General features: G+C 44.4%; 3 protein-coding genes, 1 long non-coding RNA gene and 1 pseudogene across 10 annotated transcripts in view; 2 read left to right on the top strand and 3 right to left on the bottom strand.

Moving 5' to 3' along the window:
• LOC101165133 (SH2 domain-containing protein 3C) overlaps positions 1-28,982 on the top strand; it is a 47,509-nt gene extending 18,527 nt beyond the window's left edge. The window contains exons 5-11 of one of the 3 annotated variants that reach the window (XM_023958911.2): positions 9,644-9,741; positions 21,663-21,913; positions 24,913-25,028; positions 25,644-25,815; positions 27,434-27,545; positions 27,629-27,835; positions 28,373-28,982. In XM_023958911.2, coding sequence (XP_023814679.1) covers positions 9,644-9,741; positions 21,663-21,913; positions 24,913-25,028; positions 25,644-25,815; positions 27,434-27,545; positions 27,629-27,835; positions 28,373-28,530 — 1,114 coding nt within the window. In that variant the 3' untranslated portion in view covers positions 28,531-28,982. Of the gene's footprint in view, positions 1-9,603; positions 9,742-21,662; positions 21,914-24,912; positions 25,029-25,643; positions 25,816-27,433; positions 27,546-27,628; positions 27,836-28,372 lie in introns of all 3 variants that reach the window. The other 2 variants (XM_023958912.2, XM_023958913.2) reach the window with 2 other exon arrangements.
• Positions 10,126-18,950, bottom strand: LOC101164386 (UDP-glucuronosyltransferase 2B31 pseudogene; annotated as a pseudogene). 2 transcript variants are annotated; one of them, XR_908411.4, is made up of 2 exons: positions 18,793-18,950; positions 10,126-13,959 (listed from the first exon to the last, which is right to left on the bottom strand). The product of XR_908411.4 is annotated as a UDP-glucuronosyltransferase 2B31 pseudogene, transcript variant X1 (transcript). The 2 variants fall into 2 exon arrangements; XR_002289734.3 differs by having other exon boundaries at positions 18,757-18,855.
• A 6,400-nt stretch (positions 28,983-35,382) lies between the features above and the next one.
• Positions 35,383-42,040, bottom strand: LOC110014733 (uncharacterized). Its single transcript, XR_002289735.3, has 5 exons — positions 41,993-42,040; positions 38,634-38,698; positions 37,624-38,200; positions 36,348-36,887; positions 35,383-36,248 (listed from the first exon to the last, which is right to left on the bottom strand). It is a non-coding gene; the product is annotated as an uncharacterized LOC110014733 (long non-coding RNA).
• tor2a (torsin family 2, member A) lies at positions 36,664-44,742 on the top strand. Of its 3 annotated transcripts, none has more exons than XM_020701702.2 (6): positions 36,664-36,805; positions 37,448-37,713; positions 37,838-38,013; positions 38,774-38,901; positions 39,351-39,424; positions 42,016-44,742. In XM_020701702.2, the coding sequence occupies exons 1-5, from the start codon at positions 36,685-36,687 to the stop codon at positions 39,419-39,421; spliced, it is 762 nt and encodes a 253-aa protein (XP_020557361.1). In that variant the 5' UTR covers positions 36,664-36,684; the 3' UTR covers positions 39,422-39,424; positions 42,016-44,742. The 3 variants fall into 3 exon arrangements, with proteins under 3 accessions (XP_020557361.1, XP_078808502.1, XP_004086508.1); XM_078952376.1 differs by having other exon boundaries at positions 40,862-44,742; XM_004086460.5 differs by lacking the exon at positions 39,351-39,424.
• Positions 44,743-49,267: 4,525 nt separating this feature from the next.
• gstt1a (glutathione S-transferase theta 1a) lies at positions 49,268-58,266 on the bottom strand. Its single transcript, XM_023958914.2, has 5 exons — positions 58,098-58,266; positions 57,704-57,791; positions 57,064-57,214; positions 51,933-52,109; positions 49,268-49,659 (listed from the first exon to the last, which is right to left on the bottom strand). The coding sequence occupies exons 1-5, from the start codon at positions 58,201-58,203 to the stop codon at positions 49,459-49,461; spliced, it is 723 nt and encodes a 240-aa protein (XP_023814682.1). The 5' UTR covers positions 58,204-58,266; the 3' UTR covers positions 49,268-49,458.
• Between the last annotated feature and the right edge of the window lie 12,674 nt (positions 58,267-70,940).

The raw sequence follows: 70,940 nt of genomic DNA, 5'->3' as shown, positions 1-70,940 counted from the left end.
AAAATTCCTCAATGAACGAACGCACCAATCACACAGTGATTTGTTCTTTTTATTGTTATAAAAATGAGCATATCTGCCAGCTCAAACTTAGACATATGAGAGTTCAAGAATCATCATTAATTAAGATGGAAAAAATATCAATTGAATTGGATTAATATGACATTTAGTTAAATAAATATGTAAATTTGAGTTGTATAAACACTAATTAATTTTTCTAGACGTAAGAAATTAGTTTGAATAAATTTAACTCAATTACTTGTTACCAATAGAAGTAATTCATTTAAGTTGGCAAAATTGGATAAGTTATATATATATGAGTCACAGGGAAAATGGAAATAAGATCAAAAACTCGTGCGTTTACTTTGTCCATTCTTTTTCTCCAAGCAGAAACTCTTTCTTTTGCTGATGATGCAGCCGTATTACTTTTTTGATGGACGTATGATCTTCATACGCCGTCATTAAAATCTCAGACTCCGTCTCACTGAAGTATAGCTCTCCCTTTTTTTTTATCACGCATTTCCATGGTGACTCCTTAAATCAGGGATCCATTGAGAATGTCTTTATGTACCTGCTGTGCACGTGCATTAACCCAGGGTTACCAAGTGGAGCGTAATTACACTAACTCATATCCGGTCTTTGGGAACCGACATACCCAGAGTAAACAAGTTCAGGTGGATTTCAGCCAGAGTTCAGGGTTAAAGTCAGGCTAGTTTAAACATGCTTCCTGGAATACCCCCCAGGCACCATTGACCATTGGGCCGCTCCCGTTCGAGTACAGCGCCACGAAGGGAACACACTATCTAGATAGAAGAGAAAAAGAGCCAGGCAAATTGAACGTGGAGCCATGTCCGCAAGATCGCTGTAGGGGACTACAAACTGATCCGCCATGAACCAAACCTGTAAGACGACATGAAGATTAACATCCAAAATCCGACGCTTCCACTGGCATAATATGATACGAGCTTAAGTAACATCCAAATTCGAGCTCCATTGGCATACTATGGTACAAGTTTAAGAAATCCTAATTTCGAGGCTTCCACCTGGCAAAATATAGTATTCAAACATCCATAATCCAAGAAATTCTTTCCTTTCTGCTGCTAACACATTGGTCGATTTAAGTCTGAAGTCTCTTTGGAACGCTGAGGAGGTCCACCTCCCCATCACTTTCAGTGCAGAAATAAGTACGTGGAGTGCAGTCGTTGTTGCAGCTCCAGATCAAGGAGTGCAGGGGCAACGATCTGCAGGGAAGCTGCAGGACGAGCAGAGACTGTGGAACTTTGAAGCCATCCGACTTTGTTGAGGGTTTTACATCATCTGCCAGAAACGGAGTGCTGACCGGGGAGTAGGGGGTCGCAGGCTCAGGAAGTGATGCATAGATAAAGACAAAGCAGTATTAGTCTTGGCAAAGAATATATAAATAACTTAGAAACTGATCAGTTTTAGAATGCTTAAGATAATGGGAATAAAAGTGCTTTTAAAGAGCAAATCTGAGGAAGTAAAATCAAGTAGTGAGTTTAAAGAGAAGGTTCTATTTGTGTGTTCACCACACCATAGAAAACCATCAGAGCACAGATTCCAACAAGAATCAACATAGTGAGAGATGGAACCTGCTGTAATATTAACACCAAATTTTTAGATGCACAACAGTAACCTTTTGTCATTTCCAGAGGGACGCACCTTTAGAAGGCCATCGAGGAGCAGGCGAATGGAAGGGTATCCAAGGACCAAGGAGATTCATAGATGAGGAAGGTCAACATCTCACGTAGCAATGGACGGCAGCTCGGCTGGATTTGATGCTTTGTACTTGATATCAGAAGTACAAAAGTACAGATAACTTAAATATTAATTGGCAAAGGGGAGGCTGGATACTGCGAAGGAAGAACAATTTGAGATTGATGAGGGGTCATAGGTTCTGATAGTATTTTAGCTGGGCTGAACCTCATGCATTTAGAGGCGGATGACAACAAGTCTCTAAATGGAGATGCTCTTGCTTTTTCTCTTTTATTTCTCTACACACGCATTCGCAAATACTGGGAGGTGGTCGCTGATGTCTGTCATTAGGAGTCCGCATTTTATTCTGTTTTCTAGGCAGTTTGTGAAAATATTATCTATCAAGGTTGCTCTGTTTGTGGTTATTCTGCTGGGTTTGTTGGATAATTAATTTATGGATAAAAGCTTAGACTGTACATTGTATGTGTGGCAACACGAGCGGTTAGGCACACCAAACAAAACTGAGGTGGAGACGTGGTTCTGGCTTAAAAAATAGTTTTAATATCAATAATTAAAAAAAACAGGGTAAAACCAGATAAAAAGAGTAAGAGCCTCATATAAATAATTAAAACAGAGCAAACCAAATAACATTAAGGGCCTCAAGCCCACCTGTTGACAGCACGGGTACACCAACAACACTGGAACAGAACAAACAATACCCCGTAACATGCAGGGGTATAGGTGCAAACAAGCAAAACACAGCAAACCAGTGAAGTCCCAGAGTTTGTGTACCCAAGTCCTTTTGTTACAGGTGGTCAGGAAGCGGCACACACACACACACACACACACACACACGCGCGCACCCACACACACACACACACGTCACTACCAGCCTCCAACTCCCGGGAGCAGCTGCACAGTCACGTGGTTAGCCGTAGACGAAGTGGGAGGGGGGAGCAGACGCCGCCGTCAGCAACTCCCTCGTTGGACCACCAAAGCGGATGGGGGGGGGGGAAGGGAGGCCGTGTAGAGAACACCTACGGACACTTCCACAAAAAGGACCAAAACTCTGTACAGCAGCAGCGGGTTCCACCAAACACCCAGTCAGTGGGGGATATCACAAGGAACCGGAGCGATGCGCTCCATTCCCATTTCGCCTCCACCCCAGTCACACGCCCACCGGCTGTATGACCTGAAGTGGTGACATCCACAGCACTGCACTTCCAGGTGCAGGAACCCAGGGAGGCAGTCTCAGGCAGGAATGAGCAGAAGCCAGCTCAGTCCCGCTATGTAGGTGGCCTGGTGCTAATTAGCAGCACCAGGACTGGAGTGCCTACACCTGGGAGCCCAATTAACTCGTCCTGCTACATATGCGTGAAATCTTGGTGTGATTGTTTGGGTTCAACAAATCTATGTTAAAATCGCCACAAAGAAATATGACCTTCTTGGAAATATTGACAAACATGTTTTCAATAGCGCTGGTGAAGGTTTCCATGTCAGATGCAGGGGCTCGATATACGCAGCTGATTATGATGTTACACTGTTTCTCCATACTAATCTCTACAGATATATATTCCATGACATCATCAATACAGCCTGACATTGTCTCCACAACTTTGTGTTTGAGACTGTTGTGTATATAAAGAGCCACCCCCCCACCTTGCTTATTTTTCCTGTTCACGTAGTGAAAGTCATAGCTCTTAAGCTGGAAGCCCTTTTCTGCCTTTAGTCACGTTTCTGAAATTGCAATTATTTTGAAAGGTTTGTTAAATTGTTGCAAGTATTCTTCAATGGTTTGGTGATTCGCGTAGAGACTTCTGCTGTTCAAATGTGTGATTATGAGTTCGTGATTAGGATTTGTGTTTCTATTGTATTCTTATTCTATGTAATAACTGCTGTGGTTATCCACAAAGTCAAAGAAATTGGCATCTGGGTCAATGTCTACATTCATAATTGTGTTTTATTATTTTTTCGTGTTAAAGAGGACTGTACTTTTGCCTTTTTCTATTAAAATTGACCCAGTTCTTCCAAGTAGGACGCTGAACAGTTGAGTTGATTAGACTGAACCACCTGCAGGGAGGAGTAACCAGGTAAACACACTGCTCGTGTTGCCTGCCTGAAATACTCCCAGGATCGATGATTCTATAATAAAAAAGCCACAATAGATATTTGCACATAAATCCAGTTTCTCATGTGTATTTGCTAAAAAACAGGCTCAGCTTCTCCACTGCAGAACACGTTATGTGTCATAATCAAACTTTCCGAGCAAAATGTTGGTTCTCAGTGATTTGCAGAAAGCAAACAGAACTAATTTAGAAACCAGTTTTGGGTGAAAACAGACACCAGCAAACAGAAACGTTCTGGGGATGTGAACTCAAATAAATGAGGAAAGAAAGCTGCAGCAGGAAAATCCATCAAATTCTCAAACTCACTGCTTCCTTTCAGGAGTCACATGGTTGCTGGAGCCTATCCCAGCTACTGCTGGGCAAAGGCAGGGTTCAATCCTGGACCGGAAGCCCCATCACAGTCACACCCAGGATTGATTCAGTCATCAGTTAACTTGTGACATGTTTTTGACTGTGGGAGGAAGGCGGAGCGCTCAGAAAAAACCCACACATGTAGGCGAGAGTGCTAACCACTACACCACTATGCACTCCCCAACAGGAACAAGGACAGCTAAATTAAACAGAGGGGATTTTAAAATCATAAGTAGACCATCTAAAGCACAGGTGTCAAACTCCAGCCCTGGGGGGCCGGTGTCCTGCATGGTCTCTAACCAACCTGCCATTGAAGCTCCCTACTGGCTGAACACACCTGATCAGGTGATCTCCAACAGATGACACAGGATTTCTGAAAAATCCAGCTGGATGTCGGCGCTCCAGACCTGGTTGACCATTGTGTCATCGGTTCGTTGACCCGCACGTTCTGCATCTGGTTCTGCTCCGCCTGTTTTTCCCTGCTCTTTGTACCCCAGTGGGTCCTGCCCTGGCTTCAGTCCTGGCTGGACTTGCGTCGGCCGCATTAGTGAGTGTGTCAGTCTCGTCGCGGCCTCGTTTTCTCGGCTGGACAGTATATTTGTTATTCTCTCTCTGGTTTGGTTTGGAGGTTTGTGGGGGCTATGTGATGGATTCTTCCGGGGCATCGTTTTCAAAGCCGCCACTGAGAGTGGCCCCTAGGAAGAGTTCAGGTTGACGTGACTTGATCTGGACCTGTTAGCGCCTCGCAGTTCATCTTTCTGGGCATCAGTGGCCTAGTTCCTCATTCGCCTTCAGGATTAGTATGTATTTTCTTCAGCTGCCCATGCTGTCTCCACGATTTTCCTCTGAACGCGATATAAGGCTGAGGATGACTGTTATCGCTGATGTTCTCACTGTTCTGCCTCTATGCCTCTCAGGCCGCCTTTACACTGCATGGTTCAAGTGACCCAATTCCGATTTTTTCCTCTCATTTGGCACAGATCGGATATGATCGGTGAACGTGTAAGCAGGACAAAGGCACATGGATTCCGTTTTTCTCAGATCGGATACAGGCCTCATTCATATGTGGAAATAAATCGGAAACGAATTAGATATGTGCATCTGCGTGTGCCATGTAAGCAGACAAATCGGATATTCCCCAGTAAATGCGAGTCGTACATCAGTGACATCAACTCAGGACACCACCAACTGAGATCACATGACTTATTAAGATGCTTTTTGTGCGCTGATGTTGCTGTCAGCGTGTTACCTTTCAGCCTCAGGCTTCAGACCGCAGTCGGAAACCGCTGTTATGTCTGGTCCGGACGCAAACGGTAATTAATGAAGCGGGACACCGTTGCTATGGAACAGGCTAGAAGCCGTTTATTTCTTTGGGGGGCGTGTATGATGGGGACCGTGTGTGTGTGTGAGCGTGCGCGCGCATGCTTGCGCGCGTGTGTGTAAGAAGAGAGGTGGGGTGTGAGCGCGGAGCGGGGAGTGTCGGAGAACCGTAAATTAAAAACAAGGCATCTCGCCCAAAAGTTTTGGAGTCTTTCTGAACCCACTCTGGAGGCTGAGGGTTCAGAACGGAAAAGAGAACCCTGAGGAAATCTCCCGTGTGTTTCTGACCACGGTCGGAAAAGAGAAGTCATCGCGCAGGAAAGGTTCAACACTTGGATCAAACTGTTAGTACAGCACGTCTGCAAACACGTCCTCATTCAAAACTCAGAGAGAGCCGAGCAGCCCTCCCTTTTCTCCCCCATGCATCCCCTCTGGAGCGCCCAAGGCAACGCCTCCTTCCCTCGCCGCCTTGCCTCCATGACAACCGCAGTCACAAAAGTCCGAAAGAGGTCCGCGGAATGCGGAAATGCTGCTACGTAGTCCTCAGAACGTCTACGTTTGATGGTTTCAGCATTGTATAGTGTAAATGCAAAAATCAGATACGGGTCACTTTTAAAAGATGATGTAAGCGGGTCGTCAAAAAAATCGGATATAGTCAGAAAATCGGATATGAGTATCAAGACCTGCAGTGTAAATGCGGCCTCAGTGGCGTCTCTTGGCATTCAGTTGGCGCTCGAAGTGTTTGTCGGTTTACCTTTCAGCTGTCGTGGCAGTCCTCATATCGACTTTATTATCAGAAGCTCTGTACTGGATATTTGTGGGCGATGGGTCCCCTTCATTTTGCGAGTTATTGATGATTTCTCGGTGGCCAAATTTCCTCTGTATCCCTGGTCTTTTGAATCTCTGTGGAGAAAAAACTTTATTTTCAAATCTGGGTTTCCACGTTGTCTATACTGTATGGTCCTCCACCCGTCTGGATTTATTTTTCTTCTATGGATCTGGATGGATCATTGATGCTTGTCTCTCCCCATTATGTCATCTTTAGCTTTTGTGCAGCGTGTCGTTTATTCAATTTTTGTTCGAATATGATTTGTCAAAGATTTGGCCACCTGACATTTGCTGTGGCTTTGGTCCTATGGTCATCCGTTCATCTTGTGTTCTTGTTCTGGGTAGTTCAATCCTGGGCCCCGTGTTCCTGTTCTGGATTTTCGTGTTTTGCTTTTGATCTTTACCTCTCTATGCTTGGAGTGGTTTTGTTATGATGACTGTCGTGTCTTCAGGCTCCCTCCACTTGTTCTTCTGAGGCTGCGCTTTCTGGTTTTGGGGAAAAGGATCTAAGAAGAGTGGTTTGTGTTTTTGTCCGGCCGCCAGAATCCACAGCTCTGATGGTTTTTAAGGGGTCGTCCGGTTATGTTATATGGGGCGACAGTGGCTCAGGTGGTTGAGCCGGTCGTCCAATGACCGAAGGGTTGGCGGTTCGATCCCCGCTCCCACCAGCCAAAAATGTCATTGTGTCCTTGGGTAAGACACTTCACCCTCCTTGCCTCCAGTGTGGCTCCACTGGTGTGTGAATGTGCATGAATTGTCCCGGTGATGGTCAGAGGGGCCGTAGGCACGAAATGGCAGCCACGCCTCTGTCAGTCTGCCCCAGGGCAGCTGTGGCTACAACCGTAGCTTACCGTCACCAAGTATGAATGAGGAGTGAATGAATAATGGACACACTGTAAGCGCTTTGAGTGTCTTGAAAAAGCGCAGATAAATCCAATCCATTATTATTATTATTATTATGAGAGATTTCAGCCGTGGAGATTATGTTAAGGCTGTTTCAATAGCGAATGATAGTATTGTGTCATCGGTTGACTTGGTTGATGTTTAAATAACACCTTGAGCAATTTCTACCCTGACCGTAGGAAATATATCCCTTGCGCTCTCAAGTTTAGTTCAAGAGTTAAATCTTGTGTCCACAAGTCAGTCTTCTGTCTGCCTTGCTTAAGCAGATGACACTCTGCTAGATGCTTCCCCATTTAGAGGATGGTTATACTCCGCCTCTAAATGCTTAAGGTTCAGTCTAGCAAAAATACTATCAAAACCTATGATCCCTCATGGCTCTCAAGTTCTCTTTTGCAGTATCCAGACGCCCTTGGCTAATTAAAATTTCAGTAGTCTGTACTTTGTTGTCCACCAATTTGAGGACCAGTAATATCAAATCCAGCCGAGCTGTAATCCTTTGCTACGTGGGATGTTGACCTTCCTCATCTACAAATCTCCTTGGCTACTCTTCCCATCGCCTGCTCCTCGATGACCTCCTGAATGTGCGTCCCTCTGAAACTGTCAAAGGTTATTTTTCTTATCATTGGAGTATATAAAAATTGGTATTAAGATTTCGTGCAGGTTATATATTTCACTATCATTTCACTGTTGGAATTTGTGATTATGGTGGTTTCTATGGTGCGATAAATCCACAATGGGTCTTTACCTTAACTATCTACTAAATTTCACTTTCTCAGATTTGTTCTTTAAAAGCACTGTTATTTAATTTATCTCAAGCATTTTGAAACTGATCAATTTCTGGGTTATTTATATATTCTTGTCAAGACTAATACTGCTTTGTCTTTATCTATGCATCGCATCCTGAGCCTGCGAACCCCTACGCCCCGATCAGCTTCTCCATTTCCAGAAAATGATGTCACCCCTGCATTCCTTGATCTGGTGCTGCAACGATGTATGCTCGACGTACCTATTTCTGCACTGAAAGTGAAGGGGCGGTGGACCTCCTCTGCATTCCAATGACACTTCTGACTGAGTTAATCAATCAATGTCAACAGCAGAATGAATGTAAATTCTTCGATTATAAAGTTTAAAGGAAAATTATTGCCAGGTGGAAGCGTCAAAATTTAGGATGTTCTAAGTTGTATCATAGTATGCGCTGGAGCTCGAATTTGGTTCTTAGGCTCATTTGTTTGCAGTATGCCAATGAAGCATAGTAATTATGGGCGTTGAACTCGTTCTTAATATTTGGATGAAACCTCAATTAAATGGATGTTCTTTGAGTGCGTATAACTGGTATGCCAAATGGAGAAAATAATGGCCGTTAAGCTTGTTCGTTGTACTGTCGTTGGGAGCTTCGAAATAATGGATGTTACTTAAGCTCGCGTAAATATAGTTGCCAAAATGGAAGAAGTTTATGGCCATCAAGCTTGTTCTTAGTTTAATGGAAGTTTGAATAATGGATGTTACTTAAGCATGTCATAATACGCCATTGGAAGCATTGGATTGAATGTTAAGTTAGTGTCTCATTCGGGTTGTTCTTGGCGGTTTAAATTATAGTTCCGCACAGCGTTTTGCGGACGTGAGCTTTACGTTCTAAGATCAGGTATGAGTAATTCTTATGTTGGCTCCCCTTTTATTTATTTCCCTCTCTCTTTCAGATAGTATGTTCCTCTAGTGGTTTCCACGAACGGGAGCAACCCTACAGTCAATGGTGCCGGGTCACACATAGCAGATCCACTAGATAGCATGTTCCCTTCGTGGCGCTGTACTCGAACGGGGGCGGCCCAACGGTCAATGGTGCCGGGTCACACATAGCAGATCCACTAGATAGCATGTTCCCTTCGTGGCGCTGTACTCGAACGGGGGCGGCCCAACGGTCAATGGTGCCGGGTCACACATAGCAGATCCACTAGATAGCATGTTCCCTTCGTGGCGCTGTACTCGAACGGGAGCGGCCCAACGGTCAATGGTGCCGGGTCACACATAACAGTCATACTGGGAAATGAAATGAAATTGAAATGGAATGCTGCCGAAAACACACCTCATCTTATTACACACTGATTATACATTCACATTTTTCTTCTTCTGGATGACTTTGGTGTTGGGGGTTTTGTTACCCGAAAGTTTTATGGAAATTTCTCATGGAATTGAACGGAGCCTTATGCCAAACGAAAAAGATGTGAATGCCAACTTAAAGAATGTGGAAATTATGTATGTCAAATAAATATTTCTTACTGCAAGAGTTGTCTGACTGAAATGTGGTCAAAAACCCTCAAGAAGCAATAAAAAACACCGTTTTTCTGAAACATGCTTCACTTCTGTGCAGCGCATGAAGATGGTGACCCCCCCCCCTCTCTCACTCTAAGCAGACCTCTCTCTGTCCGCCACGAGGGGGAAGACGGGTCAGAAGAACCGGACAGCCGCTCTCAGATGGCCCCCCCACTCCCTGCTGCCTGCAGCCCCGGTGAGTGTCCACCTTTTTCTTTCAGTTTTGGTGAAAAACGTCTGCTTCGTCAGGATGAAGAACAGGCTGAGGCCGTAAAACCTGATCTGCTCCTGCTCCCCCCACTGCACTGCTGGCTACAAACAGCAATGCTCAGTCTCAGGCAGAGCCGTACCGTCCAGCTGTTACCATAGTTACCATAGTAATCTGATGTAAAAGCAAGAATTTTACCCCCCCAATGGTTCAATAATTACCCCCCCACCACCAAAGCCTTAGCTTCATTGAACTTTAAATTTAAAATCTACCTTACCTATGAACTCAGTTTAAATCATTTTTGATCATGTTTTTGTTGCATATTAAGATAAACATTAAAAGTGAACATTGTTATGTTTTTAGACAAGACGGTTTTATTTTTCCACAGTAAAAGTTTATTATTACTTTTATTTTATGTCAGAATCAGAATCAGAAATACTTTATTGATCCCACACGTGGAAAATTTGTTTGTCACCATAGCAACTGACAGCAGAGGGGGAAAAAAAGATTAGAATGATATAAAAAAACAAGAACAAAGAAAACATCAAACATCAAGGTAGTATAATTCAGAAGTAATAGTAGTCAGAAGTAATACTCCTGACGTATTTATACTCGCAGGGAAAAACGTCAAGAATCAGGAATATTTCTGTGAACAGTTTATTCTTTCACTTTTCAGAAGGTGAATGGGGGGGGGGGGGGGGTGCATGTGTGTGGGAGTGTGAATTAGGGAGAGTCTGTGTTCAGATGATTTGATTCTTCACTGGTCAAACTCCCCCATAAGGCAGTGGTTGTACCCTGGCAGTGTGTACGGCCCCCATGGAAACATAAACAACAACAAAGATTCACGTTTTCTTATGACACTTTCTGGAAAAAGTCCCAAAAAAGCAAAAGTTTAGGTATTTTTTTCATCCAGTTAAACATAGCAGTGGCTCACTTTTTACTACTAGAAGACACTTATGCATGGGTAGACTTTATTTGGAAGCTTGACTTCATATTTCAACACCTCACTGATTTATAGAAATATAATATAAAATGTTGCTCAAAGTTTAGAGTAGAATGTCAGAGATGATTAGAGACTGTAATGATGTTCAGTACCTCCTTTTACTGTCAGACAGGGACCATCACCAGTTCTGTCAAACAGTTGTTGGTTTAACGACTTGTTGTCGGATTTCTGAGGGACTTTTGATCAAATATTTCTGCTAGAAGATATCAGAAAGCCAAACACCTCCACATCCATTTTTCTCCTCCTTCAGCTCCGTGTTTGCCTTGATGGAAACTGTCTTCTAAATATTAGGAATATTCAAAGTTTTACACACAGAACTTTTATTCTAATTAGTTTGAGGAGGTCTGTTTTAAATATGGTTAAAGTAGCGATGGTATGACGGCAGTTTGATTCCAAAAGCAGCTAAATGTATGTAAACTGTAAAGCTCTTCAGTGAACAACTGGAGTTCCTTTGGATGTTTAAAGACATTTTAAAACCTTTTAATATTCTTTGACCTTTGAAACTTCAGAGTTTTAGAATTTTAAGTGTAAAGATGATGTACGTCATCTTTACAGGACCCATGTCCTCCAATGCTATGTACAATATAGCAGAGAAGTTGAAGTCACAAAATGATGAGAAGTATTTAAACTGTGGTTGGATGTTTGATTCCTTGGATGTATCCACTGCAGTCTTAAAGCTGCTGTTAGGTCTAATGACTTCAAAGACCATCAATGTTTAAATAGTGCAGATTGTATACATGGAAGCATTTTAAAGAAGAATGCATGTACATTGCAGTGGTTTTGCTCAAACACTTTAAAGTTTTGATTTTGCAAAACTGATGTGATCATTGTAAATATATACATATTTGTTGATTCTTGCGATGCGTTCAGCTGTTTTTTTCTCAACAAAAACTTAACAACAGGAAAGAACATTGATAAGAAAATATTACAGACTAAACCAGGGGTGGGCAAAATACGGCCCGCGGGCTGGATCCGGCCCGCCTCCATGTTTGGTCCGGCCCACTGAACAATATCAGAGACCCATGTTTTTTATTTTTATCACGATCAAGATGTGACATTTTCTTCCATTATTCTGCAGTCTGTGCTCCAACCTGAAAGCCTCTAAAATCTCTGTCAAACAGAACAGAAGACAGTCTTTCCTTTCTATGTCACACTGCTTTACGATATAAGAAAGATAAAAGAAGTTTAAAGAAACAGAGTTATTGTGGCCCTCATAAGAAAATGTTTGGGGACCTGCTCTAGCATCCAAGTGGTGTTGGAAGATGTGTTGTTTTTCATTCTTCCATCATTCAAACAGACATGAATGAAGCATTTCTCCAAGTTTTAAACGAGGTACATCAAGCCGTTGGTGCAATCGGCTCTAAAATGAGAACAAAAGTTTAACCTAAAAAATCTCAAATGTTCTGTTTTAAAATATAATTTTAAATCCGAATATTTTCATCCAGATTATATCTTATTTCTTTCTCACTCCACGCATCTTCTCCTGATCCGGCCCTTGTATCCAATTTTAGAGCCCTATGTGGCCACGAGTCAAAATATTTGCCCAACCCTGCACTAAACTGATCATTCGCCCCGATGTGATTGGGCATCTGTGGCTGAGCTAATGTGTCATTCCTTCTTGACTTTACTTCTGTCAAATATCTGCCTAATGAGAAACTTTACAGCAGAGAAGGAAACAAGCAAAAACAGTAGAACAGTTGCAAACAGAAAGGCTGCCACATCCATTGAGTAGTACTGGATCATGGTCATCTTGTAAGAATCTGTCTTCAAATGTGCCGCTCCTTTGTGCCTCATGACAAACTCAATCCAGAACACAGCCCGGTCCAGTGGTTTCATTGGCTGGTCTCTGTGCAGGCTAGACAGTTTCTTCATATTCTCCCTGTAGGATGGTGTGTAGAGAACCTCCTTCAAGCCCTCCAGGAACGTGTCTTTATTCAGTGTTCCAAAGTCCAAAACTTTGGCCACCCCTCTTGCTTGCATCCTGAAGAAGTTGTCATGCTGATCAAACATGAGAGGCAGGCCAACTAGAGGGACGCCATGGTAGATGGCCTCCTGGATTCCGTTGGTTCCTCCATGGGCTACAAACACCCTAGTCTTGGGATGACCCAATAGATCGTTTTGGGGCAACCAGTCCAAAACTAATGTGTTGTTGCCAAGGTTGTTTGGCCTCCTGCCCTTGTGCTTCCAGATCACCTTTTGAGAAAGTTCAGCAAAAGCAGCAGCAATGTCCTCAGTGATGTCATCAGGAAGCCTCTCCACCAAGGTCCCCAGTGTCATCACAATGACCCCATGCTCACCAGAACTCTCAACGAAATCTTCTAGCTCCTTAGGTAAAGGCTTGGAGGGTTTGCACTGAAATCCTGACATGTAAACAATGTTTGGCATTGTGGGACGTGGAAATTCTAAGGTGAAATCGTTTCTCATCAGCCAGATGTCTGCTGCCTGAAACAGCTCCATGTAATGGATGTCACTGCCAAAGTAGCGATGGACAAATGGCTTGTAGTTTGGTTCAGTAATATACCATATTTGGAGGCATGTAAAGATATAATAGAGGATGTTCTTGATGCGCTGTTTAAAGCTCATCTTATCAGTCAGCTCTGATCCTGGTATGGGGACATACGAAAGAGGGGAAGGGGTAATTGCTTGATGCCCCTCACCCTGAATTGTCCATCTGACGTTAAGCACAAGTGGAAGACCTAGACGATGAGCAAGAAGCACACCCCCACCAATTGCAGGGTCTGTGAGGACTAAATCGTATTTGGCTTCATGGAGGCTCTGCATCAGTTTGGGGTCCTCAAATATCTCCTCAACCATTTGGAGTACCAACTTATTCATCTCATTAAAATTATTCAGCATGTCTAACTCTAGGGATATCCGAGTCCAAATGGAAGCGCCTTGGCGTTGCATATTTAGGGTTCTTGTCACAAATGAGCCAAAGCCTTTACTGTCAAAACCAGCAGGAGAATTGAGAGTGATGGCTTTGTAGTGAGGAGAGTCAGGCTTGATGTACCAGCTGTCCGATGGCCGCAGGACAGTGACTTCATGACCTCTGGCATGAAGCTCCTCGATGATCACTTTCATGTTGACCCAGTGGCTTCCATCCACAGGGAACACCAAAACTTTGCCTCCATTCACCAGAAAGGATGAGTAGAAGAACACTGCAAGTGCCACCAGAGTCTGTCGGTACATCTCTGAAAGATATTCTGACAAGAGACATAAATGGTGAATTAACGTTTGATAATTACAGTCATGACAAAGAAAGTTCAAAAACACAACTATGCACTTATTCAGTATCTTGTCGCAGCAGCACCATCGGGTTAATGTTTTCTGTATGCTAGTAAAAGCCTCCTTCCAAGATGTGGCAAACTTTTGGCCAAGTTCATCTGTCACATTGGCCCTGGGACAATCATCCAACATCTAAACGGAGTAACAGGACTGCTGGAGATTAGCCAGCTAAGGACAAAAGTTGGAGACATCCTGGACTGATTGCCTGTTTCTTGCTGGGAAACTCAGAGATTTCAACCACACACTCACGTTCACACCTAAGGGACCATTTTGTGTAATCAATAAACCTATGAAGCTTTTTATAACAATGGGAGGAAGCTGGAAAAAACTCAGACGTGCATTGATGGTCATTTGGCCATGAAAAAAGGCTCTAATGACAGCATGACTGCACCAACATGCATCAAAGTTGGAGTTTTCCTTTTAAGGATTATAAAATCCTTCCTCCCCCCTTTGACTTTTATCCCCACTTATCACTTTTCTTCTTGCCATCTTCTTTAGCTGATGGTTCAGATTCCACTGGTTTTAATAATCCTCATTCCATCTCCAACCCACTTTTTCTTTCTAAAATTCTTTGAGAACAAAAACCTAGTTAGTCTTTCCAGTTTGATCTTTCTCATCAAAGATAACTCCTGACAATGTTCTTTTGCCACGGTTACCACTCAGGTTTAAATAATGTTTCATAACAATGTTTTAGAGAAAGAAGATGATACACATCACAACCACTTCTCATATCTGGTAATGGCTACTCCAAGCCTATGCATTGTAAGTTATGCTACTGTGGCAGGTGGAGTGCCACTTAGTGGATTGGTTACCTGTGTGCACCAACTGCTAACCTGCAGAGGGTTTATAAGGGTGGCTTCCCTCTGCCAGTGTGTTGTTTGTTTGGGATTGGACCGGCAACCTCAGGCTGTTTTTTTTGTAGCAGAGTATAGTCTCAAATGTTGCTCAGCGCAGTGATTAATTCACTGATTTCAGACTCTGATCAGCGAAGGTCTTGTGGTGTTTATGCGGCTCGAGTGACTCCTTTTGGTCATCCTCCTAATCTGCATGCCCAGGTGTTGCTGTTTTGTGCTGTTGTTGTCGGCACAGCTGTGTTCTTCTGTAGCACCACGGTTTCTGGTGCCGGCCTTTTGCAGACTCAAAGTTGTGTGGTTGTGCCACTGTGGTTCAGCTGATTGCCATCCATCCACACACTCATTGACGCGATGCAACCGGACCTAGGGAACCACCTGCCTCTCAGGGGCGGCCCCCCGTAGCATAGGCAGTAAAGGCAAACGCTAAGGGCACTGCGCATCCAGGGGCGCCACGAAGAGAGGAAGAAAAAAAAGGGCCATCTGTATCAATGCCTCCGTTGTTCATAAAAGTAGTTGGTCGTTATTTTGTCTTGATAAGAAGACACGTATAAGCGTGCATGAATTCATCCGTATAACAAAGCCTGCTAAGTTGTTGTTGCCTTTTGGTTGAGATTTACTCAGTTAAAATTCCAAAACATCCAAAACTTTCTGCTGCCCAGAGGAGGAAAAAAAAGAAAACAGGCAGATAAACTGCAAAAAAACAGAGGTACCTAAAGTAAAGAGGATTTCAATCAGTCAATGATATTATTTTGCTGTTGCAGAAAGATTGACAGCACCGTTAGCTTGTAGCGTAGCGTTAATAAATAGCCAGTGCAAACACGCTATAGGTTTGAACATCAGTTGAGGTTACTATAGGTTGATAATTTTCAGGATGATATTTACTTATATAACAACCCCTACCTTACCTTCCCCAGACAAACGTACACGTATTCGATCAGGTGTTAGGATTTAATTCCATTGATGAGGTTTTCTCTCATTTTTCCAGTTTGTAGCAGTCAATCAAAATGCTGTTCAGTTTTTCCTCAGATACAAGCCTAAAGCTGTAATAATTGATTGATTGTCTGCAGTGCATTTATCTTGTATCTTTTCATCAGTATTAAAGTCATTGTGTTATTATTCATGACATTCTCCAATGCTATATTTACTGCTGTTTACTGAGTCTTTGCATTCTTAGCCTTTCATTGTAATGACAATAAATAATTAATAAATAATAATAATTATAAATGAATGACTAATATAATTTGCATATCAGAAAAAGTACATTGAATATTATACAGTATAGTCTACATTGCGCACATGTTACAGGAAGAATGGATTAACACTAGAAATCTTTACTACGATCATTGAATTTCTCAGTGGACTTGCCATCAAAAGCGGAAACCATGTGGTCTCAAAACAATTGTCAAATGATGATGTTGTAAACAACTTTGCTGCAAAAAACCAGGAGAGTGACGCTGTAGCGCAGGGGGGGGCAATTATTTTAACTGGCGGGCCACATTGGGTTCTAAAATTGGATATAAGGGCCGGACCAGGAGCAGATGCGTGGAGTGAGAAAGAAATAACACGGAATGTAGATGAAAACATTTGGATGGAAAATTATATTCTAAAAGATGATATTCTAGAGTTTTTAGTTTAAAACTTTTGTTCCCATTTCAGATCAATTTTTTATTGTGAAGCCCTTTGGTACCTTCAAGGAGTTGTAAAGTGCTAAATGAATAAAGTTTCATTCATTTATGATTCTTTTAGCCCTTGTGCTATCTTACATGATCCCCCCCCCCCACCCTTCCATTGAGGTGTTCTCCCTACCATGACAAAGGTGGATAAAGGTGGAAAGATTTCATGTAATCCATGGACACCAGTGAAGATCACAAATCATTGAAGAAAAAAGGTTCAGAGCACTGTCTAGTGGGTCTAGATGACCCAACTCCCAATGGTAAGGGTTAATAAAATAAATAACACTATTTATGAAATAAAACAATGACCAAATAACACTCTCTATGATTTTCAAAGACAAAAATCTAGGAAAAATATACTGATACATTAAAAACCCCCACAATAAAACAAGAAATAGTGGCTCCTCTGCCGTCATAATCCTAATAAAGACTTCTCATCTCACAGTTTGCACTAAAACGGAGCAGCTGTGTCCTCCGCGTCTGTTTCTCATCCAGTAATCATGAAAAAAGCTCATTTCTATGTCTTCTGCTGCAGCTAATCATATTTCTGTGTTACTTTTTCACCAGAACAGAGTTCCTCGTTTATTGCAGGAGTTTAGTTCTAAAAATAACGTGATCGGTGAAATCCACAGAGTCTGATTCCAGACGTTTATGGCAGTAAAACTCCTCACTGCATAAATACACTTTTCTCACACAGACATGAACATTTTCACCTTTTCTCTGGTTTAAATTCTCAAACCTTCATAGAAATAAAGTCCAGAATTTTAGAATGAAAACAAAAATCTGATCACAGATTTCTGATCTGAAGAGCTCCGCGTTTCTGTACAGGAGACACAGAGCTTGATTGACAGGGTCTCCAGCCAATCAGGACGCAGAACAGAGTGCTGTTTAAAACAGGCAGCATAATCGCTCTAAAAGAATGATCTAAACCGGGACGAATGAACTGTGACATAGAAAGGAAGACTGTCTTCTGTTCTGTTTGACAGAGATGTTAGGAGGTTTCAGGTTGGAGCTCAGACTGCAGAAGAAAATGTCCCGTCTTGATCATGTGGCCAGACTAAAAAAATAAATAACATGGGTCTCTGATATTGTTCAGTGGGCCGGACCAAACATGGAGGCGGGCCGGATCCAGCCCGCGGGCCGCAGTTTACCCACCAATGGTGTAGCGGGTTTAGTCAGACTGAGGAGGTGGAGGTGTAGTTATGAAGTAATTCAAGTTAAGGCAGCAGCAAAACGCCACCTTGTCTTTGTACAGTCATCTTTTAAATAAAAATAATAGCGCTAGAGCCCCATGAGAATGGAATGGTTTCCGCAGAGCAAGTTAACCCCCCACCCTCACCCCCACTTACATAACCTCAGGACCCTGCAGTTCAACAAGCTGCACACCGTGTGCTTTCTTTCACTGCGCCTCTAATGTTACACTGCTTTGTGTTCAAGCTCCACCCAGTCCGGATTATTTCAGGATAAAAAAGGTCTAATTCAACCTCATTGAAAGATCAGCCAAAGTAAACCAGCGCTAAATGGAAACATAAAAACCATACTCAAACACCAAAGCTGAAAACATTACATCACATCAGTGAGATCTGACAAGGAAATGGGTAGGAAGCTTAAAAAAAGTGACTGAGATCGCTCAAATGGCCCTAAAAGAGACTTCAACTGGGAAAAGGCTGCCAGACAGGTGAGGAAGAAAGATTGTGAGCTTAGAGCCCCGATCAGCTGATCCATTTGTGTTTGTGCAGCCAAAGTTCACAAAGGTTTGCTTCAGGTTGTATAAGCAGGAACCATAGCTTCACTTGAGCATGTGGGTGGTGTCTAAGTACATGTGTACACTTTTATGTCTTCTAAAAGGGGTTTTTCAGAAAAAGAACATTTTATCATTTGTCAAAAAAGGAAGATTTTTCATTTGTTTTAAACTTCAGAGAAATAAAACCAACAGCTTTAGAGATCAGTGTACTACTGATTCATTTAGAACACGTAAAATGATGAACAAATAGATGAGATCAGGAAATGTTGGAGCACAAGAATCCTTCTCTGAGCAAACAAACCACTTCTATGCTAAACAGATCTTTGTTCCTCAGCAGAAAAGTGAGATGTTTACACAGAGAAATGAGTCAAATTCCATCCTGTAGCAGTAAAACTGTTTGAAAGGCTCCTATGCTTCAGTCAACCGCACCAGCACACAACTCACATCTGCACTCTTCTTCAAAGCTCCATGAACACTCACCGACAACGTCCCAGCAAACAGACCCGTCTCTGGCTCTGATCGAGAGTCCCGCTTGAGCTGCAGTTTCCTCTGGAAAAATTCTGAGGGGCGTGTAGCTTTGAGTGACAGAGGGTGGGTGTGGGCTAAAGCACAGATGCAGGATGGCCCACAGCAGCCCACAAAAAGTTGGCTCAGGTTGGATTTGTTCACGTGTTGAACTCTGAGCTGAACTGCAGATGCAGAACTGAGATAGTACTTCTGTGTGGTTGAAGGTCGTCTGGAGCAAAGGTACTAGAACTGAAGAACATGGAAGGGGCTCTGCCCCTCAGAAGTTCCCTCATCAGGTTTGCAGATTTGTGTATCAACTTTACAAGGATTTCAGCTCGGTCAGCTCTCTGAACAGTTGAGGACAGTGGTGGGGGACCGTCAAGGAGAGCTTCTGTTTGAGCTGCTTTCAACTACAGTCAGACATCGGAGTTCAACCAACCATTTAGGTTATCATTATTGTGCAGAGCTGTTTGCACCCTTATTGCCATTCTCTGTCCCGTGCGAGCGTTGTGGTGTATGTGTGGGTAGCTTTAGCCTTATCAATGTGAAATGTCCTAATGTGCAACATTTTATTAGGGCAAATAAAAAGGTTGGAAAATGGCAAAGTTCATGAACAGAAACCTCTGGGAGGTGCTGCTGTGTGAGGCAGCTCTGAATAGCTTCACATACAGGTACCTAAGGTCCAGGTGAAGTGAGGACATTGGTTAATGTCATTTATACCATGGTCCGTTTGAATACTCGATTCTGATTGGCTGCTGGGTGTGCATTAAAACCTGATAACCACACGGTGAAAAAAGAAGTTCCGGTCACCTAGCTTAAATGTTTTGTCTCACTGCGCTGGCTTCTTTAAAACAACCTATTGCTTCATCATCTGGACAAAAACAAGCGGTAAGAGGAGAACTTTCTCTCTGAACTGATGCTTTATTCAACCAATCGGGACGATCAGCATATATATATCGCTGAATCTTGACTGCAGCGGTGGCGCGACGTGGACTATTTGTTACGCGCATCGCGCCGCATCACGTAACAAATAGTCCGCTTTTTGTCAGAAAAGCGATCCAAATCTGAAAAAAAAAAACAAGAATTAAGGACTAAGAACTGGTTAATATGTATTGCTTTTGTAAGTGACCATGGTATAAGCGGGTTAATGGCCAACAAAGTGTGCGTTATTACTATTTAACGCACTTCGTTAGGCTTCCTTGCGTTAAAAAGTAATAGCGCACACTTTGTCTGCCATTAACCCTTACGTATTCCACAATTTAGTTTGGAATAGTCCACCCCAAAGAAGTCACATACTAGGATTAAAGGTTAAACTACTAATGAATTCACATTAACTAGAACTAGAAATGAACATCCGAAAAAACTGAGTTACAATTAAAAGAGATTTCATTGTACTTGTGTAGACGGTGTAATCTGAAGGAGACCAGTGACTGCAAAGTAGTGGTAGGTGAAAGAGAAAATATGATGGTGGTGTGTAGGATGACTCTGGTGATGAAGAAGATGAAGAAAGAAAGGGCAAAGGCAGAGAAGAGGACAAACTGGTGGAAGCTGAAAAAGGAAGAATGTTGCAGGACTTTTAAGAAGCAGCTAGAACAGGCTGTGGGTGGTCAGGAGGTACTGGATGACTACAGCTAACGTGATCAGGGAGACAGACAGGAGTGTACTTGGTGTGTCATCAGGAAAGAAAGTTCATAAGGAGACTTGGTGGTGGAATGAGGAGCTGCAGGAGTTTAGACAGAGTAAGTAAAAGGCTGGCTAAGAAAAAGGGAGACACTGAAAGGACTGAGGAGAGTAGTCAGGAGTACAGGGAGATGCAGCATGGAACAAATTAAGGGGAGCATGGAAGAGGATGAAGAGTGGAAAGGCACTTGGTCCTGTGGAGGTCTGGAAGTGTCTGGGAGAGATGGCAGTGGAGTTTCTAACTGGGTTGTTCAACAGCATCTTAGGTGGTGAGAAGATTCCTGAGGAACGGAGGACAAGTGTGATGGTGTCCATCAACAAGAACAAGGAGATGTGCAGATTTGTGGTAACAGCAGAGGAATAAAGCTGATGAGCCAAACAATGAAGAGATGGGAAAGAGTAGCTGAAGCTAGGCTAAGAGCAGAAGTGAACATTTGTGAGCAGCAGGATGGTTTCATGCCAAGAAAGAGAACTACAGATGGAATCTTTGCTTTGAGGATGTTGATAGAGAAGCACAGAGAAGGTCAGAGAGAGACACACTGTCTCTGGAGATCTGGAGAAAGTTTATGACAGGATGTCCAGAAAGGAACTGTGCTTTTGGATGAGGAAGTCTGGAGTGACAGGAAGTATGTTAGAGCAGTGCAGGACATGTGTGAGGGCTATTTAGGGTGTAACCCGCCGTTGCCCAACAGTCGCTGGCATCCCTGTGACCCTGAGGGGGATCAGAATGATGTTGATATTCAGACATTTCTGAGACGCTCAAAGCTGCTGAACAGTATTTTCCTGATTCAGATGAAGAAAATTAGATGGTAAATGGCGTATACTTATATAGCGCCTTTCTTCCTACAAGGACAAAGCGCTTTACAGTCACAGACCCTTTCACACATTCACTCACACATTCACACACTGGTGGCGGCTCCACTGCCCAACACAGGCGCCTGCCTACCACCAGAGGCAAGGTGGGGTTCAGTGTCTTGCCCAAGGACACTTTGACTCATGGGCGTGCAAGGCGGGAATCGAACCTGCAACCTAACGATCATGGGACGACCATCCTACCGCTGGCCCACAGCCGCCCCTGATGTCACCTTCACTTCCCAGATGGGGTGGGGCATGGGGCTGTGAATTAAAATGTTGCCCTTCTTTCTGCCCTTTCCCACCCACAGCACCACCATGCTTTGTGGAGAGGCTGCAAGCAGAGGACTTTCTAGAGACAGAGCCTTGTCGGACCTGGGGGAGCAGGGTTTTACCTCTGGTAGAGACAGTCTCCAGTTTCAAACCCAGCAAGTATCAGTCACAGCTGATGCTCAAGCACAACAAACCCCTGGAGGTGGGGGTCCTGCGAAGGGTGAAGGAACTCCTGGCCAGCACAGACCCTCATACTGCCGCCAAGATCATCACCAAGGCAGACTGTGAGGTGCCAACACCACCCTCTTGTTTTCAGGGCTTAGTTTCGGGTGAACTGGTTAACAGCAGGTCTATGTTAAACCTGCAGGTCAAAAGTTTGTCATGACCTTTAACTCCAACTTCAAATGTTTCTTGCCTAGAACTAATTTCCAAACAGATCAATCTGAATCACTCTCTGAATCATGTAATGTATGTATATTAAAAAACCACCCCTCTCACCCTCCGCGGGTGGTTTCTCCTCCAAGCTGGGGTCCTCTACCAGAGGCCTGGGAGCTTGAGGGTCCTGCAGTATCTTAGCTGTTCCTGTTCTTTTCTGGACTGAGAGGTCTGAGGTCTTTCCAGGTATCTGTTGTAGCCACTCCTCCAGCTTGGGGGTTACTGCCCCCAGTGCTCCAATTACCACAGGCACCACTGTCACCTTCACTTTCCAGGCTTTCTCCAGTTCTTCTCTGAGTCCCTGGTATTTCTCCAGTTTCTCATGTTCCTTCTTCCTGATGTTCCCATCGCTTGGCACTGCCACATCCATCACAACGGCTTTCCTCTGTTCTTTATCTATCACTACAATGACTGGTTGGTTCCCCATCACCATCCTATCAGTCTGGATCTGGATCAGGATCTTTGCCCTCTCATTCTCTACCACCTTCAGAGGTGTTTCCCATTTTGACCTTGGGGTTTCCAGTTCATATTCTGCACACATGTTCCTGTATATTATTCCAGCCACTTAATTGTGGCGCTCCATGTATGCTTTCCCTGCCAGCATCTTACACCCTGCAGTTATGTGCTGGATTGTTTCAGGCGCCTTTTTGCACAGCCTACACCTTGAGTCTTGTCTGGTGTAGTAGATCTACATCGTGGGTCTTGTCTGGTGTGGTAGATCTACACCTTGGGTCTTGTCTGCTGTGGTAGATCTACATCGTGGGTCTTGTCTGGTGTGGTAGATCTACACCTTGGGTCTTGTCTGGTGTGGTAGATCTACACCTTGGGTCTTGTCTGCTGTGGTAGATCTACACCTTGGGTCTTGTCTGGTGTGGTAGAGCTAAACCTTGGGTCTTGTCTGCTGTGGTAGATCTACACCTTGGGTCTTGTCTGGTGTGGTAGATCTACACCTTGGGTCTTGTCTGCTGTGGTAAATCTACACCTTGAGTCTTGTCTGGTGTGGTACATCTAAACCTTGATTCTTGTCTGCTGTGGTAGATCTACACCTTGGGTCTTGTCTGGTGTGGTAGATCTACACCTTGTGTCTTGTCTGGTGTGGTAGATCTACACCTTGTGTCTTGTCTGGTGTGGTAGATCTACACCTTGTGTCTTGTCTGGTGTGGTAGATCTACACCTTGAGTCTTGTCTGGTGTGGTAGATCTACACCTTGGGTCTTGTCTAGTGTGGTCGATCTACACCTTGGGTCTTGTCTAGTGTGGTAGATCTACACCTTGGGTCTTGTCTGGTGTGGTAGTTCTACACCTTGGGTCTTGTCTGGTGTGGTAGATCTACACCTTGGGTCTTGTCTGGTGTGGTAGATCTACACCTTGGGTCTTGTCTGGTGTGGTAGATCTACACCTTGGGTCTTGTCTGGTGTGGTAGCTCTACACCTTGGGTCTTGTCTGGTGTGGTAGATCTACACCTTGGGTCTTGTCTGGTGTGGTAGATCTACACCTTGGGTCTTGTCTGGTGTGGTAGATCTACACCTTGGGTCTTGTCTGGTGTGGTAGTTCTACACCTTGGGTCTTGTCTGGTGTGGTAGTTCTACACCTTGGGTCTTGTCTGGTGTGGTAGATCTACACCTTGGGTCTTGTCAGATGTGGTAGATCTACACCTTGGGTCTTGTCTACTGTGGTAGATCTACACCTTGTGTCTTGTCTGGTGTGGTAGATCTACACCTTGGGTCTTGTCTGGTGTGGTAGATCTACACCTTGGGTCTTGTCTGGTGTGGTAGATCTACACCTTGGGTCTTGTCTGGTGTGGTAGCTCTACACCTTGGGTCTTGTCTGGTGTGGTAGATCTACACCTTGGGTCTTGTCTGGTGTGGTAGCTCTACACCTTGGGTCTTGTCTGGTGTGGTAGATCTACACCTTGGGTCTTGTCTAGTGTGGTAGATCTACACCTTGGGTCTTGTCTGGTGTGGTAGATCTACACCTTGGGTCTTGTCTGGTGTGGTAGATCTACACCTTGGGTCTTGTCTGGTGTGGTGGTCTACACCTTGGGTCTTGTCTGGTGTGGTAGTTCTACACCTTGGGTCTTGTCTGGTGTGGTAGATCTACACCTTGGGTCTTGTCTGGTGTGGTAGATCTACACCTTGGGTCTTGTCTGGTGTGGTAGATCTACACCTTGGGTCTTGTCTGGTGTGGTAGTTCTACACCTTGGGTCTTGTCTGGTGTGGTAGTTCTACACCTTGGGTCTTGTCTGGTGTGGTAGATCTACACCTTGGGTCTTGTCTGGTGTGGTAGTTCTACACCTTGGGTCTTGTCTGGTGTGGTAGTTCTACACCTTGGGTCTTGTCTGGTGTGGTAGTTCTACACCTTGGGTCTTGTCTGGTGTGGTAGTTTTACACCTTGGGTCTTGTCTGATGTGGTAGATCTACACCTTGGGTCTTGTCTGATGTGGTAGATCTACACCTTGGGTCTTGTCTGGTGTGGTAGATCTGAACCTCTATGGCTCTGGTGCTCAGGGCTTGTTCCTGAGCTGTCAGGATGAGTTCTTCGGTGCTGTCCTGTAGGCCAGCCATTTCTAGCCATTGGTAGGACTTCTTGATATCAGCCACTTCAGTTATGGTCTGGTGGAACATCACATGCAGGGGCCTGGGATGTACCACCAGATGTACCACCAGAAACCTCACTGATCTAGAGGAGATCTGTGTGGAGGAGTGGGCCAATGTACCTGCTTTGTTCATACTTGCAGAAAAACTACAGGAAACGTTTGAACTGTGGAAACAAAGGCTACTGAACCAAATATTAACACTGAGTTTCTCAGGGGTGTATATATCTATAACTCAACCAACCAAATGTTTCATTTCAGGTGGCTAGGATTTTGGGTATGACACCAGAGCTGCAAAGGATGATGGGAGTAAGCTGTGGAATGGAGCTACTGACATTACCACACGGCCAGCAGCTGAGACAAGACCTGCTAGAGAGGTATGTCACACAAGGTTGACTTTAAACTGGATCCGCTATCCTTTTACCATTGATAGTAGAACAAATCCCCCAGTCAGAACATGTTGATCTTTTTCCAGTGAAGCCTTTGGTTAGGCCTTCAATTCTAATTCTGCATCAGTGTAACTCAGCAGTGGAAACGTGCACATGAACAGCACTTATAAAATCCAAATGAATGTTGTCTGATCGCAAAGAAAATGTAAACAATGCTGAAATGAACCCAACGGTTTCCTGGTGTTGAGACAAAGTCACAAACAAAAAACATGGAGAGAGATAACATTGTCTGAGTTTATACCGTGTTTTATTTTACTGGTTAGATCAACACAAACCATTTGAGATATTGACCCCCTGTTTCTGCACATTTTCATATGGGGGGAGGCAAGGGTGTGTTATTTTGCAGACTGGCAGCACTAGACCATTTGTGTGACAAAAAAGTGGTGAATTTGAGGAAATGCAGAGTTTTTCATCTGATTTAAACTCCTAACTGCTGAACATTTCAAATGTTTACCTTTTCCTAAACTCTAAATGATGCTTTTTAATTCAGATGAGATGTTTTATTGATCAGAATCCGATATCTTGATGGGCATGTTCCTGCAGGCTTCAGACCATGGCCATTACGCTGGCTGTGCACGTGCTGGGCTGCACAGGCACGCATGAAGAGCGCGCTCTTCTGCTTCAGAAGATCATCCAGATTGCTGCAGAGCTGAAGAGCACGACAGGAAACATGTTTGGCTTTTCAGCCGTCATGACAGCCTTGGAGCTGCCTCAGGTGAAGATCACACTCTGCTGCTTTTCTTTGCTGTTGACCGCTCTGCAGACCAAACTGGGATCAACATTCTCATTCACACGTTCATGGTCAGCAGACAAAGTTCAAAGGTTATATGCCTCTGTTAGGATAAAAAGACATTTTCCTCTCAGAAATCAAACATTTTTGCTTTTTATCTAAGGTTGCTGCAGAGCAAATTCATCGTTATGGTGTTTCTACTTCTTTTCTGTCTCTGTTTTGTTACTAAGTGACTAAATAACCTTTTATGACCTTTTATGCACGCCTGCCGCACGTTGACCTGCAGCGCCACCCTCTGTTCATTCCAGCTAGTGTCACTTGGTGAAGTACAGACCCTTCCCAAAAAACTAGAATCATAGAAAAGTATATTTATTTCCACACTTCCTTTCACTCAAATAAACCTTCATAGAATATAGATTCAGGGCTTGCTTTATTGATTTCAACTTTTTGTTTATTAAAATAAAAATAATCATGTTTTCAGCAAACAAAACCCACAAAAAAAGATTTCAGAAAATGAGAAAACTGTGGAGGAATCAGTCTGTACTCTCAGTTTTTTCAAAAAGATAAAGACAGAGGTGATGATCACATCAAAATATTTTCTGATTGATCTGTCCATCAATAATCTGGATGGGGTCGTCTCTTTTCCCGCCACATTTGTCCTTCCATCAGACGTTCTGTTTGTCTGCTCGGACACGGCGCTCTGGGAACAGCCAGCCACCTTAGCGAGGAACTTTGGCGTTCTACCCATTTGATGGAGGGGTCAGTGATGGAGGTCTGGATAGATGTCTGAAGTTTTCCCCATTTTGAACCCAACTGAACCAATTTAATGACATCAGGGGAACCTGTGTTTAGTAGATGATTAGCTGGTGAAACTCCATTTAAAATAAGTCCTGCAGAATTTAGGCAGATTTCTCCTGAGGGTTCTAACTTTTTGAAATCCTGTTTTTGTGTGTTTGCTGAGCTGGAACCCCAATTTATGTAAAAAAGAAACCAAAACACAAATTAATACTTATAAATTAAACAGTGGGCCCTGAATCTATGTTCTATGGAAATGAGTACAGCTTTTCCAGTATGTTCTAATCTTCTGGAAAGGGTCTGCAGCGTAGCCCTTGTTCTATCCTAGGCACTTTAACATTGGGGATTGGGTCATCTAGACCCACTAGACAGTGCTCAGAACCTTTTTTCTTCAATGATTTGTGATCTTCACTGGTGTCCATGGATTACATGAAATCTTTCCACCTTTATCCACCTTTGTCATGGTAGGGAGAACACCTCAATGGAAGGGGGGGGTCATCTGGACCCCATAGGATAGCACAAGGGTTGAGATGGTAAAGCATATTCTTCCACTGATAGGACACACTCCCTCTGTCTTACCCTGTCTGTGCAGTGTGAGATACAGTTATTGTGGTCAGTCATTTGATTTCCATTCAGCCTTTCAAAGACTGAAGACTCTGAGTTTCCACGCTTTAGCAGGATGTTTTAACACCCAGGAACTGCTGAACTTGAATCTTAGAGTATGTTCTAGAAAGCGTTGTTATTGTTGGGGTTCAGTCGGGTCCATTTGTGGTGGTTTCATAGGTTGCAGCGCTCCACTTTCTTGCAGATGTCTCGTCTGGAGCAAACTTGGGCGGTGTTACGACAGCGACACACAGAGGGCGCCATCCTTTACGAGAAAACTCTACTGCCCTTTTTTAAAAGCCTGAACGAAGGAAGAGGTATCTGTGCTGCTAAATATTTCAGTTGCCGTACAGCTGTGAGTCAACATACTTAACACTGTGGTCATGTGTCTGTCAATCAGAAAGCTGCCCGCTGGCCAACACCACTTTTCCTCACATCCTCCCCTTTCTTACACTGATGGAGAGAAGTGACGTGGGGAGTGAAGGAAAAGAGCCCTGGGACATGGCAGAGGGTGGGGTGGATATGGTCATGAATCACCTCGGAGCGGCAAGAACCTTCGCTCAGCTGGGACCCATCTACAGATCCAACGCTCAAACTAAACTGCAAGGTAAGAGATCGAGGAGGTGAAAGGGAGAGGAGAGGGGGAAGGAGGAGGAGGGGAAGGAGGTCAAGTAGGGAGAGGAGGTGAAGAAGGAAAGGGTTGGAAAGCAGAAGCGGGGGAGAAAATAGGAGAGGTTGAGGAAGAAGAAGCATGAAAAGCACGTTTCATGACGTCTCTTGAGGTGGTCGTACGAGCTTGAAGAGAACGGCAGCGACTCCTGTGCTCTCCTTAGGAGCAGCCCCCTCCTTTCTATGGTCCTCTATGAGCTAAAAACCCGTCTGAGACAACCTCCTTCTGGTGAGGTGACATCTGCACTCGGGTCAGAGGGAAGACTGGCGTTTGTTCCAAAGCAGAGCCTGCAGACAGACTGATAAGGACACCAAGCCCTGGTTTAGAGAAGGGGATTGAAGGACGTCTGCTGCTAGTATTGTCTCCACACCTTCCTCCAGAATGGAGATGCTGCTGAGTCCGTGTTCAGCATGTGGATGAGTGATGCTCTCATCCCTACACTGATGAAAATCATACCATCTCGTCGTTCTGCAGGTTTCCAGGCGCAGCCAGAGATCCAGGAGATCTTTCTGACTGACTTCCAGATGAGGCTGCTGTGGGGGAGCAGGGGATCTGAGGAGAATCAGGCACTGCGATACTCCAAGTTCAACCAGGTCCTAACTGTGCTTTCCAACAAGCTACAGCGGTACTAGCCCCACAGTCAGAGAATAAGGCACAGGTCACCACCACTACTTGGTTAATGGTTAATCCACTCATGTTCCTTTGTTTGTAAGGCCTGTGATATGACAGCTGAGGCTTCAGAGAAATTCAGAGGATGTCTGTCACAGGAATTGGGGATCGCCATCCCTTCTGCATTTTCTGCCTTAACCTCCTAAACCCCATGTTGTGCCACAGAGACAGTAGCTGAAGCTGAACAGATTTTGAGTCCATGTCAGCTAGTAAGACAGAATTAACCCTAACCACACACCATTGCAGTTTAACTGCAATACTAAGATCCAGTTTTATGTAATTTCTTTTAAGTAAAGGATTTCCTTGTTTCTGAGCAAAGATTTTTGAAAACCTTTAACCCTTTTCCTTCAGATCTGAAAAACTTGACAGTACCTTCTTTAACGATATGGACCTTAATAAAAACATTTGTTCTACCTTTTGTTTTGCACTTTTTACAAAGACTTAAAGGATTTGAATGGATGGATGGATGGATGCCTGGATGGATGCATGAATGGATGCATGAATGCTTGGATGCCTGGATGGATCCATGGATGGATGGATACTTAGATGCTTGGATGCTTGGTTGCATGGATGGATAAATGGATGGATGGATTCATAGATGCATGGATGGATGGAGGATTGGATGCATGGATGGATGCATGAATGCCTGGATGGATCCATGGATGGATGGATACTTAGATGCATGGATGGATGGATGCATGGATGGATGCATGGTTGGATGGATGGACGCATGGATGGATGGATGCTTAGATGCATGGATGGATGCATGAATGGATGGATGGATGCATGGATGGATGGATGGATGTTTGGATGGATGGATGGATGGATGCATGGATGGAACCGTGGATGAATGCATGCATGGATGGATGATGGATGCATGGTTGGATGGATGGACGCATGGATGGATGGATACTTAGATGCATGGATGGATGGATGGATGCATGGATGGATCCATGGATGGATGGATGGATGTTTGGATGGATGGATGGATGGATGGATGGATGCATGGATGGATCCATGGATTGATGGATGGATGGATGGATGCGTGGATAGCTGCTTGGATGGATGGATGGATGGATCCATGGATGAATGCATGCATGGATGGATGGATGGATGGATGGATCCATGGATGCATGGATGGATGGATGCATAGATGGATCCAAAGATGGATGTATGGATGCATGGATGGATGGATGGAGTCATGGATGTATGGATTCTTGGTTGGATGGATGCATGGATAGATTCATGGATGCTCGGATGCATGGAAGGATCCACGGATGCATGGATGGATAGATGCTAGGATGCATGGATGGATGGATGGATCCATGGATGGATGGATGCATGGATCCATGGATGCATGGATAGATGCTTGGATGGATGGATGGATCCATGTATGCATGGATAGATGCTTGGATGGATGGATGGATCCATGTATGCATGGATGCAGCCATTGATGGATGGATGGATGCATGAATGCTTGGATGCATGGATGGATCCTTGGATGGATGGATGCATGGATGGATGAATGGATGGATGGATGGATAGATTCATGGATGCTCGGATGCATGGAAGGATCCACGGATGCATGGATGGATAGATGCTTGGATGCATGGATAGATGCATGGATGGATGCTTGGATGGATCCATGGATGCATGGATAGATGCTTGGATGGATCCATGGATGCATGGATAGATGCTTGGATGGACGGATGGATCCATGGATGCATGGATGGATGGATGGATGCTTGGATGGATCCATGGATGCATGGATAGATGCTTGGATGGATGGATGGATCCATGGATGGATGGATAGATGCTTGGATGGATGGATGCAGCCATTGATGGATGGATGGATGCATGAATGCTTGGATGCATGGATGGATCCTTGGATGGATGGATGGATGGATCCATGGATGCTAGGATGCATGGATGGATGCATGGATAGATGCTTGGATGGATGGATCCATGGATGCATGGATGCATGGATGGATGGATGGATGCATGGATAGATGCTTGGATGGATGGATGGATCCATGGATGGATGGATGCATGGATGGATGGAAGTATGGATGGATGCATGGATAGATGCTTGGATGGATGGATCCATGGATAGATGCTTGAGTGGATGGATGCAACCATTGATGGATGGAAGGATGCATGAATGCTTGGATGCATGGATGGATCCTTGGATGGATGGATGCATGGATGGATGGATGGATGGATGGATAGATTCATGGATGCTCGGATGCATGGATGGATCCACGGATGGATGGATGCATGGATGGATGGATGCATTGATACTTGGATGGATGGATGGATCCATGGATTGATGGATGGATGGATGCATGGATGGATCCATGAATGCATGTATGGATGGATGGTTGGATGGATGAATGGATGCATAGATGGATGCTTGGATGGATAAATGGATGCATGGATGGATGGATGGATCTATGGTTGCTTGGATGCATAGATGGATGGATGCATGGATGGATGGATGGATTCATAGATGGATGGATGGATCTATGGATGCTTGGATGCAAAGATGGATGGATGCATGGATGGATGGATGGATTCATAGATGGATTGATGGATGGATGCATGGATGGATCCATGGATGGATGGATGCCTGAATGGATGGATGTTTGGATGGATGTATGCACGGATGGATCCATGGATGGAGGGATGCATGGATGCATGGATGGATGGATGTTTGGATGGATGCATGGATGGATCCAGGCATGGATGAATGCATGGATGCATGGATGGATGGATGCATGGATAGATGCTTGGATGGATGGATGGATGGATCCATGGATGGATGGATGGATAGATGGATAGATGCTTGGATGGATGGATGGATGGATGCATGGATGGATGAATGCATGGATGGATGTTTGGATGGATGGATCCATGGATGGATGCATGGATAGATGGATGGATGGATGGATGCATGGATGGATGCTAGGATGCATGGATGGATCCATGGATGGATGCATGGATGGATGGATGCATTGATGCATGGATGGATGCAGCCATTGATGGATGGATGGATACATGAATGCTTGGATGCATGGATGGATCCATGGATGGATGGATTCATGGATGCATGGATGGATGGATGGATTGATAGATTCATGGATGCTCGGATGCATGGATGGATCCATGGATTGATGGATGGATGGATGCATGGATGGATCCATGGATGCATGGATGGATGGATGGATGCAGCCATTGATGGATGCATGGATGGATGGATGGTTGGATGGATGCATGGATGCTTGAATGCATGGATGGATCCTTGGATGAATGGATGGATGCATGGATGGATGGATGGATAGATGGTTGGATGCATGGATGGATCCATTGATGGATGGATGGATGGATGTTTGGATGGATTGATGAATGATGGATGGATGGATGGATGAATGGATCCATCATTTTTCTTTCTCCTCCAAGAAGGCCAAGTCGAAACAGTCCCGAGGTTTTGTGGGAAATGTAGTCAGTGACCCATCTACATCTTGTTATTGGACATGAAAAAACTACAGTTTCCTTGTCTTACAAATATATACAAAAGCCTACTAGCAAACATGAGGAAAAGTGTAAAAAGAAGCTGGACTGAAGAAGGAAAAGGTAATTGCTGGAAAAAATATAAATATCCAGTCCTGACTGGATATTTATAGGGAATGCTCTTCAGGGGCTGAAGGGCAAACAAAGAAGTGGATAGAAAATGTTTTACTAAAATAAATTATCCAGGTAGATTTAGACAATGCACAAAATATTTTGTAAAATAAACCCCACGAGGAAGCATAATTAGTTTGTTATTTTAACTATAATTGATGGTTTATGATGATAAAGAGGGTGAAATGGGGCATCCGTTTTTGCTGGCTACGGGGCGATTTGGAAAAGGGGCATAAACTTAAGCAGAATGGTCACATGTGTGCAGTTTCAAGTTTCCAGTGGACAACGCAAAGATAATGTCATTTACAAAGAAGAAAGTAAAAAGTCTGAAGTTGAAAATGTACAACAGTATTACAAGAAGTCGAGCAGTTGACGTATTTTGTTGATAGATAAACTTGGAACAATCATGTACAAAACAGTTGGTACAAGTAAAAAACGATTTGAAACATGAGGTGATTGGTAGGAAGGGATTTGGGTGCAGATAGTTTCATTACAGAAACTTTATACAGGGCCGTTAAGAAGTTTCCCTGGACCAGAGAAGGTCAACTTGGTCTAAACTACCAGGATACTTTAAAAGATCATGACTGCTCATCCAGCTAAAACTGTCCTGGATGACATATGGGACAAACAGAAAGAGGAAAGGAACAGTCCTTTGATAAGTCGTACTCTTCCATTGACGGTAACTCGGCCGTGGTTGTGTCAAGATAGTTTGGTTAATTCTTAATAAGGAGAAGCTTCACAATTCTCATCTGATTCAAGAATACATATAAGAATTGAATGATTATGTGAAATTGTCCACAGATGCATCAAAAGGGTTAATGGGAAAAACAGGAGCTGCTTTTTCTGAACCAGAAAAGAGAATTAACAATGACGTAACCATCCACACTGTGGAAACTGCTGCTATACTGCAATTGCTCTACATTGAAGATACAGTGGGGCGAAAAAAAATCCACAAATTGTCCAAGTTGACTTCAAAACTTACTTTGGCGTGGCTTGAAACATGGAACAAGGCATGAAGAAAGGATGACAAAGACACCGTGACAAAGCTAATGGACCAGCACAGGAGGAAGGCAGAGACAAGACTTAAATACAGACAGGGCAGACAAGACACAGGTGAACACGATCAGGGCAGATGGGGACCAAAGGAAGTAAAGCTCAAGAAACAAGACAAGACAGGAAACCTTTCAAAATAAAACAGGAAACGGAACCAAACAAGACAGAACAAGAACTAAAACGAATAACAAGACACAACAAACTCGAACCATGACAATTGTCTGATTTTTAAAGAATTTATTTGTAAATTGTAGTGGAAAATAAGTATTTGGTCACAGACAAACAAGCCTGATTTCTGTCTCTCACAGACCTGTAACTTCTTCTGTAGAGGATCCTCTGTCCTCCACTGGTTACCTGTATTAATGTCACCTTTTGAACTGGTTATCTATGGACAGACACCTGTCCACGACCTCAAACAGTCACACTCCAAACTCCACTATGACCAAAGAGCTGTCCAAGGACACCAGAAACCAAACTATTGACCTGCACCAGGCTGGGAGACTGAATCTGCAACAGGTGAGCAGCTTGGTGTGAAGAAATCACCTGTGGGAGCTACTTAGGAAATGGAAGACCTACAAAATCTCACCCAGTGGGGTCAAAATGATCACAAGAACAGTGAGCAAAAATTCCAGAACCCCATGGGGGACCTAGTGAATGACCTGCAGAGAGCTGGGACCAAAGTAAAATAGGCTACCATCAGTAACACACTACTGTACACCACCAGGGTTAAAAGACTTCACTGTTCAGAAGTGGCTGTAACATTTTTATGGACACCAGCACATGTGGGACTTGCAGGATCCAGACTTAGGTCAGACTTTTCTAAACCAACAGCTTTTCATGATAGGACAACATGCGAGGGAGAAATGTGAATTCTGTGGTGACTCTGAGACAATAGAACAGGTAATAATGAAGTGTGACAAGTGTGCAGGATAACAGAGAATACTTTAAAAAAAACAACAACTGAAGATTAGCTGGAATGTGCTCAGTAACTGAAGTGCTTTTGAATTTTTAATTTTGTTTCTCAAGAAAAGGAAGTTATTATGGAAAGGTTAGGTGGTACTCAAGGAGGGGAGAGTATGGGGTAAGATAACTGTCAATAAGAACCATATTCATAAAGACAAAATTGAGAACATATTAAAGCTTTGAGCAACTTTGCAAAAATAAAATATGCATACAACATTTACATTTGTGCGTAACATGTCTGTTTTCAATAGGATTTGTCTTTGTTTTGAATACGAAGTTCCCCGTTAACTCACTGTCACAAAAAGTCATGGGATCACAGTCGTATACATCGAGTCCCGAAACATCGATACAACGTGCACATCCTTTTGAGGCTCATTTATGAAATGAAGACAGAATACATCTGTTTAGAATGTTAGTAATTGTTATCCTTTTACCAAAGATCTGTTGAGTAAAAAACAGTTGATAATAATAACAGCTATCTATGTTTGTTGCCTGGTGACAACAGCTGATCCTGTAAACAATAAACTAGTGGATCATTTCAGACCTGGAAGTGATTTACTGAGTCGTGTTTTGTGACTCAATATTAATGCCTGTGACATATTTAATCGAACAGGAGAAATTCGTATTCCAAACAAAGAAAAGTCGTATTGAAAACAGACACGTCAAACGTAAAACTAAACGCTGGATTCATGTTTTTTTGCAAAGCTGTGCAGAAAGTATTAATTTGAGCACAACATTGTGCTTATTTACGACAGAGTTTTAGGGCCAGTTTAAAAAAAAAATGTAATTATGAGATTTTAATGTATGAGTTTTTATCTCGTAAATTTACAATGTAAAATCTCATAAATTTACGAGATTTTTTCTCGTAAATTTACGAGAAAAAAGTCACAGATTAACAAGGAAAAAACACCAACGTTTTCCGTTTATCTGAGCCTAGCTTGAAGATGAAATATGTGGAGCCTTTTGTGAAGCTTTATTTCCGGATAGGTTTAAAAAACAAAGAGATTCTGAATCTTTTGGCCGCTCAAAATCAGATTATTTTCAGTGGAGCCGTCTTTCCGGGGTTCGGTGTCAGTAAAGCGGAGTTTCAGCTGTAAAATAAGGAGCTCAGAGACACGTTTGGGTGTAGAGGACCAATCCTTTATTCTCCTTTTCATTCACATAACCTGAAGTTCATCTGTCACCTTAAGTCAGGGGGGTCAGACATTTTCACTGAGGGTCACATCAGCATAGTGGTTGTCTACAAAGGTCCAGATAAAACTTCTACATGTAACTAAATGTAATGAAAAATAAATGTAAATACTCCTTAATGTTAAAAAACTCATTATTTATTTTTTATGACATTTTAAAGTGACAATTATAGTTGCATAGAAAACATATGTTTGCTTGTTACTTTAGCATAAATCCTTTTAGATTTTGTCAGTTTATTAAAACCCACATAACTCCATTAATGCAGGACCAAACTGTCCAAGTGAACAGAGAAAAACAACTAAAAATGGAGCTGGAAAGAACATGTATTACATGTGTGACATTTTACAAAAAAGGCTGCACACAGCCTTGCATCCAACTGATGGTTTAATAACAATTTGTCTGCAAACACACATAAAAGCTGCAAACATTGAATAATTACAACAGCTACACATACATAATATGTAATCAACTGAAAAAATTTCACTTTAAGAAATTAAAAACTTTTATGCTCTTGTGGGCCACACAAAATAACATGGCGGGCCACATTTGGCCCCCGGGCCTTGAGTTTGACACCTGTGCCCCCCTCCTCCAGATGAAACGTCCCGTTTCAACATACAACAATGAAGAGGAATGGAAATAGTCTGTTATATTAGCATTAGAACGTTGAAAATGCCAGACACTGCTCCTCCTCAGACGGAAGCATCACACTTAGAGATCTTGTCTTTGGTGGAGGAAGAAAGGATTGAAGCAGACATCTGCAGGGACACAGATTCATCATCAGGCTGCAGAGATCCTGCAAACCACCCATCAATAAATAAAACATTAATAAATTATAAATCAAACAAATGAGCTTGCAAACATTTAAAACGTTATCAATAAAGATCCAGCTCACCTGTTTAACTAAGTTTAGTCTGTCTGCTCTGCTGCTGCGCTGCGTTCACTTGCCGCTCTGTAAGATCACCTCTACTTTAATCTCCTAATTGTTTTTGTTTTGGGGTTTTTTGGTGGCCCTAAATCTCCGTTGTATTCATTTATTGGCCCAGCCTGCGTTTCTTTTTGACAGATTCCTTTCCCCACCGTAGCAGAAAGAGTTGGGAGCCCATCCTGATCCACACTCCAGACCGAGTGGGGGCGCTGATGAGCCAAAAAGCTGTTTGCCAACCGAGAAACAACCACAGAAGAACAACGTGCAACTTCCGGTAGTCCCTTTCTTCCTGTAGGCAGTCAAAATGCTGGCCGCGCTGTGCATTCTTGTGTTATTGTCCTTTTGTCCAGCTCTTTGCGTTTTTCAGAAGCTTTATTGTAGCTTTTCAGACAGCTGCGACTGCGACTTCAGGCCGAACATCAGAGGTGAGCGGCTCCTTCCGTTCCTGGCGTAGCCGGAAGCTAGCCGGAAGCTAGCTGTCCGGGGTCTGACTTTTTCCTGAATAAACTAGAGAAAAAGCACACAGGAGATGAGAAAATTTGCCAGACTTCTGCAGAAGGAGAATCGGTCTGTCACAATTGTGCCTTCTTAGTGCTTTTGATTGAAAACTGAAGGTTGCAGGCATGAACGTGGGTCATTTAGTCTGGAACATCATCAGAACTTAAGTTTCAGGTCATTGTTTTCTTACTGAAGGATTGAACTGAGACAATCATGGTGATTATAGCGTGTAAGCAAATGATAATTAGCCTGGTAACAAAAGAGGACAATCTGTTAAAAAAGCCGTAACATACTTCTGCTTTACTCTTGTTGCTGTCTTAATAAAATGTTATTTCATCTTCAGTTTTCTAGTGGGAGAATAATGAACTTTGGGCTCTAAAAATCGTAGAATTTCTGGGTAAAACGTTTATCCGTGGCACATCAACTGCCCCTAACAGAATACAGGCACTAAATGATGTAGTGAAGATCACTCTGAGCAGTTTAATAGAGTTTGTTAACTAACGTCCGGGGTTACATCAGACTGTACTCAGTACATGTGTGCTAACTGTGTCTTTGTTGGTGCTGAACAGACTTGGAATGGGACATCTACAAAAACGTCTTTGGGCAGCACCTGGTTCAGGACATCGTGTCGGAGGAAGTGGTAAAGTTTCTTCAGAATAAAAACCCCGATAGGCCCCTGGTTCTGTCCTTCCATGGCTCCTCTGGGACAGGGAAGACGTTGGTGAGCAGCATGCTGGGAACTCACCTGTTCGCTTCGGCCATGAGCAGCCCGTACGTGCACCAGTTTGTGGCTACGCTCCATTTCCCCGTGCCCCATCGGGTTCAGCAGTACAGGGTGAGGTCTGAAGCGCTCTCTTTGTACACTGAATATTTTTGGTGTGTGCGTCTGTGTGTGTTTGTTTTATAAGGTGTCCACAGGAAACTCCTGAAGGACCCAAAGATGCTTCTTCTGTTTTCAGAGGGAGCTGAAGAGCTGGGTGCAGGGGAACCTGACAGAATGCGCTCACTCCATCTTCATTTTTGATGAGATGGAGAGGATGCCGGCTGGCCTGGTGGACGTGCTGGAGCCTTTCCTGGGTCCTTCCCATGTTGTGTTTTACACAAACTACCGCAAGGCTGTCTATGTGTTCATCAGGTACAGAAGTGTTGCTCAGACGCCCTGGCACTTCACTGCAGATCCTCTCTGGACGATACGTCTTCTGTTGTTCTTCTGTCTGGATGTTTGAAAGCAGGCGAAGACTGTAGATAGATCCTCCAAAGCTCTGCAACCACTCCGTCGGTGCAGTGGTCACCATGCTGGAAGGCTGGAGTCAGTCAGAACACTGCAGGCAGGAGATATAAAAAATGAGTAGCCTTCTGTTCAGAACTGGTCAAACCTTAGATGCAGATGAAGACGTTTACAAAAGCTAGCGAGGAAAACCAAACAAAGTGTAACTTTTTTGGTGTTTCTGGTGCTGCTGTGAAGCCGTCATTGAAAGAGTTTTTTTCTCTTTAAATGTAGTTTATTTTGAAAAACAAATCAAACAGCGACGGCTGCACGGTGGTGCAGTGGTTAGCCAGAACCTCAATGGGGGGCCTTTCTGTGTGGAGTTTGCATGTTCTCCCCGTGTAGGCGTTGGTTCTCCACGGGGTCTCCGGCTTCCTCCCACCGTCCAAAAACATGCTGCATAGGTTCATTGGTGACTCTTAATTGTCCCTAGGTGTGAGTGTGAGAGTGGATGGGTGTGATCAGTGGTACTGTGACAGACTGGAGACCTGGCCAGGGTGTTCCCTGCCTTCGCCCACAAGTGGCCGGGATAGGCTCCAGCAGCCCCGTGACCCTGAAAGGGAAAAACGGTTAAGAAAATGAATGAATGAATGAAATCAAACGGCTCCCTGTTTTTGCTATATGGCAGCTCCACCGGGGAGGAGGTGATCAACAGGGCAGCTCTGGAGAATCGGCAGTCCGGGCAGGAGCGGGAAGCCATCGCGTTGGCTGACCTGGAAGACGCCATCGCTCAGGCTGCTTACAACAACCACACTAGTGAGTCTTTGCTCAGGAGCTGGGTTTGGGAAAATACAGTTGCTAGAATAAGTAAGCAAACTTGTTGGAATTACCGTGTTTTTCGTCATATAATTTGCATTTTTTTTTGCTAACCTTTGGCCAGGGATGTGACCTATACTGTATACTTTTATGTACTTATGTGGGTTTTTTCTTTTAAACATGAATGGGCTCATATATTTGACTTTCTCTCACTAACAACTGGTCGTCCTCTAGCGGTTGTTTCCCACTAAATACAGCCAGAGGGCGCTGTAGGTCTGTGTATCAGGAGTTGATATTGACAGCAACAGATGAAGAAGCTCCGCCCAAAACAGACAGAGGAGAATCTGATGGTTCTCTTCCTGACCTTCATGACATTTTTCTTATTTGCATCGAGACATTATTATTCTTGTTTTTATTTTTCCCTCCTCGACCTAATGCGGGACAGCAAGTCGTCAAACTGGATCACAGAGACAGAAGTAACGCTGAAAGCGCCGTCATTCAGACGCAGCTCCCACAATAGAAGGTAAAGATTGCCTTAGAAAACCTGAATGATCCCACGAAACGAGACACGGAGACCTGATTGTCGACGCTGTTGTAGAGCTCTGCAAAAGAAATCAACCTGATCTCTAATCAGGGTCTTCCGTTCATTTTAAACGAGATACAGTCACTGCTTCCATGTGGCGGTGAGGCTAAAACCTTGACAGTAGCTCCTCCCACAGGCGACGGGAGTGTGTAGGAAATGCATTAAGCATCCAATTCGATGCGGATCAAAGAGACGTGATTGTAAGGTGTTAATGGTGTTTGCTGCTCTGCAGACGTGTTCAGAAGCGTCACGCATACTCCAGAAGGACTTATGGATGTTTCTGTCTTCATTGGGCTTTTTTTCCCTCCTGCGTTGTACACTCTGGTGCGACTTATAGTCCAGAACAAACGGTACTTGCATTCTATTCTATTCTATTCTATTCTATTCTATTCTAACTTTATTTACCCCAGAGGAGCAGTTTTTTTTCAAGGTGCAGAGAGTAGCTTGTGAGAAAATTGACATCACGTAGACACATTCAAACCAATACTATACACTACTTTAGTATTGGTATAGTATAATTCCTCAATAGTACACAATAAAAAACAAAATAACACAAAGTGACAATAGTGTGTAGATTTTCAACTGATTGTAAGTCACCGCCCTGGGGGTGCAAAGGTGGTCTTCCTCTGTGATCTGCATCCAATAAGGTGACGTCTGACATGTGAGGGGGCCACTAGAACATGGGCGGGGTTCTGGAGGATCCTGTGGTCTGATTGGCTGCTGGATGACTTTTGAGCAGACTTTAACAGTGTGTGAGACAGTTTCTGTGCTGTACAGTCCGTTTGTGAAACCGGCAGATGAACCAGAAGGTTTTCCATTTGCAATGAAGGCGTGGTAGAATCTGGAACGGCTCCAAAACAGTAGAATTTTTCTCCACAGAGCATCTCAGTTTGAAACAAAGCTAAACTGGTTCTGAACCAGTTTAAGCATCCGTCCACATTAAATGCAGACTAAATCCATCAATGCAGCCATTTACGGTTTGGTTTTCATCCTTATAAACGCCATAACGCCTTTGGATGTCTGCGACTAGACTGCTGCTCACCCCTTGTGGGTCAAGAACCTTTTTCTGAAGAGGTCCAGTGTTGGAGCCATTTAAACATTCTAGGATGTCTGTTGTGGATTTTGTCAAAGAATGGGTACATTTAGGAGCCCAGCAGTTCTTTGGCTGAGATGCATGACGTAGTGGATGCACGCTGTTTAGTTAGCTCATTAAAGCTATAGCGCCGATAGAGCGCACTAGTCTATGACCGTACTTTAATGTCCTTATAACATGCTTATAGTTTGTACCATAATTGAGGTTTTTTGTCATAACCTATGTTGAAAAACAAAGAACTGGACTGTGGAAGCTTATTTCAACTATATGCTCTGACTCTGCAGCTTAAGTGGGCCTTCCAGAAATTAGACGGAGCCAAACTTACATCCAGAGTCCTGCCAATTCTTTTCAATGTCCTGATACTTTAAATAAAACAATGCTGACTCCCTGAAAGACTATTTCCCTGTTCATTAAACTCTTGCTGAATGAAGGACAGTACGCTCTACGTCTGTCATACTGAATCACTGTATTGGTTCTTTTTTTGGTTCTTGTTTAAATGTTCTTAGTAAACAGACTATTGCATCATAAATGGGAGACTTTAAAGGGCCTATACCATGGAAAATGACTTTTCTGAACTTTGAAGTGTTTTGAAATGTTCATTGCTCACTAGAAACAACCCCAAAGTGGGATTTTGATCCATTCACACATTTCTGAGCTGCCAGCCCCGCCCCCAGGCTAACAGACACGCCCACTTTCTCTGTGCAGCTAGCGGTGATCGGCTTTCAATTTCTATGAACAATATGAACATCCATCTTTGGAAAAGCTCAGATGTTGTTTGTTTCTGTGGGAGAAACGCTGCTGAGGCCGACTCTATGATGACGTCATGAAATGGGTGACACCCACAAAGAGTGAAAGGCGGAGCCTCAGAGATTGAGTCGTCTTATTTCTGGGTAGGAAAACGAGCCGTGGAAATGTCAGATTTCTTAAAAAATGGTTCTTTAGTGTGCCAATGGTAATATATGATCATATATATGGATATAGTTTACTCTGAAAGGTAAAAAGCATCATATAGACGCTTGAAACTCATAAATTCTCAACTAATAACTTATAAAATGATGACTATACCATCGTAAAACATTGACTCTTACTCGTAACTCTACAACTTCATTCTCATTATTTAGATTATTTTTCATCATCATTATTGTGGCTCTAATACTGTCATACTTTATTTCCACTAGGCCAAACAAAATAGATTTTGTGTTTTCATCTGGAGGAGACTGGAACGGAGCCAGTTTACACTTAAAACCTCGTCCAAACACGAATAATGTGTGCAATCATACACGTGTGTGTATTCAATCCATACGTAAACTGTGATATCTAAATATCTGTAATAGATGGTGGGTGGATGTGTCATAAGTTTCCTCTTATCCTATTTTTCCTTGAAATCACATGTCGTATATAAAATATCATCATACCTGACAGGAGTTTGTCTCCACAGGCGGCTTCTTCCAGTCCAGCATCATCCAGCAGAAGCTCATCACTCGTTTTGTCCCCTTCCTGCCTCTGAGCCGGCGCCACGTGGAGCGCTGCGTGCTGTCGCAGCTCTGCCAGCGCGGCCACTGTGGGCGGAGCGACGTGGTGGACGCTGTGGGGCGGGACGTGGCCTTCCATCCTGTTCAGGGGCAGTACTTCTCCACAACGGGCTGCAAAGCCGTCTCTGCCAAGATAGACCTGTTTCTGTGAAGGAAGGAGCGGCGTCTAACCAGGAGTGGAGAGACTTCAGACTGACTTAACCTTCACACAGCAATCCGCTGCTTGGAGAGACGGGACCCTTCTCCTGGTCAGAGAACTGCTCCTCCTGGACTCTAGGGTCTGAGATGAGTCGAAACCTGATTTCTGGGCTCTGTGGAGTCACAGATGTTGGTGAGCAGTTTAGCAGCATTTGAGTCTGACAGACAGACAGAAGTTGGCTTCGCTCTAGACCTGAACAGAAGAAAAGGTCGGATGTTCAAATCCACAGTTCCAGAGAAAATGCTGCAAAATGTTTGTATGGTTGTTGCACATCTCAGGATGTGAATGTGCTGGACTGATGTTGTTTAAAGCTTCAATGAAGAAGAAAGCTGGAAGATGATTTGACGGGAAAGCCTTCTAACCAGTCTCCCTTTCATTTGCTGCTCTGAAGTCCAGAGCAGCTCAGTCTTCAGTCTGTAGATCTGTTGTATTGATGTCACAAATGCACTTTAGGAAGCTCCCATGCTGTTTACAACTCTTATCTGATTGGAAGACAGAACCCTGAACAAAGTTCAGAGGCATCATTACATGAAGAGCACAGAAACACGGTCATCATCTTTTTTAGTGAAATCGCCAGTTTACATGGATTTTGTTTGGACAAACAGCAGAGCATGCTGGGAAACGCATTTGTTCTTGTAGATAGCCTAAAGGCTTAAAGTCCCCATCCGGACATCTACTGATCTCTTTTTAAAGCCTCTTTTAATCCTGATCATGACTTTTTCGCCCAAATCCCAAAACCTGTGTGGTTTTCTAGGACATAGTTTCTGCAGAGCAGCAGGAGTTCATCAGAAAATCACCTCTGAGTTGTTAGAGGGACATTTGGTGCAGAGCAAGTATTCGTGACTTCCCATCATCCCTTTGGTTACGTACTCTTAGCTTACAGCCGCTCACATCCCAACCTAACTAGCGGTGCAACAAAAATAGCAGCAGTATCAGATCCGTCCATCCGTCCAGTTCTGATCCAGATTCCAGCTCAGACCAGGAGAACAGAGACGATCATGGATCTATTGGTCTGACAGTGGATGATCAGAAAGGGGCGGAGCCAGGAGATGGTGGCCTATTCATAGCAGTTTCTCTGTTACAACCAATTAAATGCAGTCATTTGAGTCAAAAGGTGGCTAAAAGATACATAAATTTCATGAACATCCTTTTTTTTACATTAAAAATAAAATAATAAATGGTAAAATATTATTTTTCAGACATGTCTATTCTATGATAACTTTTTCCTTGTGGGGTTTCATTAGGAAACAAGTATATTTATGCATTTCCTGTTCAAATACAGGAGACAGCTGCAGGTGAGGCTCCGGCCCCCCATGCCTCACCTGTGCACACACTGACTGAGCTGCAGCAGACACCTGCACTTCACTGTTTTGGTCTTTCTATCGTCATAATGAATTACTTCATCTTTTTATTTCTTATTAACTGTCTGATTCCATTGGTGTCGGTTTGCGATTCAATCTTTTTGTCTACTAAAAATGCACATTAGAAACACGCTGAGTGAGGCCCGCAGTTCACCTGCCTGAAGGTAGAGGGCGCTGAGGATCCCAGAGAACGTGACACTGCGGCTCAAGAATAATAGAATTAGTGGTATGGAGTCCAGTGCAGCTGTCCAGCTCTTTAATGCAGTTTAGCATCATTTTCTAAACGGATGATTAAGCGTCTGAAGGGAGGAATTAGCAGAGACTGTAAATTCTTGGCAAAGTATGAAAATTAACAGGGAAGCTCTTTCAGTTTTAGTCTGGAATGCTGAGCTAATAGCTCTGAATCCGGCTGTCCTGCTCTCTGTGTCACGTGAATATCATCTTTAGCTTTTTCCAGAGTGGTTCAAATGGAGACAGCCCAATTCAGGCCAACCCCATGAAAAGATCTTTTTCACTTCAATAATGTTTCAGTGAGTCTTGATCCATACACTAGACTGCGCGGTAAGCTCTGGCTTTGTTGTTTGACAAGAGCTTTTATGAACATGTTCTGTCCTGAGTTCAGTACATGACACGGAGGTGTTCTCTCTGAGAGGCCGCCTGAGAGATAATTCAAACTTCATCCTGACAGATACCATCATACTCTCACACACATACCACTACAGTCTTACTCACACAACAGTGTACTCTCTCTCATATACTTCCATACTCTCTTGCTCGCCTAATCATACTCTTATATAAATATTGGTGTACTCTCTCATAGGTAGTCATATACTGTCTTATAAGCACAGTCATATCTTCTTGTATTTACATTCATACATGCTCACAGAGACTTCAATACTTTGACACGTTCCACAGTATCATCTTGCACATACAAACATACTTATGTTATATGGAAGTGACAAAATAAATGTGAATGCAAAACAACATGATATGGTATGAGAAGAAAAATTGCACATGTAAGAGAGTTTGATTGAAACAGAAGTTGTTTTGGTTAAAGCGGACATAGAACTAAATTCTCAGCTTGCTATTGGTTATTTTTCAAGCGGTGCGAAATGATGGACGTGACACGCCCTTCTTTGAAAATTGGAGAATGGCGGATCGGGAACGTCTTAGTGAGGCTATAGGATTGTTAAATAACATCCTAAATACCAAAACTGTTGCCTTTACAATGTCCGAAATGTTGGATCAAAGTCGGCAGCTGCCATCCACAGGGGCTTTTCCTAATAACCCTTGTGCTATCCTAGGCACTTTAACGTTGGGAGTTGGGTCATCTAGAACCTTTTTTCTTCAATGATTTGTGATCTTCTCTGGTGTCCATGGATTACATGAAATCTTTCCACCTTTATCCACCTTTGTCATGGTAGGGAGAACACGTCAATGGAAGGGGGGGGTCATCTAAGATAGCACAAGGGTTACGCCAGTTGAGCAAGAAATGCGGCGGATTTTTAGAGCAGGTGCATCAGGGAGCGCCAGCAGCATGTCCTCCGAAGCTAGACTCCGCGTCAACCATGTGACGTCACCACGGTATCAGAAACAACAGCATTTCGGGAGATGGACCTGGAAATCAAAATAAATAAAAAAATAAATAAATAAAACTATGAAATAAAACTTTCATAGGAATTTATTACGGAAGAAAAACATTCAAGCAGCTCATCCAGAACACCTAAACTTGGATTGTTACCCCCTTCAAGTTGCTGACTAATTGAGAGAAATATAGAAATTTTCCGTGCATATCCAGTAAGCTCGAAGAATAATCTGTTCATTAGCATGCTGTTATGTCCAACATTGTCAGTTTCTCTCATAATTTCTTGAACACATCTTAGTGCATGAGTAAAAAATATAGTAATGTCAGCTTCATTACCATTTACTAGCCCCCAAAAAACCTGCCCATGAAGAAGAAGTAAGTATGCCATAGTTGTTTATCACTGGTCAGATAAAGCTGTAAAGTTAGCTAGTTAGCTAATTTAAGATTCCTTCCTGTTTGATCAAAGCAACTTCCTTTTCAGTCATGCTCCCCCACATATAGTACTATTTCCTCACATATATACCATCAAACATTTGTAAATGCACAATCATTGTATTTTATTGAGACAATTATAGTCTTTTAAACACCTTCCTAGCACTATTTAGAAAACTATGGAATATGCATAAGAGTATAATATAATTTGTAAGTAAAAAATAATTGTATTTGTAACAAAGAATAGTTGTGCGTGTGCATGAATTTGATTTGCAGCTTTAACATGAAGGAATTTATTTTTTGTGGTTCTTATTTCTCCTAGGTTTTTATCTTATCTTTATTTCTTTGAAGGTTTTCTTTCAGGTTTACTGTGTGTGGGTTTCAGTCATTTCAATTAAAAGGGACTTCCTGATAATTGCATATGTAAAGAAATTTGATGCTACAGCTGCAGAGTCATCCCCCTCCAGGAGAAAGCAGTCTTTGATCTTCTAAGACCATCTGGAAGCCTTAACTGTAGATCTGACATGTACCAGAATTAAATTGTCTCCAGGATTCAATTTAAATCATGGGAAACCCTGGAGGTGTCAACTCGCATGAGAAGGACAAAGGGTTGAGACTGACTGCCTGCGGAGAGGGATCCGGGCGGCTGTGCTGGACCCCCATGGGGACACCGTTGGTGGTCGGACAGTGGTCCGTCTTTGAAATAACCCCCCTGGACGTTTGAAGCAGGAAGCCAGGACCAAATGCTGTAACTCCTAATATGGATGGACGGAGGTAGGCAGGCTCCCTGCCAGCCAATCCGAGCGTCCAGAGGAGGAGTCTGGACACCATGCTGTGCTACGAAGGAGGCGGCTGAAACCGAGATGTTAAAACAGCTGGACGGAGGAACTTTCCTTTGTTCCCAACAGGCTGACACGTTAAGACGTTTGTAATTTGGCGCTGTGCAAGCTCTGAAACTTTGGGAAACCGGATATCTGTTATATTTTGTTTTACTCTGTTTTTAGAAATATTGTTAGGGAAATAAATGTGTTAATCTTTAATCCGGCCGAGTTCCGTGGTTTCTCCTTCTCGACTTTATTGAACATGCAACAAGGAAAGTAATCTCAAAGCGACAGATTATACTTTTCCAACAAACACTACCCTCTGTATGAGAGTATAGTAGTGTTTGTATGAGAGTATGATTGTGCATAGGAGAGTAAACTGTTGTGTGAGTAAGACTGTAGTGGTATGTGTGTGAGAGTCTGATGGTATCTGTGAGGATGAAGTTTGAATTATCTCTCAGGCGGCCTCTCATAGTTCTCTCTCCACTCAGATTAAACTGAGGTGTTCTGTGTTTTCTGAAGCCATGCCTGTCTGCATCCTGTTGCATGTCTTTGATGGCGGACTTGGCAGTTTGGGGGCACCAGGCGAACAATAGCAGCGGTTGTATATTAATTATTTTTGAAAATCCTTACGAATAGGGTAAAATGTCAAATAACTTCCTTACTGGCCCACTGTTAGACAACGTCATTGTCAAGAATCCCAATGTTTTGATAAGAATTAAAGACTAAAATCACATTTTCCATCCTGTCCCGTCCCTCTCCTGATAATCTGATCCCCACTCCTGTTCAAAATGATCCCGCTCCCTTATATTTTTGTCTTTTTCTTATTAATTTTAGACAATTTTCCCTTTTTAGTTGTATGGCAAGTTACAATGTAATTTGAAATTACAAGTTACATATTACGTTGCACTACCGTCAAACTTGATGACAGTGGTTGCCTCAAAAACGTTGAATCAGACCAATCACTGCTGACTTACATTATCTGGGTCCAACATGGTGGCATCCATATCACGGAAAAATTGTGTCACTATACTTTTATATTTAAATATCAAAACGTATATATAATATAAATAAAATAACGTAGAAATAATTTAATCAGGCACATACAGAACACCTCACATTTTGGGTCCTACTAAAGAGTCCTTAGAAACGCACCACAGGGGAGTTTCGAGCACTGTTGTTAGAACAGTGCAGCACAGAACAAGGCTGCACGGTGGGGCAGTGGTTAGCCTCTTACCTCACAGCAAGAAGGCCCCCGGCTCTACGGTGGCCCAGAAGGGTCACAACACAACACATTAACTTTATACACAACACACTAACTTTACACACAACACATTAACTTTACACACAACACATTAACTTTATACACAACACACTAACTTTAAGTTAATGTGTTGTGTTGTGAGTTAATGTGTTGTGTTGTGAGTTATTGTGTTGTGTTGTGAGTTAATGTGTTGTGTTGTGAGTTATTGTGTTGTGTTGTGAGTTATTGTGTTGTGTTGTGAGTTAATTTGTTGTGTGTTAAGTTAATGTGCTGTGTGTAAAGTTAATGTGTTGTGTGTAAAGTTAATCTGTTGTGTGTAAAGTTAGTGTGTTGTGTGTAAAGTTAGTGTGTTGTGTGTAAAGTTAGTGTGTTGTGTGTAAAGTTAATGTGTTGTGTGTAAAGTTAGTGTGTTGTGTATAAAGTTAATGTGTTGTGTTGTGACCCTTCAGGGCCACCGTACGGATCAAGTCCCGGCTGGGGGACCTCAACCAGAACACCAAGCAATGGGGGACCTTTCTGTGTGGAGTTAGCATGTTTTCTCCGTGCATTTATGGGTTTTCTCTGGCTTCCTCCCACCGTCCAAAAACATGCTTCATAGGTTCATTGGTTCCTCTAAATCAGGGGTGTCAAACTCATTTTCACCGAGGTCAACATCAGGATAGCGGTTGTCCTCAAAGGGCCAGATAGAACTTATACATGTAACTAAATGTAATGAAAAATAAATGTAACTACTCCTTAATGTTAAATAACTCATTGTTTACTTATGATAACTTTTTAAAGTGACAATTACAATTGCAAAGAAAACACATTTTTGCTACTCATAGCATAAATCCTTTTGTGTTCTATCCTATGGGGGACCATTGACGTGTTCTCCTTGCCACGACAAAGGTGGATAAAGGTGGAAAGATTTCATGTAATCCATGGACACCAGTGAAGATCACAAATCATTGAAGAAAAAAGGTTCAGAGCACTGTCTAGTGGGTCTAGATGACCCAACTCCCAACGTTAACGTGCCTAGTATAGCACAAGGGTTAATTATGGATTTCTAATTCTAATATTTGTGACAAATGTTGGTTTTTAGTGTTTCCTTTGAACATTTCTTTCAATGAAGCCGTTTGTAATGCCCATTGGGGCCTGGTGGTGAGCTGAAAACGCACGAGAGACATTTGATATAGGGTGAGAAGCTCGGTCACCAGCGGAGAGCTCGGAGTAGAACCGTTCTCCTCCTCGGGCTCGGGCATCTAGTCTGGATGCCTCCTGGACGCCTCCCCTGGGGAGGTTTTCCGCCCATGTCCCACTGGGCGGAGGCACAGACCCAGGACTACGTCTCTTGGCTGGCCTGAGAACGTCTTAGGGTCCCCCCAAAGGAGCTGGAGGAAATGGCTGGGGCGAGGGAAGTCTGGGCATCTTTGCTGAGACTGCTTCCCCCGTGACCCGGTCCCAGATAAGTGGAGGAAGATGGATGGATATTTTGATTTAAAAAAAGTCACAAGAAGTCTGAAGAGTTTTTTAATCACTGGTATTCTTGCTTAAGCTTTTGTCATTACTGATGCAGACACACAATTTAACAAAGACCTTAATAGCTTTGAGATGGTTCAAAGATTGCTTAACTCTTCATGCTAAACCTGCAGCAGAATCCTTCAGACAGGAAATCACGAAGCTGGAATCTCTTTGTCTTCACACTTTCTCAGCGGAAAAGCTTCTCATACTTGGGTTTGAGCTTTTCCAAAGTGCTGTTGTTCTGCATCTTCTGTTGCAGGCCCTTGGAGTCTCGAATCCTCTCATGAGCTTCTTCAAACAGCTTCTCTCCAAGCTCCTTCTTCACCCGATCTCTCCAGGCACTCAGCTTCGGCCGCCCTTCCAGCACGTCCAAGGCCACTGCAAGAGGCTGACGCCCAGGAAACAGAGACGTTAACCCCCCCCCCAAGTGTCTCCTCCAGTTCAGTAGACATGGCACAGAGGAACTTTGTTGATAAGGATCTACAGCCAATCAGAATGCAGAACACAGCGTTGTAGTATTGCCACAAAGGTGTGGATGCAGTGGACAAAAAAAAACAGGAGTTACTGAACTACAGATATGAATAAAGTGCACATGGGTTTGGAAAAACAAGTGCTTTAACACAAATAGGAACTGTTTCTTTGTTTGTAAAGATGCTTCTTATTCTATATTGGATTATGTGAATTCTGGAGGAAGTGGGTGGAGTCACCAGCGAGGGAAGAAAAAGAGAAAAGTTTGGGCGTCTGCAATTGTGAGAGGAGGAAATAAGGAAAAAGGCTGAGGAAGGTTACGAGGGACCCGAGGAAGAAATGAAATAAGATGTGATCCACCCAAGAAAACTGGATTAAGGCTGGAAACATTTTGGTGAGATTATTCCATTTTTTTTTGTTTTGAACTTACATTTCCTTATGGGTTTATATTTTTTGGACATTGGAATTCCTGGTTGAACACTGGAAGGGGGACTAAAGAGACTGAAAAGAATAAGATGAATGTTTTTGTTTTGGAAAATATGTGCTTACATGTTTGACTTTAGTTTGTATTGATTCAAAAGTTAAATTAGAGTGTCATTCACACAGCTCATTACAACGTGCTGTAAAAAAAAATTTGCACAAAGACATAAGCCACAAAAAGCAAATTACATCTTAGCAAGGGAACACACCCAATACAATAAAGTTTGATGAGGTCATTTTGAGTTCTGAATATGGAGAATCCTATTTTCTCCTCCAGGTTTCACAAGATATAACTGTGCATGGCATCGCTGATTCATAAAGTCGTTCAAACGTGTTTCTGTGGTTCCTCCAAACTACGGGATCTGACTTCAGGCATGCTGCTGCTCGGTGCTGCAACCGTAATTCCCCATTCCTGAGTTGTGTCTTCTTTAGCCCAGCAGAAAAGCTGCTTTAGGTCAAACCAACTGAAGAGAAATATGATCACTTTTTTTATAGAGGCGTCAGCAGATGTGTCTTTCTGTGTGGAGTTTGCATGTTCTCCCGGTGTATGTGTGGGTTTTCTCCGGGATCTCCGGCTTCCTCCCACCGTCTAAAAACATGCTTCATAGGTTGATTGGCAACTCTAAGTTGTCCATAGGTGTGAGTGTGAGAGCGAATGGATGTGTGATTGAGGATATTCTACCCTGCGACAGACTGGCGACCAGTCCAGGGCATCCCTTGCCTACGCCCAAGTGGCCGGGATAGGCTCCAGCAGCCCCGTGACCCCGAAAGGGAATAAACGGTAAAGAAGATGAATGAATGATGAATGTATGGCGTATGTCTCCACCATTCACAAAGCAACAAGAAATTACATTTGCTGATCAATTTCCCATTTCCACGTGGATTATTACCGACATCTGTAGCTTGTCAGATGTAATTAAATGGAGGGAAATAAAATGCCCCATCACAATGCGTAATGACGCACAATGGCTGATCTGGCGCTCTTAGAAGATGTGGCAAATGGAAGAATTCGGAGTGAACGCATCTTTAGACAGCAAGAAGACTTGCTGGCAAACGAGGACGAGTGGCTTATGAGCCGGTTCCCACTTCCTCCAGCCGTCCTGTTGGACCTCTGCGACTTTTTATTTCAGCCATGGTCCGAGGTTGTGAGGCTACAGCATTACGGCGTCTGCCACCGTTTGCCACTCACGTGCCTTTTTGGCATTAGTAATGCCCACACTGTGCCCTCCAAACAACATTATTCTCCTCTTTTCCACCTCGCCAACGATAACTTCTACTTCACATTGAGTGAAGTTACGTGTTTTTGATTTCCTCTCGGTGTTTGCCATGATTTCCCAATCAATGAATATTCATTTGTGGGCGTTTCACGGACTATTTATGGGCAACTATGGGCGTGTCATGAAGCCTCAAAAGCTGCATTTAGAATCGGTTGTGATTTATTAAGGGAAAGATGCGTAGGATGTGCGTGCGCACGGTTTTATAAATCCGAATATTTCTGTGCGTACGCACGTCCTATGTTTCATCCGTACGCCACTTCTGACGCAAATCCTACGCAGTTTTATAAATGAGGCCCCTGGACACAAAGTTACTTTGTAGAGGTGTTTGTTCACGTTTTAGTGCACGCAAACAGATTTCACTAAATGCTTTGTACATTTACCGCTGAAAAAGAAATCCAACTGACTCCAGTCTAAAGCAGGCAGATCCTCTTCCTACCTGCATGACCTCCACGACTGCCAACACATCTGCCAGAGAGATTCTGTTGCTGATGAGGAATAATTTATCCTGAAGGAATTTCTCCTCCATCAGGTCCAAGGACTGTCTCAGATCCTCAAGGGCAACGTCCATCTTCTCTTTGGAGACTTCAGAGCCCATAATTGCTGGAAACAGAGTCTGCAGGTAACAGTTTACAGTTTGGTCAATCATGGTTTTCCTCATCCATCACTTCTGTCAATGCAGGAAGGCTCATCACTGTATTGTAAGCTAGAGGCGTGACCATGACATCTGCTCTTTGGCCTCCTACCCATCCACCAATCCATCCATCCATCCATCCATCCATCCATCCATCCATCCATCCATCCATCCATCCATACACCAATCCACCCATCCCTCCATCCATCCATCCCTCCATCCATCCATCCACCCCCCATCCACCCATCCCTCCATCCATCCATCCATCATCCATCCACCCATCCCTCCATCCACCTATTCCTCCATCCATCCATCCATACATCCCTCCACCAATCCCTCCATCCACCCATCCCTCCATCCATCCATACACCAATCCATCCATCCATCATCCATCCACCCATCCCTCCATCCACCCATCCCTCCATCCATCCATCCATCCATACATACATCCCTCCACCAATCCCTCCATCCATCCCTCCATCCATCCATACACCAATCCACCCATCCATCCATCCATCCATCCCTCCATCCATTCCTCCATCCACCCACCCATCCCTCCATCCATCCACCCATCCATCCCTCCACCCATCCCTCCACCAATCCATCCCTCCATCTATCCATTCATCCATCCCTCCCACCCCCATCTATCCTTCCACCCACCCATCCCTCCATCTATCCATTCATCCATCCCTCCATCCATCCATCCCTCCACCCATCCATCCCTCCATCCATACACCAATCCACCCATCCATCCATCCACCCATCCCTCCATCCATACAACCCTCCATCCATCCCTCCACCCATCCATTCATTCATCCATCCATCCCTCCATCCATACACCAATCCATCCATCCCTCCATCCATCCATCCATCCATCCCTCCATCCATCCATCCACCCATCCATCCATACATACATCCCTCCACCCATCCATCCCTCCATCCATGCATCCCTCCCACCCCCATTTATCCTTCCACCCATCCCTCCATCCATCCATCCCTCCATCCATGCATCCCTCCATCCATACACCCATCCATCCATCCATCCCTCCATCCATACACCCATCCATCCATCCATCCCTCCATCCATCCATCCCTTCATCTATCCATTCATCCATCCCTCCCACCCCCATCTATCCTTCCACCCATCCCTTCATCCATCCATTCATCCATCCCTCCCACCCCCATCTATCCTTCCACCCATCCCTCCATCCATCCATCCCTCCATCCATCCATACACCAATCCATCCCTCCATCCATCCATCCCTCCATCCATCCATACACCAATCCATCCCTCCATCCATCCCTCCATCCATCCATCCATCCCTCCATCCATTCATCCATCCATCCCTCCATGACCAATCAAGGACTTGGATTTGCTAGTGAAGTGTGGGCAGCGTCCTTTTCCTAACACAGAAGTACCAACCGTAGTAAACATTATCACGAAGGAGAATTAATAATCAGGGTTTGTGCCCAGTTGGAATTCTATGACACCAAGTCTTTCAAATTCAAATTCAAATTCAAATTTTATTTGTCACACACACAATCATACAGCGTACAATGTGCAGTGAAATGCTTAGGCGACCGCCCGCGACCTCAAACAAGAAAGAATATCAATAGGAATAGGAAGATAGATATAAAATATAGGAATATACAAATATAAAAACATAAAAACAGAATGTCCGAATGTGTGAAAATATGCTCTAAAAGTGACATGTGAAAGTGGCTTGTGTGTATAATGTTCATGATTACTGGTTAAGAGTCCGTATCGCCTGCGGGAAGAAGCTCCTCCTCAGTCTCTCTGTGTTAGCCTTCAGAGAGCGGAATCGCTTTCCTGACCGCAACAGCGAGAACAGTCCGTTGTCGGGGTGGCTGAGGTCCTTTGTTATCTTCCTGGCCCTGGTCCAGCACCGCCTGCCGTAGATTGAGTGCAGGTCAGGGAGCTCGGTGTGGATGATGCGCTCAGCTGAACCCACCACCCTTTGGAGAGCTCGTCTGTCCTGCATGGTGCTGTTCCCGAACCAGGTTGTGATGTTTCCCGTCAGGATGCTCTCTATGGTGCAAGAGTAAAAGTTCCTAAGCACCACAGAGGGCAGTCTAAAGTCTCTCAGGCGTCTAAGGTGGTAAAGACGCTGCCGGGCCTTTTTCACCACGGTGTTGATGTGACAGGACCATGACAGGTCCTGCGTGATGTGGACACCGAGGTATCGGAAGCTGTTCACTCTCTCCACTGGGCTCTTGTCGATGACAGGGGTCTGGTAGTTCCTCTTCTGCTTTGTGGCGAAGTCCACTATCAACTCCTTTGTCTTGCTGATGTTTAGGAGGAGATTGTTCCTCTGACACCAGTTTTCCAGATGTCCAATCTCCTTCAGGTAGGTCGTCTCATCATTATCAGTGATCAGGCCCACCACAACGGTGTCGTCAGCGAATTTGATGATGGTGTTGGAGTTGGTGGACGCCACGCAGTCGTACGTGTACAGTGAGTACAGTAGAGGGCTCAGAACACAACCCTGAGGGGCTCCAGTGTTGAGAGTGATGGAAGCTGAGACAAATCCGCCCATCCTTACTGCCTGGGGTCTGCCAGTTAGGAAATTGGAGATCCACTGACACAGAGATGGGCTGAGTCCCAAGTATGAAGTAGATGAGAGATAGCGTCGTCCGTTGAGCGGTTCGAACGGTAAGCAAACTGTAGTGGATCCAGTGTGTCAGGTAGTGAGGAGATAATGAAGTCTTTGATCAGTCGCTCAAAGCACTTCATCACTACTGAGGTGAGGGCTACAGGTCGATAGTCATTGAGGGAAGTAGGATGGGGTTTCTTTGGGACTGGAACAATAACAGACTCCTTAAAGCATGTAGGGATCACCGACTGAGATAAAGAGATGTTGAATATCTCTGTGAACACAGGTGCCAGTTGGTCTGTGCAGGCTCTGAGGACTCTACCTGAGATGCCATCTGGACCTGCTGCTTTCCTGGTGTTTACTCTCCTGAAGGCTCTCCTCACGTCATGTTCGGAGATGATAAACGCGTTACTGGTACTGGTAGTGACTTCCTGTCTACAGCCGTTAGTACCGCTAGCTTTAGCGACGCTAGCATTAGCATCGCTAGCGTCCTTGGCTGCAGCCTCGAAACGAGCATAGAAGGTGTTCAGTTCGTCTGCCAGAGTCCTGTCCGCGCTCGTCACACCGGATGTTGGTGCTCTATAGTCCGTTATTGTTCTTAGTCCCTGCCACAGGCTCCTGGAGTCACTCTGTTGGAGTTGTGACTCTAGTTTCCTCCCGTAGCGCTTCTTCGCCTCTTTCACCGCCTTCCGGACATTGTATGACGCAGCCTTATACAGCTCCATGTCCCCGGACGCGAGTCCCGCGTTATAGGCAGCGGTGCGAGATCTCAGAGCGTCACGGATGGTTTTATCCACCCACGGCTTCTGATTGGGAAACGTTCTGATCTTCGTTTTCTGTACGGTGTCATCCGCTAGTTTCCCCACAAATCCCACAACCGCTTCCGTAAACACGTTGATGTCATCGGAGCTGTTTCGAAACATGCCCCAGTCAGCGTCCTCGAGTGCGTCCTGTAAGGCGGCCACCGATTGGCCTGTCCAGCGCGCGACCTCTCTCTGAACCGGAACTTCCTGTTTGAGCCTTTGTTTATATTTTGGCATGAGAAAGATGGCGGCGTGGTCAGATTTCCCAAACGGTGGATGAGATTGTGCCTTGTAGCCATCCTTAACTGTTGTGTAACAGTGGTCCAGTGTCCTTTTGCCCCTGGTCGGGCAGGTGATGTGCTGATAGAAGTTCGGCGCTGCGCGTTTGAGGTTGGCACTGTTAAAGTCCCCTGCCACAATAAGCACAGCGTCCCGGTGTTGAGTCTGGTGCTGTGTGAGTGCCTAATGCAACTCACATAGGGCAGCGTCCGTGTCCGCTTGTGGTGGAATATAAACGGCACTGATTATGACCGATGTGAACTCCCGGGGAAGATAAAAAGGACGACATTTGATGGTCAATAGTTCCAGGTTGGGTGTGCAGGAGCGTGTAAGTGGAACAACACTCGTGCTGTTGCACCAGCTGCTGTTCACCATTAGACACACTCCACCTCCCCTTGTCTTCCCCGAGTCGCGTGTCCTGTCCACTCAGTGAACCGAGAAAAACTCGGCCGGCTGTATGGCGTAGTCCGGCACCGCTGGATTCAGCCATGTCTCGGTGAAGCAGAAGAGATCGCAGTCCCGAATGTCTCTCTGGAACTTTACCCTGGCCCTGAGGTCGTCAAGCTTGTTCTCCAGTGACTGGACGTTGGCGAGCAGGATGCTAGGCAGAGGTGTGCGGTGTGCACGGGCTCTCAGCCTGTTCCTGACGCCGGCTCGTTTCCCTCGTGGCCGCCACTTCGGGTCGCGTCCTTTGTTCTCTCTCAGGATCTCTCTCGGCCAACTCGGATCCGAAGTTAGAAGCATCGAAACGTGAGTATGTTGTGCAGCAAGAGAAATGAGAGCATTTCGGTCGTACCTAATGCACCCCATGGTGATGTAATAGCCAGTTTAGAGTTGTTAAGAAAAAGGAGGTAAAAAACGAGGTAAAATAGGTCGGAGCAGGGTCGGAGCAGTCGCGGCGGCTGCCGACCTCACCGGCGCCACATTCATCTATTAGAATAAAGCTGTGAAAGACAAAGTCTGGAGAAAGATTTGCAAGATTTGTACCATGTCGACATCTTGCACAGGCTGTGAGTAGATGCGCTAGTATCGGGTAGTGAGAGTCCAGTGTGAACACCATATCCTAAAAGTGGGTTCAAAAACCCACAATTAGCGTGTACTTGAACACGCTACACATGCCTGGTTGTGTATGTAGCATCACAGTGTTCTATAAGAAACTTTCTGTTTATGCTGCAAATTTGAGGATTTTTTATGTCAAAGGGTGTCAGGTGAGGCAGGTGACCAATCAGGGACACAAACCTTGAACAGGAAGACCTTTGAACAGTGTGATCGCAGGTTCAGGTGCTGCCAAGATGAGTACTCATTAACCAGAGCTTGCTGCCGCAGGTCAGCCGGGAACCAATGATCCGCCACCAAGCACTTCCTAGCCAGGAATTTCAGGATGGCCGTGCTGTGACACAGAACAATCTTAGAACCATGACCCCAGCCTGAAAACGTTCAGTCAGAACGAGCAGCTCTGAACATCAGAAAGCCAAAAGCCACCACCAGCCGAACACTTTCACATTTCTGTCTGTCAGATGATGAAAATGTAAAAGCTTAGACAGAAATTCATCTTTGGTTTACATGCAGCTTTAGATGTTTGCTCACATGTCAGTCAGACTGAATGTCTGAGAGGAGGATGATGGGAGTTATTTGAAAGCACAAATGGATGAGGGTTGAAAGACCAGCTTCCATTGTGAACTGTTTGGGCCAAGTTAGTAAAGTTTGTGTAGAAGAATGCTCCCTCTTTTGAGGTTGGACAAATGTGACGTCTTCTGAGACCACAAGCCTGGCCTGTGCTGATGCTGAATGCCCCCCCCCCCCCACACACACACACACATACACAGTGAGAGTAGAAGAAACGCAGCAGCATGAGTCCACACAGATTCAGCCTCTCTACCTCTCTGTCAGAACAAAGTCTCCATCCTTCAGAACAGGAACTTTCTTTACAATGCTGAGTTTTGCAAACTCCTCACTGTACTGTTGCCCTGAAACAAAAAAGAGAGGGAAATGAGGCGCTAACATCATCTTCTCTGACCACCTTTGTCTTTGCAGCCCCCAGCACAGAGGCACAGCAGGAAGAGACAGACGCTGAGGGGTTAATGTAACTGTACTCCCCAGCCTGCTGGGCTGGACTGAAACGGATGTGAACTGATATCAAAGGAATGCAGCTCTTTCTAGGCTACATGGGAGAAAACGGGAAGCTTCAAAATAAAGGAGAAAAAGGTTTTCTCCACTTCCTGATTTTAAACTTTCCACATTTGAAGGCTGCATGCAACTGGGAGTCTGCTTACCATCTGCAAGTTCCACATGCTTGAACTCAAAAGGGATCCTGAGAGATTTGGCGAACAAGAAGACGGCGCGGCATGGCGGGGACAGAAGGTCCAGATACAGCTCCATCCTGTCAAGTGTGAGGCTGTAGCTGCCGTCCACCGCCTGTTATCCTACAGAGCTCCTCCTCTCTTCGCTGTAGGAGGATTCCCTGAGCTCTAAATGATGGCGACACTTCAAAGTAAACAGGCCGTCTGGGGTGACCAGTCTGACCTTTAGCCCCCACTTGGTCTAAAAAATAGTAAACACAGCTGAGATAAGGACATTTGGATCTTCTTTGTCTGTGATGCGGCTCTGTGTTCATAATGAGTTTGAAGGCAGGCGGTGTAAGCTTCACCTGACTCTCCAAAGACGGACCCAAGCTTCATCCGGAGTTCCCCCCATCAGAAAACACAGGAAACCAATTTTAACCCTTGTGCTATCTTAGATGACCCCCCCCCCCCCATATTGACGTGTTCTCCCTACCATGACAAAGGTGGATAAAGGTGGAAAGATTTTATGTAATCCATGGACACCAGTGAAGATCACAAATCATTGAAGAAAAAAGATTCAGAGCTCTGTCTAGTGGGTCTAGATGACCCACCTCCCAATGTTGAAGTGCCTAGGCAATCATGCGTGCAAATGTGGTGTTTTTAAAATCCTAACAGCAGTGGACTCTGTTCAATTGTTAAGTGGGTCAAAATGAGCCCAACATTGATCCAAAATATGTTGAAAGGTGCGCTGGGGGGGGGGTGCTTCAGGACTGAAGATAAGTAGAGATCTATGCATGTAGTAACCATCAAGGAATGGCTTTAGTGGGTTTCTGTCTTAAGAAGAAAAGTTGGTCAACAGGAGAATATAAAATCTGACGGATGATGGTTTAGTACAGTGCTTCTCAAATAGTAGGGCACGCCCCCCTGGGGGGCGTGATGCGATGCCAGGGGGGGCACAGTAGTAGTAGTAGCGGTTTTAGGCACAGGTAATACAGGCAATTGCCCAGGCTGCAAATATAATGTGGGTGCGGTGGTGACAGCGGCTCAGTGCTTGTTCTATCGCACAGCCTGAAACTGTGAACTGCCGTCCCTGCAGCTGCTCCTGTCTCCTGTCACACGCGTGTGTGAGAAGGAGAGGGGAGGGGTAGTGAGCTCAGGCTGCAGGTGGAACGGAGCACGCGGAACACCTGGATCATGACTGCCTTTAGATGACTCAGCTCATGCTAATAATGTCATTCTTTATCAACTATTGTAGACATTTTGATGATGTGTCTTTATTTTGCATCAATGTTTTCTTTGTCTGCCTGTGGTTTAGTTGGTTCAGTAAGGCAAGGCAGGGCAAGTTTATTTGTGTAGCACAATTCGTACACAAAGTAATTCAAGGTGCTTCACAAAACAGAAAAATGCATTAAAATCACAATACTTCATAGAAATAATCAACGTAAAATTTACTTTAAAAGAAAAGAAAAAATTTGAAAATTGATTTAAAAATAAAGGAAGGAAAGAAAAGTGCAGATAGTACCTTTCAGTCATATACACGGCTAAACAGAAATGTTTTAAGTCTAGATTTGAACATGAACACAGAAGAGGCCTGTCTTACGCCTTCAGGGAGGCTGTTCCAGATTTCAGCTGCAGAATATTGAAACGCTGATTCCCCTTGTTTAGTTCTGACTCTGGGAATCAACAGGAGGCCGGCCCCTGAGGTCCTCAGAGTACGAGATGGTTCATATGGCACTAACATGTCAGAGATGTACTTTGGTGCTCGGCCATGGAGAGACTTGTACACAAGCAGAGCTGCTTTGAAGTCTATTCTTTGAGGTACAGGGAGCCAGTGCAAAGACCTGAGCACAGGACTGATGTGATCATACTTCCTGGTTCTGGTCAGGACTCAAGCAGCAGCATTCTGGATGTACTGAAGCTGTTTTACAGCTCGTTTGGAGAGGCCGGTGAGCAGGCCGTTACAGTAGTCTAACCTACTGGAGACAAATGCATGAATAAGTATCTCCAGGTCTGGCTTTGACACTATGTTTTTGATTTTGGCAATGTTTTTCAGATGGTAAAATGCCGCTGATGTTACTGACTTGATATGGCTGTTAAAGTTCAGGTCAGAGTCCATGATTACCCCCAGATTTCTGACTTGATTTGAGGGTTTGAGAGACAGAGAATGAAGGTAGCTGCTGACACTTTCTCTTTGTTTCTGTGGGCCAAAAATAATAACTTCGGTCTTGTTTGAGTTTAGCTGGAGAAAGTTGTTCTGCATCCACACACTGATCTGTTGGAGGCAGTGGCTGAGTGAATCCACCGGCCCATATTCACCTGTTGTCAGTGACACATAGATCTGAGTATCATCTGCATAGTTGTGATAAGATATGTTATTACTGCGTATTAACTGCCCTAGTGGCAGCATGTAGAGGTTGAACAGAAGGGGTCCCAGGATCGATCCCTGGGGCACACCACAAGTCAAGGCCATGTAGTCTGAGACACAACTCCCAATTTCAACAAAGTATTTCCTGTCTTCCAGATAAGACTTGAGCCAACTTAGGACAGATCCAGAGATGCCAACCCAGTCTTGGAGTCTGTGCAAAAGGATCCCATGATCAACAGTATCAAAGGCAGCACTCAGGTCTAGCAGGATTAAGACAGAGACTTTGCCATCATCAGTGTTCAGGCGGATGTCGTTGGTTACCTTGATAAGAGCAGTTTCTGTGCTATGATGGGGTCTAAAACCTGACTGGAAAACATCAAATAAATTGTTTAATAAGAGAAAGTAAGTGAGCTGTTGGTAGACAACTTTTTCAAGGACTTTTCCTAAAAATGGCAGATTAGAGATAGGTCTGTAATTATTCAGTACAGTGGGATCAAGACCGCTCTTTTTCAGGAGGGGTTTAATGACTGCAGTTTTTAAGGCCTCTGGAAATATTCCAGATTGAAGAGACATGTTAACTATTTGAGTAATTGATGGCAACATACTGTTCAGGACAGACTTTAGAAATCTAGTGGGTAACACATCAAGGCAGCATGTAGACAAGCTCAGACGGGTGATGGTCTCTTGGACAGTTTGGTCAGTGACAGGTATAAAGTGAGTCAGCTTAGAGTGAGTAGGTGGCCGTTCGATAGTTGTGTTGTGGAGTTGATGGCTTTTTTAATGCCCTGAACCTTGTCATTAAAAAATACAGCAAACTCGTTACATTTAGGTGTGCAAACCAGTTCTATTGGTAGCTGGGTTGGAGGGTTAGTTAATCTGTTTACTGTTGTGAACAGGACACGAGAGTTGCTGCTGCAACTTCCAATGATTTCAGAGAAGTACCTTTCCCTTGTTCTGCATAAGATCTGGTTGTAAGCGTACAACTCCCCCTTATACATTTCATAATGAACCTGGAGTTTTGACTTGCGCCACTTTCGCTCAGCTCTGCGGCACTGTTGTTTCTGTGCCCTGACTAGATCATCATTCCTCCAGGGAGCTTTCTGTCTATGTTTTCTCAACTTAACCTTCATAGGGGCAATGGCATCCAGAACATTCATGATGCTAGAAGTAACAGAATTCAGCATTTCATCAACATTGGCACCAGAGGCATTTTCAGGGTTTATCATTTCTACAAACTGTGCCCTAGTGCTCTCATTTATTTGTCTCCTTTGGACAACTGCAGGGCCAGGCGGTGGTTTGGGAGCAACAGACAGGTCAAAGAATACACAGAAATGCTCAGAGAGGGCGACATCAACCACACTGACATTGTAAATAATAACCCCCCTTGTGATGAGCAGGTCCAGAGTGTGCCCTCTGCAGTGGGTGGGGCAACTCACATGCTGAATTAGATCAAAGGTTTCAAAGACAGCATTGAGCTCTTTTGCATTTCTGTCATTGACATTATCAACATGAACGTTAAAATCACCTGTAATGACTAGACCATCAAAGTCTGTGCACACAACTGAGAGCATTTCAGTGAAATCATCAATGAAACTTGAGGAGGTTTGTACATGACTATGCAGAGTAAGGGAGGAGTTTGTTTTAACTCAATCTTAAAGGACACATACTCAAATGATGAAAACACACCAAATGATAGTCTGCGGGTTGCAATATTATCTCTAAACAGTGCAGAAATGCCTCCACCCTTTTTATTTTCTCGTATTTCCGATACATGTTTGTAGTTGGGGGGAGTTGATTCGACTAGAACTATGTTTCCTGTGTTTTTGTCAAGCCATGTTTCAGTTAAAAACATAAAATCAAGATTAAAAGAAGAGATAAGATTATTGATTAAAAATGATTTGTTGCATAAAGATCTGACATTGAGTGCAGCAAGTTTGAGATTAGTTTCCTTGGGACTGGTCAAAACCTTCTTGCAAGGGATATCAACTAGATTTCTTTGATTGGACAGTCTAACTGCCCTTTTTTGCATTCTACGTGGTGCAACTACAGGTATAGCACCAGAAGGAAGCTGTTCATCACAGGGCCCCAGTTTGACATAACCTTTCCTAGGACACTGGGGGCCCGTTTCATCCTAGCTCTGGGGGATAGCACGTCTAGAGGCGCGCAGGAGAGGTCGAGTTGAGGGTAGTTTGGGTGATGGACCAGGAGGAGCGGGAGCTGGACGGGATTTGGGTGAACGACGGAGGGGGCGTGTTGGAGGGGCTTCGGATGAAGGACGTGTTGGAGGGACTTTGGGTGAAGGATGAGGAGGGGGCGCTGGAGGGGTAGTAGAGCTCCTGTGTGGTGTGAGGCTCACAGGTGTTAGGGGAGCCATCTTAATTCCTGACTTAATGAGGCTATCAAAATGGCTAGGTAGGGCCATGGGTGAAAGTGGGGGGGACGAAAAGGAAAGTGAGTCTTCACTGGGAGTAGATGTAGCAGGGGGTGCCCACAGCTGGTCAGACGGTGGTATTTCTGGGGCCAAATCTGGTGGTTGTTGTTGTGGTTCTGCGGTTGGGTCCTGAGCTGGCAGTGGTTGTTGTGATGCTGGTGCAGCTGAGTCCTTAGATGGAGGTGGTTGTGGTGCTGCCGGATCCAAGTCTTTGACCGGTGGTGGTGGTGGAGGTAGTTGTTGTTGCCGTTGTGCTGTGGTTCCTGGGACACTGGCTCGGTCCTTCCTTACTGCCTTTTCAGGGCCTTGGCCTCTATGCCCCAGAGCGTGGAGGAGGTTCTTCACTAACTCTCTTGCTCCACCTCTGTTCAGGTGTGGGCCTCTTCCCATGAATAGGTCCTTTCGTTTCCAGAATGTATTGAAGTTCTCAATGTAATGGAATCCTCTGGAAGCACACTCTCTGGAGAGCCAATTGTTCAGCTGAAACAGACGGCTGAACTTGAGTGACACCCCATCGATGTTAGGAAGAGGTCCGCTGATGAATGCTTCAACCTCTACTTTGTCGATCTCTTCAAATAACTTGATGAAGTCTTTTTTCAAACGTTCAGATTGTTCTTTTTTTATATCGACAGCACCTACATGGATGATTATTCGCTTAACTCCTTGGTACAAGACTTTAAATAAGAGTCCTGTAATCACTGGAACAGTAGAACTTGGGCAACATAAAGTTTGCATTCTTCTTTATTTGACATAAAGACAGCAGGTAATGCAGGAAAACAGCTGCACTTTATGACATCAGAAATAAACAATCCCTCATTTAGAAAAAAAATTAGCTCAATGTTTTTTTAATCCATTTCTTCAGACTAAAAACATTAAATATATTGGTGCTGCTGTGTTCATGTTTCAGATCAATTTACATTCAATATTATTTATTGATTGAAATATTTTTCTCAGCATCGAATGGTTCAGTTGGTGCAAATGTTTCTGGTGTAACCCTTGTGCTATCCTATTGAGACCAGTGGTCCCCAACCTTTTTAACGCCACGGACCGGTATGACATCACACAAAGTTTTCACGGACCGGTCTTTCAAATGTAGGCTGATGAGTAATATAGCAACACTACGACGAAAGGGGAACAGAGACATGAAAAGACAAACCCTGAGCTTTTATTTTGACACAGATGATATTGTACATCGCACAGGTCTCATCATCCTTTCCCGTTCCCACACTCATGGTGCAAAAAAGAAGTGCTGTCTATTAAATGTAGCTCTCTTTTTTTTTGGAAGTCGAAGGCTCCTCTTCTGTCTCCTGGCTGGGCTTTTTCCACTTGGCAAAGAAACTTTCCAAAGACGTTTGTTTTTACTCATTTTGCTAGCTCCTAGGATTTATTTTAGCGGTAACCTATCACGTGACCAAGACGAGCGCCTTGGCCTGCGTCAAGAGCGGGGGTGGCGAACAGGTTTGACATCAAGAACCGAGTGAGAGTCAAAGAGCCACACCACAAACTGACCTGCAAATACATACACACACAAACACGCAATTAACCCGTGTGCTATCTTAGATGACCCCCCCTTCCATTGAGGTGTTCTCCCTACCATGACAAAGGTGGATAAAGGTGGAAAGATTTCATGTAATCCATGGACACCAGTGAAGATCACAAATCATTGAAGAAAAAAGGTTCAGAGCACTGTCTGGTGGGTCTAGATGACCCACCTCCCAATGGAAAAGTGCCTAAGATAGCACAAGGGTTACAGCTGGATTGTTTTCCATAAAGCATTCCTCTCCCTACAACACAGCAGCAAGTATTGTACTTGTGTTTATTTCAAGTTTTATTTCAGTTGAGTGTAGCATAAAATAATTATAACATTAGTAAAATAAAAATAAAATTTAATAATTTGTTTTACTTCAAGTTTTATGAGGGATATTTGTCATGGTAAATAACTAATTGATGACATGATTATGAAAATTGAAATGACTCAACTTGTTCACCTCTGTAGCAAGCAGACAAGTATTAAACTACCTACTACCGACTAACCAGTGCATTTACATGAACCTCACTTCTGCTCATAGCCACCTCACTAATGGTTTTACACCCAAGATTTCCCACTTCCCATGAGTCTTAGGGGCTGAAGGCGGGGCTAACCCCCCGGTCGCCACACTATTCACACAGGCATCCTCAGTCAGGTGTCTGTGCACTTTGAAAAGCTTCAACTAGTTTAAAAAGGAGACAATTTTGTCAGATCAGGAAGAGTTTTTAATTTTCCCTGGGATACGTTTTGTTCTTTTCTGCCATGAACAATTTTACTGCTTCCAAAAGCTCATAATAATAAACATAGTGACTTGCCATTCTTCCGTCCCGTGTTTATCTTTATACTCTGAATTTTGCCCTTTTGAATATGGGGGTAATAGTCTGCACGCACATCAAATGTTCATTCTTTTTTTCCGGCATTGGGCGTAACCCACGCAAATGATTGGCGGTCACTTATGTGTCGGGAGCAAAACGCTCACACTGCCCAGCGGTCTTTTGATTATTTATTTTTAATACTCTCTGATGGATTTGAGAGTTGTATTAAATTGAATTACCTATGAGATGAGGCTCAGTATAACGAAATTATTGTGACAAATACATCAACCGACTTCGCACGGTATCAGAGAGGTGTAAGCAAACTCATGGGTAGTTTGAATTGCCCCTTTCCAACATCGATGCTTGCATATGTTGTGCTATCCTAGGCACTTTAACATTGGGAGTGGGGTCATCTAGACCCACTAGACAGTGCTCTGAACCTTTTTTCTTCAATGATTTGTGATCTTCACTGGTGTCCATGGATTACATGAAATCTTTCCACCTTTATCCACCTTTGTCATGGTAGGGGGAACACGTCAATGGAAGGGGGGGGGGGGGTCATAGGATAGCACAAGGGTTAAATAAGGACTGACATTTTTTATCTCAGGCACTTTAACCCTTGTGCTATCTTAGATGACCCCACCCTTGTTTGTGTTTGTGTGTGTGGGGGGAATGGAGGGGTTCGGGGGGGGGGGGGGGGGGGGGGAAACATTTTCTTTTTCCTAGGGGGGCCTTGCAAAACATAATTGAAAAACACTGGTTTAATAAAAGAGCAGCTTCTGGCTTTTTCCTGCCCCTGTCTGACGGTGACACGCCTACATTTGTTTGGTTCTGTAACAGCATCAGTGTGAAAGACTGCACTGCATGTTTGCAACTTCTTTTTCATGAAATATGTTTGCAGCATTGTTCAGAACACAACTATCTGTTCTCACACACAAAAGAACATTTGTGAAGCACCGATGAAGTTCCTTTCAGCTGCCTGTTCCACCGCTGTCCACTCTACAGAGAAACCTGTCCGTCCCAAACGTCTTCTGCAGTCTGAAACTCTGATCGTGGAGGATGAAACCCTGCGGGGTCTTCCAGCATAACGATGATCTCAAATGCATCACCATGGCAACAGAGGAGTGCCGACGTAAATTTCCAGGTTCTGGAGTGAAGAAGTCTCTGGACCTCAGTCAAACAGAGAATCTGAAATCCTCTGTTTTCCAGCAACCGCTCCAAAATATCCCAGTTTTTGAGAAGATCTCCATGAAAGAATGGACCAAAGGCAGCTATAACGCAAAACCTGCTGAAGACCTACAGGTGAACTTTGACCTCTGTCACCACCAGCTGGGTTACATCACAAAGTATTGAGGTGAACTTTTGTTATTGACCAGATAATTTCTGCTCCATCAGACAAATCAATTCTATCCCTGGCCTTCGCCCAGGAAAGGCCAGGATAGGCTCCGGCAGCCCCGTGACCCCGAGAGGATTAGAGGGAGAGAGATGGATTAGAAGATGAATGACACAATAAATTCTGTCCTGGGGTGTCCCTGTGGTGCCTGTCTTTGCCTTTTAGTGTGTTTTTTTCAAACATCACCATGACAAGAGAGCCTTTCGCTGATGCCCTCCTCCTGGGCAGGAGGCAGTGAAAAATGACCATAACCACCTAACCCATTTATTGTTTTGTACGTTTTTATGACTCAATCTTTTAACCCTTGTGCTATCCTTGGCACTTTAACATTGGGAGTTGGGTCATCTAGACCAGTGTTTTTCAACCAGTGTGCCGCGGCACATTAGTGTGCTGTGGGAAATTGCCCTCATTAACTGATCTAAAAACATTTACCATCTCCAGGATATCAGCTCTGTGTTCATCAAAACACTGAGTAGTTAGGAATATGAAAGATCGTAAAATACTTTTTTCTTTGTGTTTATTTGATTCTATTAAAGACATTTTGATAAGAATGACAGTACCGCGATTCAGCTGCACCTTCGGCTGTATTTCGGAAAAGTATCGCCCCTTTAACTGTCTCCACCAATCATTCTTGAAGGCTCAATCATATGTCATCAATCTGACCAATCAGAAGTGCTTAAAGTCTTCACTTCCTTGTTTCGATTCTGCTCATAAAGTTGCTTAGTTCCAACAATAAGACCAGCTGAAGCTCATAGGGGTGTAGCTTTCTGCAGGATCCGGTATCAGACCGTGGAACAAGTGAACAAAACAATGAAGCTCAGAGAAGAGAGTCTGTCTGACATCACTACATCTCCCATGATGCATTGGGTTTAAGTGACAGCGCCTTAGACATGAAGGGTCCTTGGTAGGGGGGGTGCTTGGACATCACTGCAAGCAAGCAGCAGATGTCCTCCTGGCACCCTACCCGCCAATTTTAACCGCACCTTAGACATTTAGGGCCCCTTGGTAGGGGGGGTGAGGGGACATCACTGTGAGTAATCAGGAGATGTCCCCTTAGTGCCCTACTCGCCAATTTTAACTGCACCCTCCTTAGTACACGCACCCCTCCCCCTTCAATATATACATTCCAACATAAACACACACACACACATGCACACACACACCCTCTCATACACACATACACGCACACACATTTTGCAAGGAAGGTGGGACCTGGGTCCATCTGTCCCCTACCCCTTCCCTGGTGGGGGGTGCGGGCCCCTTGGCGATGGTGGCCGTGTCCCTTGGGTGCCGGCTCCCTGGGCCCGGCGGTGCTCTCTCCGCACGGTGGGGGGGTTCATATTACACCTGAGCCGGGGGTGTTCGTGTCCCTGGGGGGTGGGTCCTGGTCCTTGCCCCTGAGCGCTGGGCCCCGCCAAACTTCCAACATGGCCGAGCCTGGTCGGGCCATATTTATAACACCCCTTGTGGGCCACCCTTTTTTCCCCGGGGTTCCCCCCTCCTGGGCGGGGGCGGCGGGCCCCTGCCTTGCTCCTCCCTGGACCAACCATGGGCCGGGTGGGTGGCTGCCTGGAGTGCGGAGCGGGTCTCCCTTGGGGGGTCCTGGCTCGTACCTGGGGTCGGGGCGGGGGGATGCCCGGAACTCCTGGGTGGTGGTGGGGTGCTCGTCTGGGGCTGTGGGCGTCCCTCTCCGGTGGGGCCCTGCGTTGGGCTCTTCCGGCGCGGCGGGGGGGGCTGCTTTCCTGGCTGGGCTGGGGCGGCGCTCTCTTTCCCTCCGCGCCTCCCTGGCCTCTGGCTCTGGGGGCCTCGCGGCGGTCCTGCTGGCCCTGGCCTGGGTGGCGGTCTTGGTCGCCCGGGGGGCGGTCGTTCCCTGCCTGTTCCCGTGTGGCGTTGGGGGAATTCCGGCTGCCGCTGCTGCTGTGGCGGGGGTCTGGGTGTGGGGGTGGCTGGACGCTCCTCCTCCTTCTTTTCACATTCCACCATCCATTTTAGAAGAACATAAACACTCACCTGAGCACAGGTGTTAGCTCACCTTTGCACTAATAGTTTGCATGATTGAATGAATGAAATATTTCACACTAGTTGGTTTAAAGGCATAGGTATGCGTTCGTGAACACTATCTGTTTTGTGTGCATGTTGACATGTGAACATTTTTTTGCGGCTAGCAGGTGTGTTGATAATATTTGAGTGTGTGTGAACAGGCCCCGCCCTTTTTGTACTACATTTGAACTGTACCGTAATGATAAACAACCAGTAAACCTGTCTGCTTTATGCTGCTTCATGGTCTTACCCCCCCCTCTCACTATCACCCCCCCCCCCCCCTCCTCTGACATCCCTCCCTCTTCTTCCCTTCTTTCCTTTTCCGTCCGGTCCAACACCAAAGATTTTCAATCATGGTTGAAATGAATAAAAGTTTGGCCTCAATTACAAAAGGGGTTTATTCAGACATACCTTTGGTTTGTCTGAATATTCATAACCCCTCTTGTTAAAGTAAAATATGTCCAACACAAGAGGCCCTCAGCTCTCATCTGCCTGCCCAGCTGTTCGACAGGACAAGTTAAAAAAAAAAATAAAATAAAAAATAAGTGACAGCGTCTCAGCGCATAATGAGTCTTCCTTTGACGTCTTGAAACAACAACGAACACATCAAACAGTTTTTAAATCTTCTAACTTAACTTTTATTTCATCTTTTAGAAAAAACAGCTGCAGCTTCCAGCTTTTTCACAAAAATGCATGTGAGATTGTGGAGGGACTGTAGATCAATACAGACTGTGAGTTTCTCCTTTTAAAAAAAAAATTTATGCTGTCGTGCCGCAGGATTTTTATCAAGGTTAACGTTTGCCGTCGTGGTAGGTGACAGAGAAAATATGATGGTGGTGTGTAGGATGACTCTGGTGATGAAGAAGATGAAGAAAGAAAGGGCGAAGGCAGAGAAGAGGACAAACTGGTGGAAGCTGAAAAAGGAAGAATGTTGCAGGACTTTTAAGAAGCAGCTAGAACAGGCTGTGGGTGGTCAGGAGGTACTGGATGACTACAGCTAACGTGATCAGGGAGACAGACAGGAGTGTACTTGGTGTGTCATCAGGAAAGAAAGTTCATAAGGAGACTTGGTGGTGGAATGAGGAGCTGCAGGAGTTTAGACAGAGTAAGTAAAAGGCTGGCTAAGAAAAAGGGAGACACTGAAAGGACTGAGGAGAGTAGTCAGGAGTACAGGGAGATGCAGCATAAGGTGAAAGCAGAGGGGTCAATGGCCAAACAAGGGGATCATGATGACATGCATGCTAGGTTGGGCAGTAAAGAGGGAGAGACTGATCTTTACAGATTAGCAAGGCGGAGAGACAGAGATGGGAAGGACATGCAGCAGGTTAGCGTGGTTAATGACAGGGACGGTAATGTGTTGGCAGGTGTCAGTAGTGTCATGGAAAGATGGAGAGAATACTTTGAAGAGTTGATGAATGAGGACATCAGGGACAGCACATGTTAGAGGTTCTGGAGATCCAGTCAGACTGAGATGGTTGGGACATGTCCAGAGGAGAGACTGAAGGATGCTGAGTCTAGAGCTGCCAGAGGTCTAGAGGAAGACCAGAGGGGAGGATTCTGGATGCAGAGAAGGAAGACATGAAGGTAGCTGCTGGTAGAGGATGATGAAGACATGAAGGTAGCTGCTGGTAGAGGATGATGAAGACATGAAGGTAGCTGCTGGTAGAGGATGATGAAGACATGAAGGTAGCTGCTGGTAGAGGAGGCAGAGGACAGACGGAGGAAGCTGATTGGCTGTGGAGACCCCTGGAGGGAAACGGCCAAACGAAAAGAAGTGCAGGGACAATCAAAGAGGTTTTTTTAGGGGGGTCCAGGGGTTACAAACTAAACCAGTGGTCTTCAACCTCTTTCAGGCTGTGGACCAATTTAAAGTCAGATGAGATTTTCATGGACCAGTCCGAACAGAGCCGAAGCTAGGTTTCTGAAAAAACTATTTTTCAGGTTAAAATTCTACTACAGAATTCATTTTAAAAAATCTGAAAACGTTAGTAGTTTATTTATTTAGTTATTTATTCATCCATCTATTTAGCAGATGACAAGTATTCAGTGAAGGAAAGTTGTTTATTCGTAGAAGTAATTTCTGATTTGTAAAAATTCAATAAAAGTAACATTACAGTTTTTTATCTTTCCATGGAATACCGTTATAACACTGACAACTCTCAACCCAGTGTCAGGTCATCTTTCAGGGCAAAAAGATTTTTCACATTTTCATTTGCATAAATCCTAATTTATTGTGTATTTATTTTGAACACAGGGACATTT

Source organism: Oryzias latipes, chromosome 9 (assembly GCF_053564925.1).
Source record: "Oryzias latipes strain Hd-rR chromosome 9, Olatipes_Hd-rR_3.1".
NCBI lineage: Eukaryota > Metazoa > Chordata > Actinopteri > Beloniformes > Adrianichthyidae > Oryzias > Oryzias latipes.
The sequence above is the reverse complement of the archived record's forward strand: the minus strand, read 5'-3'. Positions and strand labels throughout refer to the sequence as shown.

Coding starts and splice junctions, on each gene's coding strand:
- tor2a (XM_004086460.5), top strand. CDS start 36,685: ATGCTGGCCGCGCTGTGCATTCTTGTGTTATTGTCCTTTTGTCCAGCT. Junction 36,806..37,447: donor CTTCAGGCCGAACATCAGAG/GTGAGCGGCTCC, acceptor GGTGCTGAACAG/ACTTGGAATGGGACATCTAC. Junction 38,902..42,015: donor TGCTTACAACAACCACACTA/GTGAGTCTTTGC, acceptor TTGTCTCCACAG/GCGGCTTCTTCCAGTCCAGC.
- gstt1a (XM_023958914.2), bottom strand. CDS start 58,203: ATGGAGCTGTATCTGGACCTTCTGTCCCCGCCATGCCGCGCCGTCTTC. Junction 57,215..57,703: donor GACTTTGTTCTGACAGAGAG/GTAGAGAGGCTG, acceptor TCTGTGTCACAG/CACGGCCATCCTGAAATTCC. Junction 52,110..57,063: donor CAAAGGTCTTCCTGTTCAAG/GTTTGTGTCCCT, acceptor TGTTACCTGCAG/ACTCTGTTTCCAGCAATTAT.